Here is a 72089-nt window from a genome sequence, read left to right as displayed (position 1 = left end):
GTGTTAAATAGTGATTTCAGACAACTCTAGAGCAGTCCTTAGCACGTTCGAGGACAAACGTATGTTTAAGTAGGAGAGAATGTAACGACCCAACTGGTCGTTTTGAAATCTAGCACGTCGTTTTGCGGTTTGAGGCCATGAGCAGCTACACTTCAGGTATTACGACTTGTTCGCATGGTCGGAATTGAAATTCGGGAAGTTTGGAGTTGATTTGGAAAGAGAATTCTCATTTCGGAAGCTTTAAGTTGGAAGATTTTGGCAAAGGTTGGATTTTGAGTAAACGACCTCGGAATCGGGATTTGAAGGTTCCAACAGGTTCGTATGATGATTTTGGACTTGGGTGTATGTACGGATCGAGTTTGGATGACCCAGAAGCGTTTCGACACCTATTGTGGAAGTTAGCATTTTGGAAGAATTTATAAATTTGGGTTGAAGTGCTTTACAATCTTATCGATGTCCGTTTGAGATTTTGAGTATGGGAAGAGCTTCGTATGGTGATTCTGGTGTTGGGAGCGTGTCCGGAAGTGGATTCGAGGGTCCGTAGATCATTTTGGGGTCATTTGGCAAAAGTTAGAAATTTGAAGGTTTTTGAAAAGTTTGACCGGAAGTGGACTTTTTGATATCAGGATCGGATTCCGATTCCGAAAGTTGGAGTAGGTCTGTACTATCAGATGTGACTTGTGTACAAAATTTGAGGTCAATCAGACGTGATTTGATAGGTCTCGACATCGAATATGGAAGTTGAAAGTTCTAAAGTTCATCAATCTTGAATTGGGGTGCGATTCATGATTTTGATATTGTTTGATGTGATTTGAGGCCTCGAGTAGGTTCGTGTTATGTTATAGGACTGGTTTGTGTGATTGGAGGGGGTCCCGGGGGCCTCGGGTGTGTTTCGGAGGTGTTTAAGTTGTATCGTGTTCTTATTTGATGTTTCAGCATCGTTTCTTTGGGCATAAAGGGCACTATATTGAGCAAATGACAAATAGACACGTATCATAATTATGGAGCCATAGCAACAAGAATCATTGAATTTCTATGTCGTATGAGAGAGTTATGCCCATTTCCGTGTCGGACAAAATTGCTGGTTTCTGGTGCGAAGATTTGTTCTTCGCGAATGCGAGAGAGGTTCCGCGAACGTTAAGAAGGATTTCTGGGTTGACCGGTCAATGGGAAAAATTGCTCTTAAGGAACAAGAAAGTCTCCCGCGAAGGTGATGGAGAAAAATTGCCTGGACAGTAGAGAATTTTAGTATTTTGGGCATATCTTGAGTTCTAGAGCTTTGTTTGAGGTGATTTTTGCGGCGTTGTTCTTATCTCAATAAGGGGGTAAATATATGACCTTTATTTTGATGTTTCTTCATGATTATTTCTGTTGGTTTCTATTTTAATCCGTGTTTGGATTGTAGAAATTGGGATTTTGAGCCCCAAAGTTGAAAAATGGTAAATCCTTGATTTGGGGGTTGATTCATGGACAAATTATATGAATTTCTGGATATAGACCTTATGAGTTATGGGTAATATTTATTTTCAATAATTTTTGTAATATGGGCACGTGGGCCCCATGGTTTACTTTATTGACTTTTCGAGCGGAGTTGTGAGTTGTTACAAATTGATTTATTATGAGTATTAGAGTATATTTTTATTGTTTGCGCATTGCTTGACTAGTTTGGAGCGACGGACACCGGTTTGAGGTGTTAGAGCGATGTTGGAGCCGTTTATGGAACTTCGGAGCGAGGTAAGTCTCTTTTCTAACCTTGTAAGAGAGAATTTACTCCATAGATGAAATGATTCAATTTGTAATTCTATTTGTGAGGATTACGTACACACGAGGTGACGAGAGTCTGTGTGTAGCTACTATTCCTGTTTATGTCTGGGTAGTTTTAGGCTTACACCATACTTTGTGGATACTGTTACATGATTATATATGTTAATTGTATCAAATGGAACTAAGTTGAGAATTTTTAAGGATTTAAAAGTTCAAGTTGGATTGTCTTTATTTTGAAAAGAATCAAGAAAGGGTTATGATTCAATGATAAATTTGTATTGGACTGCATCACAAGTATGATCCGCGTACGGGGAAACTTCTTAGATTTATATTTGACCGTGTCACATGTATGATCCGCGAGAGGGGTAATTCCTTAAATTTATATTTGACCATGTCACATGTATGATTCACGAGCGGGGTAAATAGATGCATCTATGGTGCGCGTCATTCGACCCTCGGCAGTGCACAATTTAAATATTATGTTGAATCGGACCATACGACCTCGGCGTGATTTGCGCATGACTTAATTGACTGTTTTGGAATTTTTGATAGTTGATGTGGTCTCATTGGCCGGAGATATAAATTGTTAAAAGATGAAAATAAATTTAAAAATCACCTATTAACAAACGAATTGTTTACTTGGTTCATGTTATTGAGTTTACAGTTGCCTTAAAGAAATTCATAATTTATCATATTATCAGTATATTATTATTGGCCATAGTAAGTGTCAGAGTCGACCCCTCGTCACTACTTCTTCGAGATTAGACTGGATACTTACTGGGTGCACGTTATTTTCGTACTTATACTATACTTGCTGTACATTTTGTTGTACAGGCACATGTACATCTAGTGGCCTTGTGGGCGCAGCAACATGGTTGATAAGGGAACTTATGTGAGCTACATCTTATGAGACGATCCGCAACCAGCAGAGTCTCCTTCAGAGTGCTAGTATTTTTTTTCTATCAAATTTATATTTTGGATAGTTATTGTATTTTGTTTTAATTCCTAGTAAATGCTCATTCACTTGTAACACCGATTTCTGGGATGATTATGGGATATTCGATATTAAAATTGGAAAACATTATTATTATTCTGTAAAGTTCATCTTTTACTAGTTAAGTTGAAGGAAATTTATTATCTCAAAAATATAAAAATGAGAATTTAATTAACTATTTAGTGTTGACTTGCCTGACAGTGGTGTCCGGTGCCATCACGACCTTTAACGGATTTTGGGTCATGACAAAGAACAAGTACCCATTGCCGAAGATTGATGACCTATTTGATCATCTTCAGTGTGACAAGGTGTTTTTAAAGATTGATTTGAGTTCTGGCTACCATCAGTTGAAGATTAGGGCATCCGATGTCCCTAAGACAGCTTTTCGAACTCGGTATGGGTATTATGAATTTTTAGTGATATCATTTGGGCTGACAAATACCCCAGCAACATTTATGGACTCGGTGTACTGGGTGTTCAAACCCTACTTGGATTCCTTTGTGATTGTGTTTATTAATGATATCTTGATCTAATCCCGCAGTCGAGAGGAGCACGAGCCGCATCTTCGTATCATACTTCATACTCTGAGAGACAACCGGTTATATGCCAATTTTTCAAAGTGCGAGTTTTGGTGGGACTCAATCGCTTTTTGGGGCACGCTGTGTCAACAGAGGGTATTCTGGTGGATCCTAAAAAGATTGAGGCAATTCAGAACTGGCCTAGACCCACTTTAACTATGGATATCCTGTGTTTCTTAGGTTTGGCGGGTTATTACCGTCGTTTTATGGAAGGATTTTCATCTATTGTAGCCCCATTGACCAGGTTGACCCAGAAAAGTGCCCCGTTCAGATGGTCAGACGAGTGTGAGGCAAGCTTTCAGAAGCTCAAGACTGCTTTAACTATGTCGCCAATGTTGGTGTTGCCCACAGGATCAAGATCTTACATGGTGTATTATGATGCATCTCGTATTGGGTTCGGTGCGGTATTGATGTAGGATGGCAGGGTGATTGCATATGTGGAGTTTGCCTCCAACAACAGCTACCAGTCGAGCATTCAGATAGCTTCCTATGAGGCATTATACGGGAGGCAGTGTTGTTCGACAGTTGGATGGTTCGAGCCGGGGGAGGCTTGATTGTTGGGTACAAATTTGGTGTAGGATGCCTTGGATAAAGTCAAGATTATTCAGGATCGACTTTGTACAGCTCATTATAGGTAGAAAAGTTATGCCGACCTCCAAGTTCGTGATGTTGCATTCATGGTCGGAGAGAGGGTATTGCTCTGGGTTTTACCTATGTGTGATGAGGTTCGGGAAGAAGGGCAAGTTGAGTCCTAGGATATTGGACCCATTAAGATTTTTGAGAGAGTGGGTGAGATGGCTTATAGGCTCACATTGCCACCTCGTTTATCAGCAGTCCATCCGGCATTCCATGTGTCTATGCTCCGGAAGTATCACGACGATCCGTCCCATGCATTAGATTTTATCTCAGTCCAGTTGGACAAGGATTTGACTTATAAGGAGGAGCCGGTGGCTATTCTAGCCTCGCAGGTTTGGCAATTGAGGTCAAAGAGTTATCCTTCAGTTCAAGTGCAGTGGAGAGGTCAGCCGACCGAGGTAGCTACTTGGGTGTCCGAGTCGGACATGCAGAGTAGATATCCACACCCTTTCACCAGTCCAGGTCCTTTTCTATGTCCGTTCGAGGATGAACGTTTGTTCTGGAGGTTGGTATATGTTCATTACTAGAATTAGGAATTTTGTAAAATTAGAATTTAAACTTCAAATTGAGGTCGAATTTCGAAAAAAAAAATACATAACCGGGCTGGGGGTGAATGGGTAATCAGATTTGGCCCAAATTGCAGGTTTGGACCAAGCGGACCCGGGAGTTGACTTTTTTAATAATGACCTAAATTGAACCTTTTTCATTCGTGGGTAGTTCTTAACGCTTATTTTGAATCGTTTGGTTGTTAAATTGCTAGATTTGATTGGTTCGGAGGCTTGTTCGAAAGGCAAAGCCGTGGTTGAGCTTTGAGTCGATTTTGGAGCGAGGTAAGTGTTGAGTTTGATCTTGATTTGAGGTAATTAGGTGTGGTGACCTTTTTGGGTCATCACTCGTTTTGAAAGTAAATTCAGTGTTTCAAGGCCTTAAAAATCTCTTTTTGTCTCACCTCAATTTGCGTGCGCAGTCCAGGCTCGTTTCCGGAAAGCTTTTATGTGAAAACTAAGTGAAATAAGGAAATTGGCTTTTAAAATTGAATAAAGTTGACTTGGGTCAACATTCTTGGTAAACAGACCCGGACCCGTGATCTGACGGTCTCATAGGGTCCGTAGTAAAATTTGAGACTTGGGCATATGCCCGGAATCGAATTCCGGTGTCCCAAGCCCGAGAAATGAATTTTTAAAGAAAATTATTTTCTGGAAAATATAAAGGTTTTTAGAAGTGAATTGATGCATTTTCTTGATAGTATCGAACCCGTATCTTGGTTTCGAAGCCCAGTACAAGTTTGAAATAATAATTAAGATAAATCTGTAAAATTTGCTAAAGATCGGAGTTGGTTTGGTATAAAACAGACCTATGGTTGAGAAAAAAAATACTTTTGATGTTCTTGAGTGATTCCATGAATTTGAGGTTTAATTCATTGTTGTTGATGTTATTTTGATGATTTTATCGCACGAGCAAGTCCGTATGATATTTTTGGACTTGCGTGCATGTTTGGTTTGGAGTCCCGAGGGATCGGGTGAGTTTTGGATAGGCCACAGAGTGAAATTAGACTTAGGAAAGGTTGCTGGTATCTGGTATTTTTACCCAGGCCTCTGATCTCGCAATTGCAAGATCAGGCTTCGCAATTACGAAGTTCTCAGGCATGGGAATTGCGACCCAGGTATCGCAAATGCGATCCTAGCCTGGGCAGCCCTTGGTCGCAAATGCGACCATTTCTCGCAATTGCGATGTCGCAAATGCGACTAGTTCTTCGCAAATGCGAAGCTGACCGGATTTTCCCTTGGTCACAAATGCGACAGATTCTTCGCATTTGCAAAGACAGCATGTCCTGAAGGGGTTCGCAATTGAGAACCTTAGTCGCAATTGCGATATCTACGACCAATGAATTAGGACTTAGACGCATCATGAGCACCTAAGTTTTGGCCATGTTTGATTTTTTCACTCAATTTTTAGTATTTAAATAGATTTCAAGTTTAATTTTAATATTTTAGTTTATTTTATCTTTTTATAGGTTTATTTTAGATAAATTAAAAATTACGAAAAAGAGTCACATTTTAGTGTAAGTTTTATCTTTATTTTACAAAGAAAGAAAAGTTTCCAAAAAGGATATAATTTTATATAGTTTAGTGCAATTGTTAAGTTAGAGGTTTTTTCAACAAATAAATACCGAGTATGTAGTAATTTTTACCTTGCTATTTAATTTAATAAATGTAGTGTTTTTATATTTATTGTTTTTCTAAAACAAATATAGAAAATCAAAAAGAAAAGGACATGAACTCATCAAATGGTGACATTTTATCTTCTACCCAAGATTTCTTCCACTTAATTCTCCTGCCTATCCCTCACGTAGTCCATACTCATCCTTATTTTAAAAAAAAATATTTTAATCAAATAAATATTTTGTTCCCTCTATCCTCGTGCCCCTCTTTCAATTGGGAGAATCTTTCCCATAACAGAATTGCCGGGAACTTTTTCTAATTTTAGTGGGCCACACTATACACCTGGACACAAAATTACATTTTTGCCATCTCGTTTTCTTGATCCCCAAGCACAAACACACTATATATGTAGATGCCAAAAGCTAATAAAAAGATAGATAAAAACAAAAAGAATAGGGGGATCTGGGGAACGAAGAACCTAGGGAAAACAAAGGAAAACAGAAAAAGAGAACGAAGAGGAACGAGAGATTAGAGAAAGAAAAAAGAGAACGTCTTCTTTTTCAAGAAAAATCATAGTAGCCATACACCATTAAAACACCATTTTTCTTCATGACTTTACCATGTAAATCCCAAAAGAAACTCAGCTCTTCACCACCATCGAATCCTTCCACTCTAGAGCCAGCTCTCTTCACCTCTCTTCCTCCTTTCTTTCACTGTTGTTACGTTGCCAGAAACCAGCCGCAAACAATTCCCTAAAGCAACCCCAACAACCCCGATTCCAGCTGAAAAATCACTCCAAAACCCCACCCGAACAGCCCCTGTTTTGCACCAGCAAAATTAGATCTAAAACCTGCAAACTTCAGCCCGAAATATCTTCCAGAAATAGTTCAAAAACAAGCTAAAAAACAACTCATTTTTCCAGCGAAAATCAGCCACAAACCAACTGAAAATCAGCTTCAAACAATCAGCCAAACACCTGAAATTTTAGCGCCCAACCACTACCCAAAACCGATCGAAATAGTTAAGTTTTCAGTTGAGGTCGCGGCGCTCCGTTCGTGGCCTGGGGTGACAGGTTTGTTTGTTTCAACCGGTGATGTGAGTTTTCTGCTTGATGTTTTGTTATTCTTCATTTTTACCTACTGAGTTAAATTGAACTTTCTTTAATTGCTTTCTCTTGCTTAAGAGTCTTATTTGCTTCTTTGCTCAATCTCCTGTAGCCGCCTCTCATGGTTTTATTTCTTTTGGTTTTTATTATAACTAAACTGCTAAATAATTTAGTGCATTACCTTTATTGTATATTGTGAAGTGATCAGTTATATTAAAAGAGTAAACTAGAAAATAAAGAAAAGTAGGGTTTGAGAACTTAACTGGATTTTTACAATTGGGTTGTTGCGTTAGTAATTTAAGAATAAATTTCGGATTTATTTTTGGACCACTAGAATAAATTTGAAGGCTTTATTTAATTCCAACATAGTAACACAAGGCCCCAGAATACTTTTTAAGTCAGAAATGGGCCAAATAAAATAATTTGGGCTGTGACTAGGTGTCTGGTGTGTAGAAACAAAAGAAATTCAGACCTTAAAGATTTTGGGCTAAAATAAATCATCTGACAAGCCCATTTTTACGATAATATGATGTTGGCCCGCTTCTTCTTTAATAGCAAAAGCTAACCCACTTTTCATGATTAATATTCATAAACTCTTGCTCTACAATAATCCCAAAATTAGCTTAGGAGAACAATTGATGAATATTCGTAGAAAATGCTTTAAGCGCGCTCCTAATTAATCAAACCATCGTGATTATGTATACGTTCGCGTGACATAATTACGATTTCCAAATTAAATCGAGGTATGCGTTCGCGCAACTTCGGCATTAATAAAGCGTGATTAATTATGGACACGTACGCGTGATATGATTCTTGACGCACCAAACGAAATGAATACACGTACGTATGATTCGTTTCAAATTAAAAGCGGTAAAAGGCAAAAATGTGCATAGGTTCTAAAATGAGTAATTAAACAATTTAATTAAGCCAGGTATGATTAAAGCGACCGTGCTAAAACCACGAAACCCGGGAATGCCTAACACCTTCTCCTGGATTAAGAAAATTCCTTATCTAGAGTTTCTGGTTCGCAGACTTTTAAATAAAGTCAAACATTTCCTCGATTTGGGATTTAAAAATAAACCGGTGACTTGGGACACCAAAAATTAATTATTCCAAGTGGCGAATCTGAAAAATAAATAAAATAATCTCATTTCGAATAATATCACTTTAATTGGAAAAACTCCCTTATATCCCCACAGACGGGTAATATGGAGGTGTGACAGCTTTGGCGACTCTACTGGGGATAAGAACCCAGAATCTATGGTTCAGGGTTCAAGAATTCGATCTTGTTAATATGATCTATTATTGGCTTTATTATTTGTTGATATTACTGTATTTGTGGACCTAATGTACTAATTGCCGCTTATTTACCGCTTTGATATTATTTGAGTTGTATTAAACTGTCTTCTTACGCTTCCCTTCTGAGTCTTTTAAAAATACGGTGCACACGTACGCGTGACCCACTTTTTTATTAGAAGTCATACCAAATAGAACAAAGCTGGGTAAACAACAAGGCCGGGTAGACTTTCATGCTCCCGGTACGTTACCCCTGCCTCGGCTCGAGCTATCCACTTGGGTAAGCCAGGTTAGAACACAACCCCAGGTTTAAACCTAGAAAAACATAGCCTCATACCGGATCCCTAGTAGGAATGCTTGTTTGCATCACGTGCATTTGACTTTGGGGACTCAACACAGGGGTTGAGTCCGTCTAGGTCAGGTGTACCAAAATTAAAAGACCATCCTGATGCATCTTACGTGCTATTTGCCTATTTGTCTGTTTCGGCTTGCATGTTGATTGACTTTTAGAATAGGGAAAGAAAATAAAAAAAAAGGAAAAAAAAAGAAAAAAAAAACAAGAGCGAGAGGTAGGTAGTTGATAAATTCCGAAACTCTACCGAAATTCTGAAAAAAAAGAAAAAAGGAAAGTCATTACAAAATGAGCCAAAATTTTCAAGTGCCATGTTTTCCTTGTTCTGTCAAAACTGAACGAACTACGCAGGTCTGATTCTCACCGGATGTGAAGTACGTAGACAAACCTCATCGGTTCCGACCCCAATTTTCAAAAATCCAAAAATATTTTCCTTTTATAAATGTCCATAAAAAATTGAGAAATAAAAGTTCAAAAATGTTTTCGCTTTTCTTTGAAAGTACTTTCGTAAATTAAAAAGAGAGAAAAAAAAGAGAAAGAAGAGAAACTCAGAAATCCGAAATGTTTTCTTAAAAGTCCTTTTTTTTGAAAATCCACAAGTCAAATCAAAATTAAAATAAAACAAAAATATTTTTCTACCTTTTTAAGAAGTCTTTTCCAAAAAATTCAAGAACAAAAATAGAAAAAAACAAATAAAAAAAATTCTTTTCCTTGTTTAAAAGTCTTTCTTTCAAAAAATATTTTTTTTAAAAGATTAAAGTCCAAAAATATTTTCGTTTTTCTTTAGAAGTACTTTTGTGAATTTTAAAACAAAAAAACTCAGAAATTCAAAATATTTTCTTAAAAGTTCCTCTTTAGAAAATTAAGAGGCAACATCCAAAATAAAAAAAAATACTTTCTTTCTTCTTTAGAAAAAAAAATTCGAATATAAATATTTTCTTTTTACTTTTAAAAATTCCCAAAGTTCAAATCAAAAGCAAATGAATTTTTAAAAGTCTTTCTTTTAATAATATATATATATATATATATATATATATAAAATCAATCAAAATAAAAATTCAAAAAAAATATTTCTTTTCTTCTTTTAAAGCATTTCTTTTGAAAAAAATAAAAAAATATTTTAAAAAAAATATGTTTTTCTTTTTCTTTTAAGCTTTCATGTTCTGAGTTTTATAAAAGTAAACAAAAAAAAAAAGAAAAAAAAGAAGAAGAGTTACCTTATTTACTCCACTCTCGATCTTCCCGAACTACGCAAAATCTGATTCATGCGGTGTCATGATACTTAGGCAATCCCCATCGGATTCGATCATAGCTATAAATAAACTGAGTGAAAAGATAAACTGAAAAAAGAGAGAAAGAAAAATTGAGTGAAAAAAGAAAAAAAGAGAGTGGCAAAAAATAAAAGGGTGACAAAAAAAACAAAAAAGAGAGTGCAAAAAATAAAAAGAGTGACTGAAACGAAATAAAAACAAATCAAGAGCGATTAAAGAGAGGTAGAAATAAAAGAAAAGAGGTACATACTGAAAGAGTTAGTTAAGGCCGGGATGAAACATCCAACCATTCAAACACATGGTAGAAGTGTTTAACTGTTAGGTGCATTGCATCCCAACGTGCGATTTCCTATATGTTAAATGTCTCAAAACTAACAAGGTTGTTGGGTGTGCAAACTAGCCAGATTTTGGTGGTTGATTTTGTTGGTAGTCTAGCCTCCCCTCCTTCACAAGATCCAAAGGCACATATGGCATTTGCAAGCAATCTACCAATCATCGGTCCTGAGGATAGCCCGGCATCGGCTATTCTGCAGTTAGAATTAGCAGCTGCTGAAGAGAATAAGATGTTGCGTCTTTGCATATTGAAAATGTGGGATGCCTGGTCTAATGGTAGGGAACCACCAAGTGCAATCCCTGGTTCCTTGAGTTGGTCCCCAGGTCAAGTGAGGTTACCAACACCCCTGTGCCCAACCCGCTCATCCCATGAAGGCACCCTCCAATGCCATTCAATGATCCTGACATGCCTTCTGTGGTTCGCCCCCAGGTGCCAGTTTCATAGGCACCTCCAATATTGTTCTCGACAGCACCAGTCTACACCAGAACACAACCAACTTTACCACGGCCGTATGTTGAGCCTCCAATGTTCACCTTTCAGGGTCCACAGATTCAATCAGAAATAACATATGTGACCCCGTACTCTTTCACTCAACCTCTGCAATATGATCTCTCAGTGAAGCAAGAAAAGGTTGTTGAAAATCCTGAGCAAGAGGAAATGGCTTAGAAGATGAAGAGCCTGGAACAAAGCCTGAAAATCATACAAGCTCTAAGTGGCCAAAAGAGTGTCTCATACTCTGACCTCTGTATGTTTCCCCATGTCCACTTGCCAGATGGCTTCAAGATGTCAAAATTTGAAAAGTACGACGGGCATGGAGACCTGGTCGCTCATCTGAAACGATACTGTAACTAGTTGAAGGGTACTGGTAGAAAAAATGAGCTGTTAATGGCCTATTTTGGGGAAAGCCTTACCGGAATCGCTTCTGAGTGGTATATGGATCAAGAAATTACTCATTGGCACGTGTGGGACGATATGGCTCGAGATTTTGTCTGCCAGTTCCAGTATAATGTGGACATCGCTCCCGACAGAAACTCTTTGTCCAATTTGAAAAAGAAAACCGCGGAAAGCTTCCGCGAATTTGCTGTCAAATGGCGTGAGCAAGCTGCCAGGGTAAAGCCTCCAATGGACGAAATTGAAATGGTCACGGTTTTTCTACAGGCCCAAAAGGCGGACTACTTCCAGAACATGATGTCCGCTATGGGAAAGTCATTTGCTAAGGCTATCAAAATTGGGGAGATGGTAGAAAGTGGGCTGAAAACGGGTCAAATATTGAGTCATGCTGCTTTTAAAGCCACATCATTAGATGTTCAAAATGGTTCAGAGGATTTGATAAATGGAAATGGGAGAGATGAAGGAGCAATGATGGCTTCCAGCTCGAGGGGGGCTCGCAGGTCATTCAGCCAATCATGTATGCTTCCTGAGGTCCCTCAACATTATTATCCCCTTTAAGATGCTGCTTATGTCGTGGCACCACCTCCTTATGCGGTGATGAAAGCGTGACCTTACACGCGACTACAACATCATACACAAAACCGAGCTCCACCTCCCATAAATGCCTATCCTTACCAAGCTTCATATAATCCTTAACTAAATGATCCCCAATACAATCCTCGCCCAAGAGAGCCTTTCAGAAAGAATCAGTTCACCCCTATTGGTGAATCGTATTCAAGCTTGTTCCAAAAGCTAATCAGGCTAGATCTATTGCAGCCAGTGGGCCTGAACTGGCCGAACCCAGAATCCCCCTCGCATTGAGATGATGCTATATGTGATTACCACTCTGGAGCAGTGGGACACAGTACGAAGGATTGTTGGACCCTCAAAAGGGCAGTTGAAGATTTGATTGAAGCTGTAAGAATTGTTTTTCGGGATGAAGAAACTCCTGATGTGATGAACAATCTATTGTCTGCCCACAACATAGGGCCAATAGTCGGAATGATTTGTGAAGATGAGGAATTTGATCCAGCACTGAAGGTCACTACAGCCATTGCCGAGACAGAAGAAAAGCAAAAAATGGTCGCCAAGCCTGAAAGTTCCCAATTAGACAGGAGTCTCGGTAGCCAGTCTCGCTATCCTTTCTGCATCCGGATTATCTCAGAATGTGATCCAGATATTTTACTTTATTGTCTTACTTCCTGATGTAAACCCTTCTATCTTCAAAAATTGAAAAATAATAATAAAAATCAATCCAAAATCAAAAAGTCAAATGAAATTAATATTTCATTGTCCAGGAATGTCTCTTTTCTTAATCTTGTCATTTTTCTTATTCTCTTTTTAGTTCTGTTAAATGCAGATTTCAATAACATGACATGCTTGAAGACTTCATGCCCAGATCCTGAAATGCTTTCAGACCTCAAAATAATGAATCAAGAATTAGATCGCAATGAAGATAAGTTAAGAAAATAAAACAAAGAGTTGGAACAACTGAAGGAAAATTGGTTCCAGATTGGGAAGGTCTATACATTGCAACAAGAGTACTGCCAAAAGAGTGCGTTGTACTTGGGACACATCGAAGGGAACGTCCCTGAAACAACTATCAATGCAAATGCAGTCAAAAGGTACTATGTTGGATCCTCTATATAACATTAATGTTCTCCGGTTGGGATGAAGAAGGCTTTCATTTTCGCTACCCAAACACTATCCACCCTTTGCAAACCCTTTGAGTCGGTTACTCTTCTTTGATGACCCTCTTAGGAACTTGAAAGTGTTGTTGAAAATAAAAAAAGAAAATTGAAAAAAAAACAATTGAAATGAAAAATGAAAAAAAAAGAAGAAAAAGAAAGATACAAAAAAGAAGGGGGGAATAAATAACAAGGAAGAAGCAGAAATCGTATGCATCACTAGCAGATGTCGTGCGCAACTTAAGTGTGCTGGTACGTCAACAACAAGCGAACGGATGCTAAAGGTACCTAGAGGAGAATCTACAATGGAGGATGGAGGGAACCCGATATGGAAACAAAGTTAAGAATGCGTTAAACAAGGATCAAAACATTGTGAATTTCACATGCACATTCTTGGATGTAGAATTGTATTTCAAAGTTTAATTGCACTAAGGTGACATCAATATTGAGTGTAACACTCAATTTTGATAATAGGATTCTTTATCATGACATTGTATTTCGTATTCTATATGGTTATTAATAAAACTAGCCCTAGGCGTTTGCCTAGTGGAACAAAAAAAAAAAAAGCCCACGAGCCCGGCCTATTTAGCCCATGACCATATGGGCTTAGGCCCGTCACGGGCTGGTTCCACCCGTTGAGCCCACGAAGCCCGGGACCGTGAGGCCCGGGACCGCCAGAGCACAGGCCCGCTAAGTCTAGGCCCGTTAAGCCCGGCCCGTTTGGCTCATTTAGGCCCGGGTCCCGCCCAGAATACAACAGTAATTAAGACTTTGTTCAAATGAACGAAAAAAGAAAAGAAAGAGAAAACAAAACAAAACAGAAGAAAAACAAAAGAAAATCCAAAAGGAAAACAAAGTCCCTAAACTACGTTTGACTTGATTCCGAAAGGAAATGTAGGCAGCCTCTCTTTGGGGTTCAATCACACCAAAATAAAAATCCAAATTTCCCCAAAAGTGAAACTGGGGCAGATGTTATGATGATTCGGCGATGATCCCGCTTGAATGGTTCCAAAGTTGTAATTCAGTCCAAATCATTTTTACCCAAATCCTTTAAAGTCCTTCCGATCAATCGGTGAGAATGCTCAAGGATCGAAGAATAAAACTACTTGGATCCGATGCAATCAAAATGAGAGAAATAAAATGAGAGAGTCTTATTGGTGAAAACCCATACGGGCACCGTAAGGCGATGGTAAGAAGAGAAATGGAAAATGAGAGAGTCTTGTTAGTGAAAACTCACAAAGAGCACTACAAGGCGATGGTGGGAAGAGAAATGAGAGAGGTCAGCCGGTGAAAACCCGCAAAGGGCGTCCCTGATCGAAAAGAGGATCCTCACAGCCACTGCCATTGACGCAGTCCTGGGCAAGGTTTCTCAGTTTTGAGGGAAATGTTGTGATGAATATTTGAGAGTCGGACGGTTTGCACGGATCATCCAGTCCAAAAGGCATGTCATGTTCATTGAAGTCCGCATGTACTCCAGATAAGTCCACCTTTCCTTTCCCTGAAAGGGATACCTCTTGTCTAAATTTATTTATCCATTCTATTGTTTGTTTTTCCTTTGAATCCCTTTCGGTCTAACTCTATTCCGAAACTGAGACAAAGAAGGGATGGGAAGACTGATTTACAGGGTTCTTATTTGACACAAGCTAATGTGCAATAAGGCACCCAGCCTCGTTAGGGGCATCAAGCCGACTTCGACCGGCCATGGTGGCTGATGTTTTGAAATTGAAAACTCTTGGAAGGAGGAAATCAAATTGAAGTGCCTATAAAGGAAAATGAAGTTGAAAAGGTTGAGTCCCACGTGGCTAACCGTCTCGGCAAATGTTTGAAAAGCCAAGGTACCCCAAATGCTCTGAAATTGAAATTGGAAGAAAGAAGCCAGAAATGAAAGGCCTATAAAGGCAAAATAAAGTTGGAAAGTTTAAGTCTCACGCGACTAGCCGTTGCGACAAAGTTTGTGGACCAAAAACTTCCCCAATGCTCCGAAGTTAAAAAAAAAGGAAAAAAAGGAGAGAAAAGAAGAAGAAGAAAAAAAAAAGTCAAAAGGGAAAGGCCTACGAAGGAAAAATAAAGTCGATAAGGTTGAGTTCCACCGGCCAATCATCATGTCAAAGTCTGGAAAAGCCAGAGTTTCTCCAGAGTCAAAAATGCAATCGGTATTTAGGAAGCAACCAGTTGTAGTTGAAAGGGCCGAGAACAAGTGATTGAAATAATCAAGGCCACAAAACTAACCACCACTTCAAACTGACAAATTGTTCTTTGTTTGAAAAACAGGAAACACGTGCAATCCAAAGCAACCTTGCAAGAAGCAGGTGCAACCAAAAGAAACTGCGCAAGGGCTAGAAACAGCTTTGCAGCAATAATCAATCCAAAAGGGAAGTCTCTTCCAAATTCTTTCCTGCATTTTTACTCATTTTCATATAAAAAAATTTAATGAAGTGAAAAGAAAGAAGAAAAAAATTCAAAATCATGGTAGCATAGGGTCTCCAATCTCTAGCTACGTGTTTTCCAACATAGGGTCCCATTCCCTAGTCGCTGCCAGCATAACCTGGTAGTCTTTTCCAATAAAGGGTCCCAACCCTTTAGTTGATCCCCGGCACAACCCAAGGACTTTTCCGGCATAACCCGATGACCTTCCCTGGCATTACCCAAGGACCTTTCTGGCATAACCCGATGACCTTCTCCGGCATAACCCGATGACCTTTCCGGCATAATCCGATGACTTTTCCGGCATAACCCGTGGACCTTCCCTAGCATAACCTGAGGACCTTTCTGGCATAACCCGATGACCTTCTCCGGCATAACCCGAGGACCTTTCCGGCATAATCCGATGACTTTTCCGGCATAACCCGTGGACCTCCCCGGCATAACCCGAGGACATTTTCTGGAATAATCCGATGGCTTTCCTGGTATAACCCGTGGACCTCCCCGACATAACCCGAGGACCTTTTCCGGCATAACCCGATGACCTTATATGACATAACCCGAGTACCTTTCCGGCATAACCCGATGACCTTTCCCGGCATAACCCGAGGACCTTTCGGGCATAACCCGATGACTTTCCCGGCATAACCCGTGGACCTCCCCGGCATAACCTGAGGACCTTTTCTGGCATAACCCGATGACTTTTCCATCATAACCCGTGGACCTCCCCGGCATAACCCAAGGACCTTTTCCGGCATAACCCGATGACTTTCCCGACATAACCCGAGGACCTTTTCTAGCATAACCCGATGACTTTCCCGGCATAACCCGTGGACCTCTCTGGCATAACCCGAGGACCTTTTCCGACATAACTCGATGACTTTCCCGGCATAACCTATGGACCTCCCCAGCATAACTTGAGGAACTTTTCCGGCATAACCCGATGACTTTTCCAGCATAACCCGAAAACCTTTTCCGGCATAACCTGTGGACCTCCCCGGCATAACCCGAGGACCCTTTTCGGAATAACCCGATGTCTTTTCCGGTATAACCCGTGGACCTTCCCGACATAACCCGAGGTTCTTTTCCGGCATAACCCGATGACTTTCCCGGCATAACCCGTGGACCTCCCCGGCATAACCCGAGGACCTTTTCCGACATAACCCGATAACTTTCCCAGCATAACATGTGGACCTCTCCGGCATAACCCGAGGACCTTTTTTCGGCATAACCCAATGACTTTTCCGGCATAACCCGTGGACCTTCCCGGCATAACCCTAGGACCCTTTCCGGCATAACCCGATGACCTTATATGACATAACCCGAGTACCTTTCCGGCATAACCCGATGACCTTTCCCGGCATAACCCGAGGACCTTTCGGGCATAACCCGATGACTTTCCCGGCATAACCCGTGGACCTCCCCGGCATAACCTGAGGACCTTTTCTGGCATAACCCGATGACTTTTCCATCATAACCCGTGGACCTCCCCGGCATAACCCAAGGACCTTTTCCGGCATAACCCGATGACTTTCCCGGCATAACCCGAGGACCTTTTCTAGCATAACCCGATGACTTTCCCGGCATAACCCGTGGACCTCTCTGGCATAACCCGAGGACCTTTTCCGGCATAACCCGATGACTTTCCCGGCATAACCTATGGACCTCCCCAGCATAACTCGAGGAACTTTTCCGGCATAACCCGATGACTTTTCCAGCATAACCCGGAGACCTTTTCCGGCATAACCTGTGGACCTCCCCGGCATAACCCGAGGACCCTTTTCGGAATAACCCGATGTCTTTTCTGGTATAACCCGTGGACCTTCCCGGCATAACCCGAGGTTCTTTTCTGGCATAACCCGATGACTTTCCCGGCATAACCCGTGGACCTCCCCGGCATAACCCGAGGACCTTTTCCGACATAACCCGATAACTTTCCCAGCATAACATGTGGACCTCTCCGGCATAACCCGAGGACCTTTTTTCGGCATAACCCAATGACTTTTCCGGCATAACCCGTGGACCTCCCCGGCATAACCCGAGGACCCTTTTCGGCATAACCCAATGACTTTTCCAGCATAACTCAAGGAACTTTTTCGGCATAACCTGATGACTTTCCCAGCATAACTCATGGACCTTTTCGGCATAACCCGATGACCTTCCCCAGCATAACCCGAGGACCTTTCCGGCATAACCCGGTCATTTTTCCAGCATAACCTGGTAATCTTCCCAACTCAGGGCCTCCGATCCCCGGTTGATTTCATTATAGATATAGTTCTCCACTCCCTAATTTCTTTTTTCAGGGATACATAATCTCGATTTTAATTGCTTTCAATAAAGAAATAGTTTAGATTTTGTTGCAATAACTCACGAAATTTTTCTAGTGAAAACTGGGGCAGAAAATTTCATTCGTTTGTTTGTTCGTTTGTTTTTTGTGGTGCTCGAACAGGTTTTTACCATAAGGCACGATGTTTGATATGACCAAAAAAAAAGTCTCAATCCAAATAAAAGAAAAAGAAAAACAAGAAAAGAAGTTGAACTCTATGTATAGAAGCAGAGAAAAGATGCGGACTGCTCAAAATATGATTGAAGTCACAAGCTTTGCATGTCCCGCCTTGATTCGAAAAGTTGAAGAAGAATGAACCAGTGGTTGCAGCTAACGAGCATCAAGATTCAGATCAGAGTCTGCAGGAAGAACCAGCCAAGACGCATGATCAAGCTTTAGAAGATTTATAGATAGGAATCAGGCAACTCGTAGATGATAGGCTTAGTTAGTCTTTTCAATTTTGATTTTTGATGTAATAACAAGACCACAGACCGGAGCCTCGACGGAACCTCACTCGACTATCGAACTCATCATTCTACCAAAGCTCCTTGAACTACACGCGACTGTCGCGCCCCCTTTTTCTCGCGAAATCGGGTTTATGACATTTTTGGTTGGGACAACTCTTTCCTTTTGGGAAAGGGGGTTTCATTTTTGAAGAGTCTCCACCTAACGATTTAAGGTAAGTTAGGGCACCTATAGGGTTTATTTCTAACTATGTTTGATAACCGTAGACAGGGTAAGGGCTTGAAATTATCCTAAGGGAAAGATGTTAGGCACCCCTCAGGATCCACTAGTGTGGTTCCCGGCCAAACAGCTTTTGTGAATTTCTACAAGTAGCAAATAAACAAGTATGGCTCAAACAGTAGGGGATTTAAGTTTAGGTACACAGATGTTTGGAAAGCAGTTAATGAAAAGCAATTTTGAAAAGAATTACAATCTAAGCATATTCGGGAATGTAAAAGGGGGAGGGGGGGAGGGTGTCCTAGGTTTGTTTGTAATATGGATCACATCAATGCAATACCTGATATGACATTCCTTAAAGAGGGGCTACACGTGGTATTAGCGCACCGGTCATCACATCCATATCTACCCTTCCCGCCCCGTAAAGGTAATTAAAGCGAGGGTTGGTCTTAACCCCTATTGCATGCTGTTACCCGGCCATTCCTATAAGTCCCAGAGGAATTTAAGACTCCTATCCTATAAAAGGGAGGTTCTAGGCAGACCCTCAAGTTTAAAGGTAAAATACTATAGCGACATATAATAAACAAGTAGGACTTAAATTAAGGGGGATCATGGAAGACAAATAAAAAGCTCAGATATACCTCCACACACAGTACACATAAATAGCATGACTCATACACAATTAAGGTCTGAATTCAGATCCTAAGCATGGTATCTAAGTGATAACAACAGAGTCATATTTATAACATAACTCAAATGGTAATTCCTAATCAGGCTTGCCTACTGATTTTAACATGCTGACAGTTAAACAAAGATGGTTCTAGTTTTATTTAAGTTTATTACCTAAGGCTTGCCTAGGCGTAAAATAATATGCAACAGTCACCAGAATTATTGAAATAGTTTGGAAGTTATTTTACCTAAAGCATGTTGTTCTAAATGTTGCAAAGACATGCAGGTATTGTGACCAATTTTACTTAAACGGGATAATCAAACATGAGACTATTTTATGTCCTTTTTTCATGCATCAGTAGTTTAACTAGGTGTGATTGAGCGAGTGTGAACAAGATCCTAAAATAGGGTATCTAACATGCACATATGAAAATGCAGACTGATTTCAGGATATGCAAAATTCCTGAAGCATGGTTTTTAAATGCCCAAAGAGTTATAGCATGATTTTAAGATGTGCAGAAGCAACATTTTATGTTAATGCTATTTTTTTTAGATTAAATCAGAATTTCTATGTGGTAAAGCGATGTCAAATGAGATGCTGAAACAATAAACCTAAGGATATGGTATCTAATGCATGACATGCTTTGAATATATTGGTCTTACACATGGATTCTAATGCACATATAGGAAATGTAAACCTAAGACATGGTTTCAACCTATTGATGTTGATAGCATATATAACTACCCTCCCTTTTTCACTAGCCAGCCCCAATACTTGTTTACAACAGATTATTACAGACCAATACTAAAATGAATTACATAAGAAAAATAAAAGTGACACTATAAAAAGCTTGAAAACAGGCCCAGATTTCCAACACCTGATTAGGACTTCCTCTCTAAGTTATATAATAAATCACCTCAAGTGTCAAGATTGTTTCATAACTTTTCCTCATATCTGGGTGTGTCAGAGTTCTATAAGGACCTCAAGGGATCCCGGGAAGTGCTCACACCCAGATTTCATAGCAAAGACAGAGTAAATGTAGTGTGGAAATGCCAGCTTTCATGTGTCCAAGTTTAGAGGGAGCTCAAGTGTCCCAAGGCAAGACTCACACAAAAGGGGCAGAACTTAGTGGTCTAAGAATAGAGTGAGAGTGCTTGACATAGTTTTGAAAAGGTTGAATTGGAAAACAGTTTTGAAATAGCATGTTTGAAATAAGTTTGCAAAACAACAGAAGAGTGGCTTAGGGAAAAACAGTTTTGAAAGGGGAAGGAAATAGGAGAAACAACAACTTGGAACAAGGCAACACACATAGAACAAGTTCAAAGAGTAGTATCATTTCAATATTCACAAGCAGGGAAGTAAGGGGTCTGGGACAATTAGAAAACACATAAGAGTAAGCATACAATAGGCAGTTTTGCATATACATTAAGATGAGAGAAGTCCGGGGGGGGGGGGGGTGAAGAAGTGCTTGACATAGTTTTGAAAAGGTTGAGTTGAAAAAATATTTTGAAACAGCATGTTTGAAATAAGTTTGCAAAATGATAGAAGAGTTTCTTAGGGAAAAACAGTTTTGAAGGGGAAAGGAAATAGGAGCAACAACAACTTGGAACACGACAGCACACGCAGAACAAGTTCAAAGAATAGTATCATTTCAACATTCTCAAGCAGGGAAGTAAGGGGTTGGGGACAATTAGAAAACACATAAGAGTAAGCATACAATAGGCAGCTTTGCATATACGTTAGGATTAGAGAAGTCCTAAAAGGGGGTGAGGATGTATTATAGAACCCATTAGTCACAGAAACAATCTTACCACAAAGAGGTTTATGCTAGGAATTAAAGCAACACCAGTGAAACAGAATCACGTTGAAGGCTATTAAGGGGTAACATGTTGAGTTTAAGGGGGAGAGATACCATAATCATACTAGTAGAACAATAAGTAGACACGATAGTTGCAGGGTAGAAAACAATAAGTAGAAGCATAGTATAGAAATAGGAAGAACTGAAATACCAAAGAAACATATTGTTTTTCAAGCTTTAAACTAGACTGAGGACATACCAGTTAAAAGAGAGTAAACACAGAGTGTATAATACTCAGTCTTGGCTTGCAGCCGACTGAGAATGGCAAATAATCAAAAAGAAGAGCAAGAGAGAATATGTGTGCGTATGAGAGAGAGAGGGTTTAGGACAATGTGTTCGTCCCCTTGAAGTAAGAATAAATGAGAGTCTATATATTAGTCGATAGCTAGGTAGAATAAGGTAAGGAATCAATTATTCAGTAATTAGGAAAAATTACATAATCAATCATGCATAAAATCAGCAAGGTTTCCTCTAATAAAGGGATAACCAGTTAACGATAAAGAGCAGGGCATATAATTAAGGAAAGAATTAACTGCTTAAGTACGGGGTGGGTAATTAAGGGTAAATGAACAAAATTTCAATTAAGGGAACAATCAATAAGAATCATCAAGTACCACAATTAATCGCAAATAAGGCAAGAAATAAGTAAAGGTTGTAGAAATAGGAAAAATAATCGAAAATCAGTATATAGGTATTACCGTAGTAGATCAGTGAATAAGGATTCAAAATAATACTAATTTAGGGAAAATGATATAGGTTTTCCATGAATAACAGATAGGTTAAGCATAAACATAGAAAAATCAATCCAGATTTGAATCTGAAACCCTAATAAAAGCACACTAGGGCAAAAAATCATAAGACGTTCAAATTAAACGAAGGAGAAATCATATGAATCCAAGTACAGAACAAAGCTATGTATCAAATAACACGAATCGACTCAGAATCCAAACACAATGTAAAAAATTAGAGGTTTTAACATAGACTAGTTAGGGTTGAAGAAAAACTCAACATAATTGATTAAATCACCTAAGAATTAGAGAATAAGCATTTAAAATCGGAAAATGTTTTGAAGTATAGATTTTTAGGAAACCCTAGCTAAGAAGAACTGAAAAGAAACTTGGAAATTAGAAGGTTTTTCATAAAAGTAAGCAAAGATAGTTCTATTTATCTTAGATCTGTACATTCAAGAGATGAAAGTAGTTTTTTTTTGTAAAAACTAACACAGAGGTGAAGATCGGCTTAGAAACCCATAGGTTTAAGCAAAAATAGCAAGATCTTACTCAAAATCTAGTCATGGCGGCCTGAAACAGGCAAGAACAGGCCAAGGCGTGAGTGGACTCACCCTTGTCCCTTGAGGGCCTTAGAGACAACATGAATCCCGGCGTGAGAGAGCCATGAAAGGCCTGAGGGTGGTGAAGAACAACCATGGTTGATGGTGGAGAGTGATGATGAAGTAAAATTTAGGGTTAGGGTCTGAGAGAGCTCTAGAGAATTCGAGAGAGGAGGGAGATGAGTGTCGGCGGGGTCAAGAGAGAAATGAGGGGTTTGGGAAGGGGGTAGTTTAGGTTAATTAAGGAAAGGGAGGTTCTGGACCGTTGATCACAATGATCAATGGCTAGGATTTGTCCGGGTATTGGGTCGGGTAGTATTAGGACTTGGGCCTAGGTCTGTGGGTTATTAAATTGGGTTAGGAGTCCGGTTGGATTTTGGCTAGAATTTAAATAGGGAGTGACTAATTGTTAAATACCTATCAAAATTAGATAAATAATTAATAAAACAGCTAATAATTAGATAAAATGAAATTAAAGTTAACTAGGTAAAATTAAGGTAATTAACTAATATTTAAAATATAAAATGACCGATTATTGAATTAAAATAGCATAAAGTGTACAATTGGGCTATAATTGCAAAATTATTGTAATTATAGCCAAGCAATGCCATGTTGGCTAATTTGTGAAATATTTAAATCCTAATAGGATTAAAAATGATATATTGAGAAATACTTTGAAATTACTTGTAATGTAATTTATGAATAATTATTGGATATAAAATACTGAATAAATTAGAAAATAAATTGATAATAATATGGAAAATTATGGAAAATACCAATTATTATAAAAAGTGATTTTGAAGGTATATATGCAAATTTAAAAAAAATAGTTTGAGTAAAAATTGGGTATCAACAGCTGCCCCTCTTTACACAGGAAGGATGAAAGAGTTTTCGGGTAAAGAAATGATGGCCAATTTTGACCAAGTGAAATAGTTCGAGAGATTTGGCCGCACCCTAGCTTATGAGCTGCCTACATATCCCTGGTTTCACAGGAATTAGGCTATATGTAGTTCAAGATCCATCGGCGGAGTATACCGATGAAGCCATTTCTAGAACGGACGCAACACCTAGGGCTGAGTGAGTGAACGGTTTACGGGAATGGTTAGGTTTGATGTGGATTGAGGGAACTGGAGCGGGATCGCTCCTGCTGGGATAGCCGTTTCTCACCGTTTTACTTGCAAATAGAAGCAATACAAGCGTATACTGTGCATAAATTTAAACATGATGCAAATTCCCATCGGACCATGAATGTTGTCTTTGGACGGTTAAGAATAGCATCCTCAAACCATGATGTCCTGGGCCATGAGTTGTTGGATGCAGGATTCACAGACCATGAAATGATGTTCTGGGGCTATGAGGATGGTGTCTCCGAACCATGACGCCTTTGAATAATGATATGCAAGAGATCGAAAGAGATCCTCAGGCCATGACATGGTGTTCTCGGGCTATGAAGATGATTCCTTCGAATGATGACGCCTTTGGATAAATTGGCGATATTTCAGCCCATGAAGGATGCATTAGTATGATGCGGACAAGACATAGCTCAGTCATGCAAATTGAAGGGCAGAGCTTAGCCCGTAAGAGAAGCGAAATAAATAGTGTTTAGGATAGCGCTTAGTTTCGAAGAAAATTGGAGGCAGAGCTTAGCCTCAGAAGGTAGAATGGTAGCCTTATGTAGATTGGGAGGCAGAATAGTAGCCTTATGCAATGCAGATGCAGATGGAGGTAGAGCTTAACCTCGGAGGGAAGAATGGTAGCCTTATGCAAATTAGAAGGCAGAATAGTAGCCATATGCAATGCAGATGCAGATGGAGGTAGAGCTTAACATCACAAGGCAAAATGGTAGCCTTATGCAAATTTGAAGGAAGAATAGCAGCCTTATGCAATGCAGATGTAGATGGAGACAACGTTTAGTCTCGGAAGGCAGAATGGTATCCTTATGCAATGCAAATGCAGATGGAGACAACGTTTAGTCTCAGAAGGCAGAATGGTAGCCTTATGCAAATTGGAAGGCAATGTAGTAGCTTTATGCAATGTAGATACAGATGGAGACAGTGTTTAGTCTCGGAAGGCATAATGGTAGCCTTATGCAAGAAATAAGATAACAAATGACAGTAGAGTTTTCTTAGCTGATAGCAGATTGCGGAGTTGTGATTATTAGGAACGTCGTGATATACAGAACATCACTGGTGTGTGCTGATAGCAAATGTTGGTAAGTGCAACGACTCTGAGAATTGTATTTTGAACAATGTTTGCCCTGTGGATGTACAATATGTCTAATGATTTCACAATCCTAGTGCCTGCATCCAAATAAAAATCGTGAGTTTTGTAAGGGGGAGGTTGGTTCGTATCCCTGATGGCTTTTGCTTGACTCGTTTGGCTTTGATCTGGTGATACCATTTGTATTATTGGGGTAGCATTGTTAAACAAAGCGGTTTCGATAATGGCATGCATGATTTTGTAAATGTATGCCATAAATTAAAAATAACTTTTAGATGAACTGATGACTGTGACGTAGTTCAGGACATTGCAACCTCTTATGCTATGGATTTTTGAGGGTCCTCCACAAAATTTTTCCCCAGTTTGATGGGTCGACGTTTCTGACTGCTGCTCGTGCGGCGATTGGCTGAAATTACTTCGGAATTTTGAGGGTCCTCCTCAAAATTCTTTCCCAGTTTCCAATTGCGGGGGGAAATGAAATTTTTATTGAATTGTGACCAAACCTATAGGGCTGCCTATGTATCCCTTCTTAAATTGGAATCAGGTCAGGCGTAGTTCAATTTACATCATATAAGGAAAGCATAAAGATTACACATAGTAACGCTTGACTGCATCTGAATTGATCGGCTGGCCAGACTTCTCCATCCATTTCTACAAGTATGAGGGCTCCTCCTATCAAAACCCGGTGAACCATGTATGGACCCTGCCAGTTGAAAGAGAACTTCCCTTTGGCTTCACCTTGATGCAGAAAAATTTTCTTTAACACCAGCTGTCCCGGTCCGAACTGTCTTGGCTTGACTCTTTTGTTGAAGGCTCTGGACATTCTGTTATGATAGAGTTGACCATGGAAGACTGCATTCATTATCTTTCCATCTATAAGGGCTAGTTGCTCATAACGAATTTTTACCCACTCTGCGTCGTCGAGCTCAACTTCTTGTATGATCCTTAGGGAATGAATCTCTACCTCAGCGGGAATGACAACCTCTGTACCGTAAACCATCTTATAGGGGGTTGCCCTGGTTGATGTGCGAACTGTAGTCCGATACCCTAGTAGAGCAAATGATAACTTCTTTTGCCACTATCTATGATTTTTTATCATTTTCCTCAGTATCTTCTTGATATTCTTATTGGCGGCTTCTACAGATCCATTCATCTGAGGTCTGCAGGCTGTGGAATTCTTGTGTTTGATCTTGAAAGTTTCACACATAGCTTTCATCATGTCGCGTTGAGGTTGGAGCCATTATCAGTAATGATTGACTCTAGAATTTTGAATCGACAAACAATGCGGTCGCGGACAAAGTCTGCTACGACTTTCTTAGTCACTACTTTGTAAAATGTTGCTTCGACCTATTTGGTGAAATAGTCGATGGCTACTAGGATAAACCTGTGTCCGTTGGAAGTAGCAGGCTCGATTGGTCCAATAATGTCCATTCCCTAGGCGGCGAATGACCACGGTGGGCTTGTTGTGTTAAGCTCACATGGAGGTACCTTTATCATGTCTGCATGTATTTGACAGCGGTGGCATATTTGGACATACTGGATGCAGTTCGACTCCATAGTCATCCAAAAGTAACCAGCCCGGAGTATCTTCTTTGCTAAGACAAAACTGTTCATATGTGTATCGTAGGCCTCAGCATGAATTTCCTCTAGTAGCCTGGATGCTTCCTTTGCGTCGACACATTTTAATAATCCTAAATCGAGAGTCCTCTTATATAGGATTCCTCCGCTGTGAAAGAAGTTGTTGGACAATCTCCGAAGTGTGCATTTCTGAGTAGGATTCGCAAGCTTCGGGTACTCTCCTTTTGCTAAATATTCCTTGATATCATGAAACCAAGGCTTTCCGTCTTCTTCCTCTTCAACATGGGCATAGTAAGATGGATGATTATGGATTTTCACTGGAATGGGATCAATGAAATTCTTGTCGGGATGCTGTATCATAGATGATAGGGTAGACAATGCATCGACGAACTCATTCTGGATTCTGGGAACATGCTGGAATTCCGTCTTCGTGGACCTCTTTCTCAATTCCCATACGTGATGCAAATACGGGAGTATTTTGGAGTTCTTGGTCTTCCATTCTCCTCGTACCTGATGTATACGTAAGTCTGAATCTCCAATCACTTGCAGCTCTTGAACGTTCATGTCAATGGCCATTTTGAGTCCTAAAATGTAGGCTTCATACTCGGCCATATTGTTGGTGTAGGGGAACCTGAGTTTGGCTAACACCGGATAATGTTGACCAGTTTCTGATATTAGGACTGCTTCTATGAACTCCTTTGAAGTTTGCCGCTCCATCGAAGAACATTCTCTAACCGTCATAGGATTCCGCATTGGCTTCTCCTATGAATGATACCTCTTTATCAGGAAAATGCTTTTTCATGGGTTCGTATCCTCCATCCACGATGTTTTTAGCAAGGTGGTCTGCCAGTGCCTGTCCCTTGACCACTTTTTGAGTTACGTAAACAATGTCGAACTCACTCAACAGGATTTGCCATTTGTCTAGCTTGTCGGTGGGCATGAGCTTCTGAAAGATGTACTTCAAGGGGTCCATTCTCGATATGAGATATGTAGTATAGGCGTAGAAGTAATGTCTCAGCTTCTGAGCTACCCAAGTCAAAGCACAACATGTGCGTTCCAATAGAGAACATCGGGCCTCGTACGGGGTGAACTTTTTACTGAGATAATAAATGGCTTGTTCCTTCCTCCCTATTTTGTCGTGCTTCCCCAGAACGCAGCCAAAAGCTCCATCTAACACTGCAAGGTAGAGTAATAAGGGTCTACCTAGATCGGGCGGGACTAAGACTGGTGGTATTGACATGTACTCCTTGATTTTGTCAAAGGCCTTTTGACAGTCATAGGTCCATTTGGTGGCGGCATCCTTCTTTAACATCTTAAAGATCGGCTCATAGATAGCTGTAGACTGTGCTATGAATCAACTGATGTAGTTAAGCCTTCCCAAGAAACTCATCACATCTTTCTTGTTCTTTGGTAGTGGTAGTTCCTGAATAACTTTGACTTTCGATGGATCCAGTTCTATTCCTCGGCGGCTCAGCATAAACCCAAGCAATTTCCCAACAGGAACCCCAAATGCGCACTTTGCGGGGTTTAGTTTTAGGTTGTATCTCCGCAGTCTATTGAAGAACTTCCTCAGATCTTCTATATGGTCAGTGGCCTTCTTGGATTTGATAATAACATCATCCACATATACCTCTATCTCCTTGTGTATCATATCATGGAAAATGGTAGTCATGGCCCTCATGTAAGTGGCCCCTGCATTCTTCAGGCCGAATAGCATCATCTTGTAACATTACACTCCCCACAGCGTAATTAAAGCTGTTTTCTCAGCATCTTCCTTATCCATCTAGATCTGATGATAACCAGCGAAACAATCTATGAATGACTGTAGCTCATGCTTGGCGCAATTGTCAATCAGGATATGTATATTTGTCAAAGGGAAGTCTTCTTTCAGACTAGCCCGGATGAGATCCCGGTAGTCGACATAGACTCTGACCTTCCCATCCTTCTTTGGCACTGGCACAATGTTGGCTAACCATGTCGGGTATTCTGCTACCCTAAGAACCTTAGTGTTGATCTACTTGGTGACTTCTTCCTTGATTTTTGAACTCATATCAGGCTTGAACTTTCTGAGGTTTTGCTTTACCGGTGGACATATTGGATCGGTTGGCAGTTTGTGAGCCACAATAGACGTACTCAGACCAGTCATGTCATTATACGACCAGGCGAATATGTCCTCACACTCCTTCAGAAATTCTATGTATTCTTTCTTCTCCAATGGCTATAGGTGAGTGCTGATTCGCATTTCCTTGATGTTTTCTGCATCTCCCAGGTTGACAATTTCGGTCTCGTCCAGGTTGGACTTAGGTCTGTTCTCAAAGATCTCAACTTCTTTGACAATCTCGTTAGGTATGTCATCTTCTTCTAAATCCATGTCCGTTTGTTGCGTTGTCTCATTGCATGTCATAATCATTGGTTCATCAAGACAAGTAATAGTAATGCTGTATTGGTAAAGTAAGGAGAGAAAATGATAGCAATAAATATTAATTCATAAGAAAAGATCAAAAATGCTTTTGATAAATTGAATAACTGTTTTGAACATCGAAGATCTTATTGCGGGAATTGAAAAATGCGAAAAGAAAATCATTTAGTAAATAAAATAGTGAATAATGCTTGTTTTAGCCTTGCTACCCCGAGGCTCATCGGGCTTTGGTTGTCCTGATGGTTCAATTCTTGAGATGTGCCCCTCTGTTCACAGCCTGTATGGAAGGGCCTTCCTCCCCCTCCTCCTCGAGAATAACACAACAATCTATATCATTGTCCTCTAGAAACAAGTTCTTTATTACTACAAGTGCTTCTTCTTCATCTAACCCATAAATAATGTCGGCCTGTTGGAAGGTCTGCTCCAGATGTGGTATTGGCTGCTCTAGTGGGTAGTAAGGACCACGCCATGGTGGCGACCAACTATTGAATTCTTCCCAGGTGTATTCATACCCCAAACCGAAGGTAGTGCCATGTTTCTTGAGTTTTATGGGTTTAGAGATTCCTTGGAGGTTCTTGCCTTTAATGGGACTAAGAGGAGGAGTGGGTGGAGGACCCCTGGATCTTGTGAAATAAGATGATGATGCTAGAGTGCACGAACTAACCTTTGGGGAGAGTAATAATAAAAACAAAATAAAACAAAATGTAATCAAGTCAGTGAGGATTATAAAAAGTATTGCAATATTTAAACACATAGTGCGGGAATGTAAAGCGTGTCCTAATTTGGGAACCTCTTTGTGCCCGAGTTAGGCCTAGCGACAAATAGATTTGAAGAAGTTTTAATGCTAAATGCCTCATTTTATTGATAAAGATAGGCAAATCACAAAATGACACTAAATAAGCAAGAAATAAAAGTCACTAATGGCCATTGGCCTTATTACATTTGGAAAGCGAGTAAACCTAATCTATTTGGCCTCAGAAGGACCTTCCTCAGGTTGAATGCTCTCATTGATTAAATCCTCCAGCTCGCGTAGGTTCACTAGTGAAAATGCCTTTGCCAGGTGTTCTCCTTCGTTTCCCTCAGCGTTCTGGCAGTCGGTGACTCTCTTCCTCACTTTTCCTTCCAATTCCAGCAGACTATATTCTAGATATTCCAAGTTTTCGCTAGCTTTGGCGGGCCTCTCTTTCCACTCATTGATTTGGTCATTTGATGGAAGACTCCTCCACTTGTATAGCAAGAGTGGGGTGTGCTAACAATACCGAAACTGGGGACCTCGTGCCTCATTTTCTGCAAAACAAAAGGTTTAGACCCTACCCCCTCCGGACTCGACTATTTATACATCAACAATTAGCATGAAGCATTTAGTTCTCCAAATAAATGCACTGAACGTGATGATGTCTGTTTGGGTTCAGGGAAACCTAGTGGACTTTTGGACAAGGCTATCTTAAAGGATCATTATGTGGACAACATAACTGACCCGGCTAGGTTTGACCATGATGCATGCACAATTTAAACAGAGTAAGGTTTCTATGGGGTTTTAGACTGGTACCCTTGAGCGGACAACTCAAGGGAGAAGGCACGAAACTGTCGACTGTACCACTAATCAAATAAGCCTTTCCGAATTTAGGGGGTAATGATATAGGAAGGGCGCAACCATTCATCAAGCATTGCTATAATATTGGTTTGGCACGAGTGGAGTATGATGTTGAGCATGATTATGCAATAATTAAAAGCATGTTGACATGTATTTGCACGTTAATAAAGCGATAAATACAACAATTTTATAATTTAAAGCGGTTATGAAGGAAGGAAACAAGAAAGATATGTCAGTTTTGCTTTTGAAGAAACTAAACACTTAAAGGAATTAAACAAATAATTGCACATAGGGAGGGTACAAATTCACAAAAGGGTATGAAATGGTAAAATCCTAAATCTCCCCAACAGAGTCGCCATGCTGTCGCGCCCCCTTTTTCTCGCGAAATCAGGTTTATGACATTTTTGGTTGGGACAACTCTTTCCTTTTGGGAAAGAGGGTTTGCATTTTTGAAAAGTCGCCACCTAACGATTTAAGGTGCGTTAGGTCACCTATAGGATTTATTTCTAACTACGTTTGATAACCAAAGACAGGGTAAGGGCTGAAAATTATCCTAAGGGGAAGGTGTTAGGCACCCCTCAGGATCCACTAGTGTGGTTCCCGACCAAATAGTTTTTGTGAATTTGTACAAGTAGCATATAACCAAGTATAACTCAAATAGTAGGGGATTTAAGTTTAAGTACATAGATGTTTGGAAAGCAGTTAATGAAAAGCAAGATTTTGAAAAGAATTATAATCTAAGAATATTCGGGAATGTGAAAGGGGGTGACCTAGGTTTGTTTGTAATATGGATTACATCAATGCAATACCCGGTATGACACTCCTTAAATAGGGGCTACACGTGGTATTAGCGCACAAGTCATCACATCCATATCTACCCTTCCGGCCCTGTGAAGGTAATTAAAATGAGGGTTGGTTTCGACCCCTATTGCATGCTGTTACCCATCCATTCATATCGGTCCCGAAGGAATTTAGGACTCCTATCCTATAAAAAGGGGGTTCTAGGTAGACCCTCAAGTTTAAAGGTAAAATACTAAAGTGACATATAATAAACAAGTAAGACTTCAATTAAAGGGAGTATGGAAGACAAATGAAAGGCTCAAATATACCTCCACACACAGTACACATAAACAACATGACTCATACATAATTAAGGTCTAAATTTAGATCCTAAGCATGGTATCTAAGTGATAACAACAGAGTCATATTTATAACATTACTCAAATAGGAAGTCCTATCAGGCTTGCATACTGATTTTAACATGCTGACAGTTAAACAAAAACGATTCTGGTTTTATTTAAGTTTATTACCTAAGGCTTGCCTAGACATAAAATAATATGCAGCAGTCACCAGAATTATTGAAACAGTTTGGAAGTTATTTTACCTAAAGCATGTTGTTCTAAATGTTGCAAAGACATGCATGGATTGTGACCAGTTTCACTTAAATAGGATAATCAAACATGAGACTGTTTTATGTCCTTTTTCGTGCATCAGTAGTTTAACTAAGTGTGACTGAGTGAGTGTGAACAAGATCCTAAACAGGGTATCTAACATGCACATATGAAAATGCAGGCTGATTTCAGGATATGCAGAATTCCTGAAGCATGGTTTCTAAATGCCCAAAGAGTTACAGTATGATTTCAAGATGTGCAGAAGCAACATTTTATGTTAATGCTGTTACTTAGCCTAAAGCAGAATTTCTAAGTGGTAAAGTGATGTCAAATGAGATGTTGAAACAGTAAAACTAAGAATATGGTATCTAATGCATGACATGCTTTGAATATATTGGTCTTACACATCGATTCTAATGCACATATAGGAAATGTAAACCTAAGACATGGTTTCTACCCATTGATGTTGATAGCATATATAACTACTCTCCCTTTTCACTAGCCAGCCCCAATACTTGTTTAAAATAGATTATTACAGACCAATACTGAAATGAATTACATAAGAAAAATAAAAGTGACACTATAGGGATCCTGAAAACAGGCCCAGAGTTTCAACACCTGATTAGGACTTCCTCTCTGAGTTATATAATAAATCACCTCAAGTATCAAGATTCTTTCATAGCTTTTCCTCATATCTGGGTGTGTCAGAGTTCCCTAAGTACCTCAAGGGATCCCGAGAAGTGCTCACACCCAAATTTCATAGCCAAGACAGAGTAAGTGCAGTGTGGAAAGACCAACTTTCATGTGTCCAAGTTTAGAGGGAGCTTAAGGGTCCAAGGCAAGGCTCACACAAAAGGGGCAAGACTTAGTGGTCTAAGAGTAGAGTGAGAGTGCTTGACATAGTTTTGAAAAGGTTGAATTGGAAAATAGTTTTGAAACAACATGTTTGAAATAAGTTTGCAAAACAACAGAAGAGTGGCTTAGTGAAAAAATAGTTTTGAAATTGGAAGGAAATAGGAGCAACAACAACTTGGAACAAGCCAGCACACACACAGCAAGTTCAAAGTGTAGTATCATTTCAACATTCACAAGCAGGGATGTAAGGGGTTGGAGATAATTAGAAAACACATAAGAGTAAACATACAATAGGTAGCTTTGCATATACGTTAGGATTAGAGAAGTCCTGGGGGGGGGGGGGTGAAGATGTATTATAGAACTTATTAGTCACAGAAACAATCTTACCACAAAGAGGTTTATGCTAGGAATTAAAGCAACACCAGTGAAACAGAATCACGTTGAAGGCTATTAAGGGGTAACATGTTGAGTTTAAGGGGGAGAGATACCATAATCATACTAGTAGAACAATAAGTAGACACGATAGTTGCAGGGTAGAAAACAATAAGTAGAAGCATAGTATAGAAATAGGAAGAACTGAAATACCAAAGAAACATATTGTTTTTCAAGCTTTAAACTAGACTGAGGACATACCAGTTAAAAGAGAGTAAACACAGAGTGTATAATACTCAGTCTTGGCTTGCAGCCGACTGAGAATGGCAAATAATCAAAAAGAAGAGCAAGAGAGAATATGTGTGCGTATGAGAGAGAGAGGGTTTAGGACAATGTGTTCGTCCCCTTGAAGTGAGAATAAACGAGAGTCTATATATTAGTCGATAGCTAGGTAGAATAAGGTAAGGAATCAATTATTCAGTAATTAGGAAAAATTACATAATCAATCATGCATAAAATCAGCAAAGTTTCCTCTAATAAAGGGGTAACCAGTTAACGATAAAGAGCAGTGCATATAATTAAGGAAAGAAAATTAACTACTTAAGTACGGGGTGGGTAACTATGGGTAAATGAATAAAAGTTCAATTAAGGGAACAACCAATAAGAATCATCAAGTATCACAATTAATCATAAATAAGGCAAGAAAGAATCAAATGTTTTAGAAATAGGAAAAATAATCAGAAATCAGTATATAGGTATTACCGTAGCTAATCAGTGAATAAAGATTTAAAATAATACTAATTTAGGGAAAATGATATAGGTTTTCCATGAATAACAGATAGGATAAGCATAAACACATAAAAATCAATCCAGATTTGAATATGAAACCCTAATAAAAGCACACTAGGGTAAAAAATCATACGACGTTCAAATTAAATGAAGGAGAAATCATATGAATCCAAGTACAGAACAGAGCTATGTATCAAATAACATGGATCGACTCAGAATCCTAACATATTGTCAAAAATTAGGGGTCTTAACACAGACTAGTTAGGGTTGAAGAAAAACTCAACATAATTGATTAAATCACCTAAGAATTAGAGAATAAGCACTTAAAATCGGAAAATGTCTTGAAGCAAAGATTTTCAGGAAATCCTAGCTAAGAAGAAATGAAGACACTTGGAAATCAGAAGGTTTTTCATAAAAGTAAGCAAATATAGTTCAATTTATCTCAGATCTGTACTGATCTGAGAAGTTTAAGAGATGAAAGTAGTTTTTTTTGTAAAAAATAACGCAGAGGTGAAGATCGGCTTAGAAACCCATAGGTTTTAGCAAAAATAGCAAGATCTTACTCAAAATCGATCCATGGCAGCCTGAAACAGGCAAGAACATGGCAAGGTATGAGTGGACTCACCCTTGTCCCTTGAGGGCATTAGAGACAACATAAATCCCGGCGTGAGAGAGCCATGAGAGGCCTGAGGGTGGTGAAGAACAACCATGGTTGATGGTGGAGAGTGATGGTGAAGTGAAATTTAGGGTTTGGGTCTGAGAGAGCTCTAGAGAATTCGAGAGAGGAGGGAGATGAGTGTCGGCGGGGTCAAGAGAGAAATGAGGGGTTTGGAAAGGGGGTAGTTTAGGTTAATTAAGGAAAGGGAGAATATGGACCGTTGATCACAATGATCAACGACCAGGATTTGTCAGGGTGTTGGGTCGGGTAGTATTAGGACTTGGACCTGGGTCTGTGGGTTATTAAATTGGGTTGGGTGTCCGATTGGATTTAGGCTAGAATTTAAATAGGGAGTGGCTAATTGTTAAATACCCATCAACATTAGATAAAATAAAATTAAAGCTAAATAGGTGAAATTAAGGTAATTAACTAACATTTAAAATATAAAATGACCGATTTTGAATTAAAATAGCATGAAGTGTACAATTAGACTATAATTGCAAAATTATTGTAATTATAGTCAAATAATGCCAAGTTGGCTAATTTGTGGAATAATTAAATCCTAATAGGGATTAAAAAGATATATTTGAGCTAAGAAATACTTTGAAATTACTTGTAATGTAATTTATGAATAATTATTGGATATAAAATACTGAATAAATTAGAAAATAAATTGATAATAATATGAAAAATTGTGAAAAATACAAATTATTATAAAAAGTGATTTTGAAGGAATATATGCAAATTTTAAAAAAATAGTTTGAGGAAAAATTGGGTATCAACAGCGACCTGATTCCCTTATAACCCGGGATATGTAGGTTGTCCAAAATCAGGACTCGATTGCGCCTTTTTCTTTTATTTTCTTCCTCTTTTGAATAACGATTTGGTCAAAAATTAGTCACACGGCTCACTTTATTTTTGCCTAAAAACTCTTCATATTTCCAAGCAAAGAGGGGCAGCTGTGAGCACCTAATTTTTAACCATATTTGATTTTCCACTCACTTTTTAATATTTAAATAGATTTCAAGTTTAATTTTAATATTTTAGTTTATTTTAGATAAATTAAAAATTACGAAAAAGAGTCACATTTTAGTGTAAGTTTTATCTTTATTTTACAGAGAAAGAAAAGTTTCCAAAAAAGGATATAATTTTATATAGTTTAGTGCAATTTTTAAGTTAGAGATTTTTTCAACAAATAAATACCGAGTATGTAGTAATTTTTACCTTGCTATTTAATTTAATAAATGTAGTGTTTTTATATTTATTGTTTTTCTAAAACAAATATAGAAAATCAAAAAGAAAAGGACATGAACTCATCAAATGGTGACATTTTGTCTTCTACCCAAGATTTCTTCCCCTTAATTCTCCAGCTCATCCCTCACGTAGTCCATACTCATCCTTATTTAAAAAAAATATTTTAATCAAATAAACATTTTGTTCCCTCTATCCTCGTGCCCCCTTTCAATTGGGAGAATCTTTCCCATAACAGAATTGCTGGGAACTTTCTCTAATTTTAGTGGACCACACTATACACCTGGAGACAAAAATTATATTCTTGCTATCTCCTTTTTTTGATCCCCAAGCACAAACACACTATATATGTAGATGCCAAAAGCTAATAAAAAGATAGATAAAAATGAAAGGAACAGGGGGATCTGGGGAACGAAGAACCTGGGGGAAAATAGAAAAAGAGAGATCAGAGAAACAAAAAAGAGAACGTCTTCTTCTTCAAGCAAAATCACAGTAGCCATACACCATTAAAACGCCATTTTTCTTCATAACTTCACTATGTAAATCCCAAAAGAAACTCAGCTCTTCACCACCCTCGAACCCTTCCACTCTAGAGCCATCCCTCTTCACCTCTCTTCCTCCTTTCTTTCGCTGCTGTTACGTCGCCAGAAACTAGCCGCAAACACTTCCCTAAACAGCCCCAAAAACCCCCGATTCTAGCTTAAAATTGACTCCAAAACCCTACCCGAACAGCCCCTGTTTTGCACCAGCAAAATCAAATCTAGAACCTGCAAACTCCAACTCGAAATCTCCTCCAGAAATAGTTCAAAAACGAGCTCAAAAACATCTAGTTTTTCCAGCGATAATCAGCCACAAACCAGCTGAAAATCAGCTCCAAACAATCAGCCAAACACCTGAAATTTCAGCGCCCAACCACCATCAAAAACCGATTGAAATAGTAAAGCTTTCAGTCGAGGTCGCGGCGAGTTCGCGATGCTCCGTTCGTGGCCTGGGATGACGGCTCTGTTTGTTTTAACCGGTGATGTAAGTTTTCTGCATGATGTTTTGCTATTCTTCATTTTTACCTACTGAGTTAAATTGAACTTGTTTTAATTGCTTTCTCTTGCTTAAGAGTCTTATTTGCTTCTTTGCTCAATCTCCTATAGCCGCCTCTCATGGTTTTATTTCTTTTTGTTTTTATTATAACTAGTCTGCTAAATAATTTAGTGTGTCATTTTTATTGTATATTGTGAAGTGATCAGTTATATTAATAGAGTAAACTAGGAAATAAAGAAAAGTAAGGATTGAGAACTTAACTGAATTTTTACAATTGGGTTATTGCATTAGTAATTTAAGAATGAATTTCGGATTTATTGTTGGGCCACTAGAATAAATTTGAAGGCTTTATTTAATTCCAACATAGTAACACAAGGCCCCAGAATACTTTTTAAGTCAGAAATGAGCGAAATAAAATAATTTGGGCTGTGACTAGGTGTCCGGTGGGTAGAAACAAAAGAAATTCGGACCTTAAAGATTTGGGGCTAAAATAAATCATCAGACAAGCCCATTTTTACGATAATATGATGCTGGCCCGCTTCTTCTTTAATTGCAAAAGCTAACCCACTTTTCACGATTAATATTCATAAACTCTTGCTCTACGATAATCCCAAAAATTAGCTTAGGAGAACAATTGATGAATGTTCGTAGAAAATGCTTTAAGCGCGCTCCTAATTAATCAAACCATCGTGATTATGTATACGTTCGCGTGACATAATTATGATTTTTTAAATTAAATCGAGGTATGTGTTCGCACAGCTTTGGCATTAATAAAGCGTGATTACTTGTGGACACGTACGCGTGACATGATTCTTGATGCGCCAAACGAAATGAATACACATACGCGTGATTCGTTTCAAATTAAAAGCGGTAAAAGGTAAAAATGTGCATAGGTTCTAAAATGAGTAATTAAACAATTTAATTAAGCCAGGTATGATTAAAGCGACCGTGCTAAAATTACGGAACCCGGGAATGCCTAATACCTTCTCCTTGGTTAACAGAATTCCTTATCTAGAATTTTTGGTTCGCAGACTTTTAAATAAAGTCAAAAATTTTCTCGATATATGATTTAAAAATAAACCGGTGACTTAGGACACCAAAAATAAATTATTCCAAGTGACGACTCTGAAAAATAAATAAAATAATTCCATTTCGAATAATATCCCTTTAATTGGAAAAACTCCCTTATATCCCCACGGATGGGTAAAATGGAGGTGTGACACGCATTGTTCTTCGTTTTTCAAACTCTCTCAAACCCTAAGCCCTCTTGGGCGATTTTCTAAAGAATACTTCTTCTCCAAATCAATTGTAAGTTGTTTCTAACTCATTTTCTTTAATCTATAACATCTTTTCACATGATTTAAATTCAAAATCAAGGGTTTTCATAGGGGAAATTTGGTGTTTTGGGTAGAACTTAGGATTTTCAATTTTTGGGGATTTGGACCTCGATTTGAGGTCCGATTTCAAAACAAATTATATATTTGAGTTCATGGGTGAATGGGTAATCAAGTTTTGGTTCAAACCTCGGGTTTTGACCATGTGGGACCGGGATCGATTTTTGACTTTTGGGGGAAATCATTGGAAAACCTATTTTCATGCATTAGAATTGAGTCATTTAGTATTTACTGATATTGTTAAGTAAATTGTGGCTAGATACAAGCAAATTGGTGGTAGAAACAAGAGGTAAAGCGATAGTTGAGGCTTGAATTGTGTTTGTGGCATTAAGGTAAGTGTTTGGTCTAACCTTAACTTGAGGGATTAAGAGTTGTGTCTTATTTGCTATGTATTAGTTGTTGAGTATGACGTATAGGCATGGTGACGAGTATCTATACATTGGTGTCAAGCATGCTCGTGGGTCTTATACTATGATTTATATGACTCTGTTTTCGTATTGTTCATGCTCTATATGATAATTTCTATTGTTGAACAAGGCTTGTGGAAGTTTTATCGGTAATTGAACATGGTAAAACGTTGGCTCAAGTTGAGAATTGAGTTGTGAAGTAAATGTGAAAAAGAGGAGAGATTTATGATATTGTCTCCCTTGCCGGGATGTTATTACTTTTGATATTATCTCCCTTGCCTGGATGTTATTGCTTTTGATATTATCTCCCTTGTCGGGATGTTATTGTTTTTGATATTATCTCCCTTGACGGGATGTTATTACTCATGATATTGTTTCCCTTGCTGGGATATTATTGTTATGCTATTGTTCCGTTGCTGGGATTTTATTGTGATATTATTGATTCCCTTGCTCAAATTGCTTTGTGATTGTTGCTTGGGTGAGGAAGAGTGTAAAGCACGAAGGGTGATGCCGTGTATGATTTTGGGAGTGTTAATCCACGAAGGGTGATGCCGTGCCAATATTGTTAGGTAAAAGCACGAAGGGTGAGGCCGTGCCACATGATGTACAATGTTGTGCCATGATATGAGTAATAATGCACGAAGGATAATTCCGTGCCATGATTATGTGAGGTAAAAGCATGAAGGGTGATGTCGTGCCGATTATATTGATTCATATGGTGAGGACGAGAGTAAAAGCACGAAGGGTGATGTCGTGCACTTGTCTTTGATTTCTGATTCTTGCTGATTATTGAATTATGGTGTTCTTTACATGTATCTGTTGGTTTCTGTTGTTACTTGTTGTTCCCCACAACATGTTTCCCCCTCCTATCTTTAACTGTAAATTTCTGCCTTTATTTTTCTGCTATATATGATTTAACTGCACAGGTTTATTTGGTAGTCTTGTCCTAGCCTCGTCACTATTTTGCCGAGGTTAGGCTAGGAACTTACCAGCACATGGGGTCGGTTGTGCTGATACTACACTTTACACTGTGTGCAGACCCCGGTGCTGCAGCTTTTGGACCATATTGAGGTTGCTGCCTTCAGTCCACCAGGCGACTCGAGGTAGTCCTGCAGGCGTCCGCAGGCCTTGATGTCTCCTTCTATCCTTCCATACTATTTCTTTTATGTAATTCAAGAATAACTTTGTATTTATATTTTGAACCCCTATTTGTAGTATTCCTAAACAGTCTATGAGATTGTGACACTAGTTCTGGGTAGGTTTTGGTTATGGATTTGTATCGGTATTATTATTAAGTTGTTACATTTCATTCTTCCGCTTTATTATTTCGGCTGTTTATATAATGTTAATTCATAATTGTTAAAGGATTAAAAATGGAAAAGGTAAAATATTTGGAATGATTGGCTTTCCTAGCTTTCACTAGTAGGCGCCATCACGACTCCCGAGGGTGGGAAATCTGGGTCGTGACAAGTTGGTATCAGAGCTCTAGGTTGCTTATGTCTCGCAATTCACAAACAAGCTTAGTAGAGTCTGAGGGATCGGTACAGAGACATCTGTGTTTATCCCCCAGAGGCTACGAAGTTTAGGAAAACTTCACATCTATTCTTTCTTATCGTGTGATTTGATTTCTCAATGCTAATTGAACTTCCACTCTATTCTTTCGCAGATGGTGAGAACACGTATCGCTTCATCAGCTGACCAGCAACCCAAGCCCCCAGTAGCAGCTCCTGCGAGGGGTAGAGGTCGAGGCCGTGCTAGAACCCGAAGTAGAGGTAGGGCTTAGCCTAGAGCTCGAGCAGCAGCACCAGCATCGGAGCCTCAGGTTGAGTTTGACAATGAGGTTCCAGCCTAGACAGTTTTAGCAGGACCAGCCCAGGTCCCAGAGGGGTTCATTGCTACCTTGGTACTTCAAGATGCTTTGGTCCGTCTAGTGGGCCTTATGGAGAGTGTCGCTCAGGTAGGTTTGCTTCCTGTAGCACCAGCCGTCTCTCAGGCTGGAGGAGGAGCCCGGACTCCTACTACTCGCACTCTAGAGCAGATGGATCCTTAGTTTTAGACTCCAGCAGCTCAGCCAGTTGGGGTAGTTCAGCCTGGTGTTATGGCACAGACCGGAGAGGGGCCAACTATGTCTGCTGATGCATTGTGGAGATTGGACAGGTTCACCAAGCTCTTCACTACTACTTTTGGTGGTACATCTTTGGAGGATCCCGAGGATTATTTGGATAGTTGTCATGAGGTTCTTTGGAACATGGGGATAGTAGAGACCAATGGGGTCGACTTTGATTCTTTTCGTTTGTCTGGATCCGCCAAGACTTGGTGGAGAGATTATTGTTTGGCTAGACCAGCTGGGTTACCAGCTTTGACTTGGGATCAGTTCTCCCAGCTATTTTTGGAGAAGTTTCTTCCTATCACTTAGAGGAAGAACTATCAGAGGCAGTTTGAGTGTCTCTAGTAGGGTTCTATGACTGTCACTCAGTACGAGACCAGATTCATTGACTTGGCCCGTCATGCTCTTCTTATATTTCCCATTGAGAGAGAGAGAGAGAGGAGGTTCATTGAGGGACTCATTTATCCCTATTCGATTGCAGATGGCTAAGGATATGGGGAGCGAGATTTCTTTTCAAGATGCAGCCAATGTGGCTAGGAGAGTTGAGATGGTTCTATCACAGGGGGGTGGTCAAGGGTTTGGCAAGAGGCCTCGTCATTCGGGCAGGTTCAGTGGTGCCTCATTTGGAGGCAGGGATTCTTTTGGTAGGGGCCATTCTTCTAGGCCATTTCATTCAGCACTTCAGGCTTCTCATGGTGCTCCAGGTGGCCGTGGTTCTTATATGTAGTATTTTGATCAGTTGCCCTACAGTGCACCGCCAGCTCCTATCAGTGTACCTCCACTCAGAGTTTTTAGAGTGGTTATTCAGGCCGTCAAGGTCAGCAGTCTCAGCAGCTGAGGGTTTGTTACACTTGTGGCTATACAAGGCATATTGCTAGATTTTGCCCTCGAGCAGCTCTCAGCATCAGGGTTCCCTTGCCATGGTTCAGGCACCGAGTGTTCCACCGCCTGCTCAACTAGCTAGACGTTGAGGTAGAGGTGCTAGAGGTGGAGGTAGAGGTATTAGAGGTGGAGTTCAGGCCGCCAGAGGTGGAGGCCAGCCAGTAGGAGGCCGGCCTAGGGATGTAGTTCAGAGTGGTGGGGCCCAACCCCAATGCTATGCTCTTCCAGCCAGGCCTGAGGCTGAGGCTTCCGATGTAGTTATCACAAGTGTTGTTCTGGTTTGTAGTAGAGATGCTTTAGTTCTATTTGATGCAGGATCTATATACTCCTATGTGTCATCTTATTTGCACTGTATCTAGTCATGCCTAGTAATTCTTTGGGTACTCCGGTATATGTGTCTACATCGGTGGGTGATTCTATTGTGGTAGATCGTGTCCATCATTCTTCTATAGTTGTGATTGGGGATCCTGAGACTCGAGTATATTTGTTACTTCTGGACATGGTTGATTTTGATGTCATATTGAGGATGGACTGGTTATCACCTTAACACGCTATCTTGCACTGTCATTCCAAGACTGTGACCTTAGCCTTGCCGGGTTTACCTTATTTAGAGTGGAGGGGGACTTTTGGTCATCCTACCCGCAGGGTTATCTTATATATGAAGGCTCGGTGTATGGTCGAGAAGGTGTGTTTGGCCTATTTGGCATATGTTCGTGATTCTAGTGCCGAGGTTCCTTCTATGGATTCTGTGCCTGTTGTTTGTGAGTTTCCTAAGGTATTTCCTTCAGACCTACCGGGTATGCCACCCGACAGGGATATTGACTTCTGCATTGATTTGGCTCCGGGCACTCAGCCCATTTCTATTCCACCGTATCGTATGGCCCCACCTGAGTTGAAATAATTGAGGGAGCAGTTGTAGGACTTGCTTGATAAGGGCTTTATTAAACCTAATTTCTCGCCTTGGGGTGCACTGGTGTTGTTTGTTAAGAAGAATGACGGATCAATGAGGATGTGTATAGATTACCGACAGTTGAACAAGGTTACGATCAAGAATAAGTATCCATTGCCGAGGATTTATGATTTGTTTGATCAGCTTCAGGGTGCCAAGGTATTTTCGAGGATTGACTTGAGATCTGACTACCATCAGTTGAGGATTAGGGCATCCGATGTCCCTAATATAGCCTTCCACACTCGGTACAGGCATTATGAGTTCTTGGTGATGTCATTTGGGTTGACAAATGTCCCAGCAGCTTTTATGGATTTGATAAACCGAGTGTTCAAGCCCTACTTGGATTCATTCTTGGTAGTCTTCATTGATGATATTTTGATCTATTCTCGCAGCCGGGAGGAGCATGAGCAACACCTGAGAGTTGTTCTTTGGACTTTGAGAGATAGTCAGTTGTATGCTAAGTTTTTGAAGTGTGAGTTCTGGCTGAGTTTGGTTGCATTCTTGGGTCACATGGTTTCAGTAGAGGGTATTCTGGTGGATCCAAAGAAGATAGAGGTAGTTAAGAACCGGCCTAGACCCACATCATCTATAGAGATCCGGAGTTTCTTGGGTTTGACAGGCTATTCCCGTCGGTTTGTGGAGGGGTTTTCATCTATTGTAGCCCCGATGACCAGGTTAACACAAAAGGGGGCCTAATTCAGGTGGTCGGACGAGTGTGAGGCTAGTTTTCAGAAGCTCAAGACAGCTTTGACTACGGCGCCAGTGTTGGTTTTGCCCACAGGTTTAGAGCCATATACAGTTTATTGTGATGCATCTTGTATTGGACTTGGTGCGGTGTTGATGCAGGATGGCAAGGTCTTTTCTTATGCTTCGCAACAGTTGAATATTCATGAGAAGAATTATCCAGTTCATGATTTGGAGTTAGCAACCATTGTTCACGCATTGAAGATTTGGATGCATTATCTGTATGGCGTGTCATGTGAGGTGTTCACGGATCACAAGAGTCTACAATATTTGTTCAAGTAGAAGGAGCTAAATTTGAGGCAGAAAGGGTGGTTGGAGATATTGAAAGACTATGATATCACCATCTTATATCATCTGGGAAAGGCAAATGTGGTGGCCGATGCTTTGAGTAGAAAGTCAGCCAATATGGGCAGTCTTGCATATATTCCAGTCGGTGAGAGGCCGCTAGCTTTCGATGTTCAGGCTTTGGCTAATCAGTTCGTGAGGTTGGATGTTTCTGAGCCCAGCCGTGTGTTAGCTTGCACAGTCACTCTTTCCTCATTATTTGAGCATATCTGAGATCAGCAGTATGATGATCCTCATTTGTGTGTCCTTAGGGGCATGGTGCAACACGGAGGTGCCAAGCAGGTTGCAGTTGGAGATGATGGAGTTTTGAGGATGCAGTGGCGAGTTTGCGTGCCTAATGTGGATGGACTTCGAGAGTTGATTTTAGAGGAGGCCCATAGCTCCCGGTACTCTATTCATCCGGGCGCCGCTAAGATGTATTAAGATTTGCGGCAACATTATTGGTGGAGGAGGATGAAGAAGGATATTGTTGCATATGTGGCTCAGTGTTTGAATTGTCAGCAGGTAAAATACAAGCATTAGAGACCGGGTGGTTTGTTCGAGAAGATTGAGATTCCTGAGTGGAAGTGGGAGCGTATCACTATGGACTTTGTTGTTGGACTCCCACGGACTCAAAGGAAGTTCGATGCAGCGTGGGTTATTGTTGATTGGCTGACCAAGTCAGCACATTTCATTCCGGTGGCAGTTTCCTATTCATCCGAGAGATTAGCTAAGATCTATATCCGGGAGATTGTTCGTCTTCATGGGGTGCCCATGTCTATTATTTTGGACCGAGGTACGCAGCTTACCTCACATTTTGGAGGGCAGTTCAGCGTGAGTTGGGCACACGGGTAGAGTTGAGCACATCATTTCATCCTCAGATGGACGGGCAATCTGAGCATACTATTCAGATTTTGGAGGATATGCTCCGAGCTTGTGTTATTGACTTTAGAGGCTCGTGGGATCCGTTCTTGCCTTTAGCGGAGTTTGCCTACAACAACAGCTACCAGTCAAGCATCCAGATGGCTCCTTATGAGGCTTTATATGGTAGGCAGTGTCGGTCGCCGGTTTGATGGTTTGAGCCGGGAGAGGCTCGGTTGTTGGGTACGGATCTAGTACAGGATGGCTGGACAAGGTCAGGATCATTCAGGATAGGTTTCATACAGCTCAGTCCAAGCAAAAGAGTTATGCCGACCGTAAGGCTCGTGATGTGGCATTCATTGTCGGTGAGTGGGTGTTGCTTCTGGTGTCACCTATGAAGGGCGTGATGAGATTTGGGAAGAGGGGCAAGCTTATCCCTAGATTCATTGGCCCTTTTGAGATTCTTGATCGAGTGGGAGAGGTGGCTTACAGACTTGCGTTGCCGCCGAGTTTATCAGCCATGCATCCAGTGTTTCATGTGTCCGTGCTTTAGAAGTATCACGGCGATCCATCCCACGTATTAGACTTCAGCACTGTCCATTTGGACAAGGACTTGTCCTATAAGGAGGAGCCGATAGCTATTGTAGACCAATAGGTTTGTCAGTTGAGATCGAAGAGTTTCTCTTCTGTTCTTGTTCAGTGGAGAGGTTAGCCTCTTGAGGCAGCGACCTGGGAGTCCAAGTCCGATATGCGGAGCCGATATCCACATTTTTTCTCCAACTCAGGTACTTTTCTTACGTCCGTTCGAGGACGAACAATTGTTTTAAAGGTGGAGAATGTGATGACCTAAAAGGTCATCACTCATTTTGAAAGTAAATTAAGTATTCTGAGGCCTTAGAACCCTCTTTTTGTCTCACCTCGATTTGTGTGCGTAGTCCGAGAAGGTTTTCGGAAAGCTTTTATGTGAAAACTAAGTGAAATAAGGAAATTGGCTTTTAAAATTGAATAAAGTTGACTTAGGTCAACATTCTTGGTAAACAGACCCAAACCCGTGATCCGACGGTCTCGTAGGGTCCTAAGTAAAATTTGGGACTTGGGCATATGCCCGGAATCGAATTCTGAGGTCCCAAGATCGAGAAATAAATTTTTAAAGAAAATTATTTTCTGGAAAATATAAAGGTTTTTAGAAGTGAATTGATGCATTTTCTTGATAGTATCGGGCCTGTATCTTGGTTCTAGAGCCTGGTACAAGTTTGAAATGATAATTAAGATGAATCTGTAAATTTTGGTAAAGGTCGGAGTCGGTTTGGTATAAAACAGACCTATAGTTGAGAAAATAGTAATTTTGATATTCTTGAGTGATTCCATGAATTTGAGGTTTAATTCATAGTTGTTGATGTTATTTTGATGATTTGATCGCACAAGCAAGTCCGTATGATGTTTTTGGACTTGCATGCATGTTGGGTTTGGAGCCCCGAGGGCTCGGGTGAGTTTTGGATAGGCTACGGAGTGAAATTGGACTTAGGAAAGGTTGCTGGTATCTGGTATTTTTACCCAGGCCTATGATCTCACAATTGCGAGATCAGGCTTCGCAATTGCGAAGTTCTCAGGCATGGGAATTGCGACCCAGGTATCACAAATGCGATCCTAGCCTGGGCAGGCCTTGGTCGCAAATGCGACCATTTCTCGCAATTGCGATGTCTCAAATATGACTAGTCCCTCGCAAATGCGAAGGTGACCAAATTTTCCCTTGGTCGCAAATGCGACAGATTCTTCGTATTTGCAAAGATAGCAGGTACTGAAGGGGTTCGCAATTGAGAGCCCTGGTCGCAATTGCGACATCTGCGACCAGTGAATTAGGACTTAGACGCATTTTTTTTCATTTTTCAAACTCTCTCAAACCCTAAGCTCTCTTGGGCGATTTTCTAAAGAATAGTTCTTCTCCAAATCAATTATAAGTTGTTTCTAACTCATTTCTTTAGTCTATAACATCTTTTCACATGATTTCAATTCAAAATCAAGGGTTTTCATGGTGAAAATTGGGTGTTTTAGGTAGAACTTAGGATTTTCAATTTTTGGGGATTTGAACCTCGATTTGAGGTCCGATTTCAAAATAAATTATATATTTGAATTTGTCGGTGAATGGGTAATCGAGGTTTGGTTCGAACCTCGGGTTTTGACCATGTCGGCCCGGGGTCGATTTTTGACTTTCCGGGAAAATTATTGGAAAACCTATTTTCATGCATTAGAATTGATTCAGTTAGCATTTATTGATATTGTTGATACCCAATTTTTCCCTATATATATTTTTATATATATATATATACATTCAAAATAGTATATATAGGCATATATAAGCATGCACAAGGACTTTATAATTTTTTAATAATTTTAAAATGTTTTAAATTAATTTATATCTTCCTTTTTCACTTATAAAATTTCCAATAATTATCCTTCAAATTATTTTTGTGATAATTTAATCATCTAAATCCTATATTTATGCCAAAATATTGCTTAAATATTATTTTTGCATTTTTTTATAATTGCATTTATATTTTTAAAACTAATTTGCATATAATTGCAATATTAGCCCTATTAATGTATAATTATATTTATATGCATAAAATTGATCTTCTATATTTTTAAAATGTTAAATATCGATTTTAAATCATTTTAGTACATAAAATTATTTTTTAAAAATTATCTATTATTTATTATAAATTATATATGATTTAATTGGCTATTTAAAACCTAGCCAAATTGCATTTCAATTTTAGCCTCAATTCAACCCAATATCCCAGCCCAATTTCAGATTAAATAACCTGACCCAGGCCCTAAATGCAACTACCCGACCTAAAACCCATCAGATCCTGGCCGTTGATCTAAAAGATCAATGGCCCTCGTTCAGTCTTTCCCTTTTTAATTCTAAACGACCCCTAACCCTAACCATTTCTCTACACACCGCCGCCCTAAGATCCTCTCTGTTCTCAAAACACTCTCAACCTAACCCTAATCTTCAACCGCCAACCTTCCATCTCCGGCCATCTCTGGTGACCTCTCATCGTCTCTTAAGCCTCAAATGGCTCCTCTCATGCCATGCTTGCCTTCTCTAAGGTCTTCAAGGGCCCAGGGCCATGCCGATTTGCATCTAGGGTTCATCACTCGCCTGTTATTGGCTACTCTTGTGTGATTTGAAGCAAAATCATGCTATATTTGCTACGATCCTTGGGTTTCTAGACAGGTTTCTTCATCTCTATACGGGTTTCTTTCGTAACCCTAATTTATTTTCTATATCTCCTAGATCTATACAGATCTAAGACAATTTGAGTTTGTTTCTTTAATGTTTTACACTGTTGTTGCGCCCTTTTTTTTTTCCTAAGCGGAAATCGGGTTTATGACATTTGGAGAGACAACTCATTCCTTTTGGGAACTGGGTTTGAATTTAGAGAGTCTCCACCTAATGATTAGGGTGCATTAGGACACCAAAAGAGTTCAATTTGAATAACCAAAGATAGTGTAAGGGCTTAAAATTATTCTAAGGGGAAGGTGTTAGGCACCCCTCAGAATCTACTAGAGTGGTTCCCAGCCAGACAATTATTGTGAATTGAGGTGCAATTAGCGTATAAGCAAATAAGGCTCAAATAATAGGGGATTTCAACACATAATGGTTTGAAAGTAAACAAGTTTTGAAAGAACAATTAGAGAAGCTGATTTTTTAGAATAAGGAGTTAAATTGATAAAAGAATAAAGAATAAAGGAAAGGGGGTCCTAGGTTTATTAAAAAATATGGATCACCCTACACAATGTCCAGTAATCACTCCTTAATGAGGGGTTACACGTGGCATTATCGCGTGGTCAGCATATCCATATCTACCATTCCCACCCCGTTAAGGTATTAAAGCGCGGGTTGGTCTCGATTACTTATTGCATGCTATTACCCGTCCCATTCCTATCAATCCTGGAGGCACTTAGGACTACTAATCCTAAAAGGGAGGGATGCTGGGCTTATTTGGAGTTTCAAAGGTAAAAATTCTAAGGCGGCATACAAAAAACACATATTGCATATAAAAGGGGAAACACATAAGCATATAGGCTCAAGTATACCTCCTCGAACAAATACATAAAGTAGCATGTCTTACACATACTGCTTAGGTCTGATTGAAAAGCATTAAAGACGAGGGAGATGAGATTGTTGAGGCATTTTTAGTTTATTGCATAACTCAGATAAGAAGTCTGAATCAGGCCTGCCTGCTGGTTATAGTGATTAACAGATTCAGTTTTACAGTTATTATTCTAAGGTTTGCCTAAGTGTTTAGACGGGGTCCTATAGGCATGATATCTACTGAATTTAAAAGGTGATGAAATAGTAGAACCTTGAAATAAATTATTCAAAATCCTATACATGCTTGTTAAACCTTGTTAAGCGAGTTAGGTTATTAAGAAAAGCAGAATTAACAAAAAAAAAACTGAACTGGTTACAGGTTTTGCAGGTGGTAGTATCTACTGTTACCGACTTTAATTCCTAGGAGCATGTTATCTAATATTGACTTTGAATGAAAGCGAATCAGATTGATTTAAGAAACCCCTATAGGCATGATATCTATGCATTACTTATTTTAAACCTTATAGGCATGACATCTAAATGAAGTTTGAACATGCAGAATTAAAATTAGACTATAGGCAGGTTTTGTACATGAAGTTGAATATGCAGAATTAAAAGTACCCTATAGGCAAGTTTTCTACGTGAAGTTGAAAACGTATCCTATAGGCATGGTTTCTAGGTGAAGTTCGAATATGCAGGAGTTAAAACACCATATATGCATGTTTTCTATCCTTGCATGCATAGTTACCCACCCTTTTCACTAGCTAGCCCCAAGTGTTTATTACAACTTATTACAAACTAGAATAACAAACTACATCAGAACAGAAAAATACAAAGAAAGTACAACCAGATGAGGCCTGATTCTTGACTTCCTCTCTGAGTTACGAGATAAACCAACTCAAAGACCATTGATCGAAAGCCTTTCTCCAATTTGAGTGTGTCAGAGTTCCCTAAGAGACTCAATGGGAGTCCAGGCAGTGCTCATACCCAAATTGTATTACCAGAGTAGGGACAAGTGCAGTGTTGAAGTGCCAGCCCTAGAGTGTCCAAGTTCAGAAGGAGCTTATGGGTCCCAAGGCAAGTCTCACAAGAGGGGGGCAGAACTTACGTCTAAGAGAGAGTGGAAGTGCAGAAACATAATTTTAAGAACTAAGGAAGTAAAGGAGAGGAAATAGGTGCTGGGAAATAGTTACAAAATTGATAACTTCACATAAAAGGGGTTCAGGGATTGGGAGCTTGCATAGAGCCTATGTATTTAGGCACTAGTTAATTCTGGGCATGCATAGCAATAGGGAGTGTTGTTATGCTTACAAAATCAACCAGAATACACAACATATAGTGGTAACATAGAGGTTTGAGTCATAGACAGCAATACTCAATATTGTCATGCCTCAAACAAGCCATTAGTACCAAAGACATTAGGGTAGGGGTTTAGGATACATCATAAATTCAGAACAAGCAGAATTGCTAAAATAAGTACTGAATTAAACACAAACAGTAGGCAAACAAACAGGTTAAAGTATTAAGTAAACATATTGTTGTGACTCTGAAATCTTAATCAGAACATACCAGTTCAGAGAAGGAAAATATTGTAAAGGCAGGTAGCAGAACTTTGAAAACAAGCCACAGTGCAAGTAGTAAAGCAGAAGAGAGTGTTTTTTGAATGTAAATGATTTTAGAACTTAGAGTGCGTGCGTGTCTGTGTTAATGAAAGAGCAGGGTATTTATAGTTTGAAAACAAACAGAAAAATAAGGCAAGAATCATAGCTTCGCAGTAATTATGGAACTATGTACCAATTAAAATCAAATCAGTATACGGACTTCCTTTAATTAAGGAGTTGAAATCAAACGGTAATGGGCGGAAAACATTTAAGGAATAAAATCAAGTAAGCATCATGTGCAGGGTAGACAATTAGGGGTAAGTGCATAGAGGTTTAATTAAGGGAAGAACCTTTGAAATACTCGGTTAGCCAAATAAGGTAAGAAAACAAAGTAAAGTTGCAGCATATGGAGACAATCGAAAATTAGTACATAGCAAATCAGGGAGTCAAGGATTTCAAAATCACTGATTTAAGGAGAGTGACATGGGTTCCCATGAATAAACAAATAAACCCAGTCAGAAATGGGAGAATTGAAAGTCTAAGGAAAGTTTTCAAATCAACCCAAGAAACAGGGGAATCAGTAATGCGAAACAAGGAAAGAGACAATCACTTAACACATGAATGCAATCAAAATTACACAAGGAGGTTTGAAATCAGTCCAAAATTGAAGGCCATTTCAGAGGGAAATTCAGCATATAAAAGAGTGCATAAATATTAGGCATGAAGGGCTAAATTTAGGACAAAGAGAAGTGTCATGCAATCACGAAGTCAGTAAGTAGTGGAATATCAAACATGGTAGTTACATTGGTCAATCTTAGTAACTCAATAATAGAGAAAAGAGAGAGTATCAAATAGCATGCAAAGGGGTCAAGTAAAAAGACTTTTCTGAAAACTGTAGTCTAGTTTCAAGGAAGTCAAAATCACATAAAGAAACAGAGGATGAAACAAAAAGATTTCGAATCTAGTCGAGCAACAGATGAGGCAGCTTCAGAAGCTCGAATAGGTCCAAAGAAGTTAGGGTTTTGAAATCAATCGAATTCAGAGCATGACAAAAAAGTAAATCACATAGCAAATAGCCTCAGAACTCGACTGAACCCCAAATTTTAGGGTTTTCACCATCAATCAAGTTCTAGAGATAAAAACGAGTAAATCAGACAAATACTAACAAAAGTAGATTCAGAAACCTCAAAAGAAACTAAGACTTTTAACATGCAAACTCCAGTAGAAGAACAATATAAGAAATATTGTAGACCATGTTAAAAATCAGAGAAATCTTCAAAACAACTTTAACAAAACCTAAATCGGAAAAGACAAGGGGTTTTGGAGGCAGAGTTTTGAAACAAACCGTGAGAAAAATGTTTAGAAGTTTAGAGTAAACACAGATCTAGAACAGATCTAAAGAAATCGGAAGAACCTCAAAGTCTAGGGTTTCGGAAGAAACCCAGATGGTGACAAAGGCTTAGAAAATAATTGATCTTAAGTAGAGAAGTCGAGAGTCAGGCTTCAATGGCCATGGCTGGCCGGAGTAAGGTCGAAAGTGACCGGAGATAGCCATAGAACTGAATCACCAAGGTCCGGACCAAACTTTTCGAGGTCTAGCCTTGAAATCATAGCAATCAGGCATGTAGTAGCCAAGGGAGGTAGATACATGCCTTCAATGGCTTCGGAAGCCATAGATTTGGGAGATTTTCAGGTGGTAATTGAGGGCGGCGACTAGGATTTGAGAGGGAGTTTGAGAGAGAATTAGGAGAAGGGGGAATTCAAAGGCGGCTACAAGTGAGAAATGATTAGGGTTAAGGGTTAGTTCAGGTTAAAAAAGGAAGGGGCAGATGTGAGCCGTTGATCTAGGCGATCAACGGCTGGGATTAAAAGGGAATCCGGGCGGGTTATTTAATTGGGTCATGGGTCGGTTCAGACAAGGATTGGGTCATGGAAAATGGGTTTAAAATTGGGTCCAATTGGGGTGCCAAATCAGGCTAAAACTGAAATGAAAAATGGACTAACATTTAAATAGACATTTTCCCTATTTGATTTACAAAAATAGTAACATAATTTTTGAAAATAAATTAAAGGTACTAAAATATTTAATAGCATATAATTATCAAATTAAAAATATTGGACCTAGTTTTTATAGACATAAACGTAATTAAATCTAAAAAGAGGCTAATATTGCAATTATATACAATTTAGCTTTAAAAATACTAAATAAATTTGTAAAAATATGCAAAAATCACATTAGCTATATTTTGGCATAATTAGGAGAGTCCTATAAATGAATCACCAAAATGATAATTTGGGTAATACTTATTGGGTTTTATGGATAAAATATGGTAATAAATTAATTTAAAAAATCTTTGAAAATTTAAAAAAAAAAATAAAACATTTGGACATACTAATATATGCATACATATGCTATTTTTAAAGTATTTTGCATATTAAAAATATATATGGAAAATTGGGTATCAACAGCTGCCCCTCTTTAACCGGGAAGGATGAAAGAGTTGTCGGGTAAAGACATGATGGCCAATTTTGACCGAACGAAATGGTTCGAGGAGACTTAGGCCGTGCTCTGGCTTTTGAGCTGCCTACATATTCCTGGTTTTATAGGAATCAAGCCATATGTAGTTCAGGATCTGTCGGCGGAGTATGCCGATGGAGACTTTTCAAGAACGGACGCAATATTAATGACGAGGTGAATGGTTGAAGTCTGATAGGGCTGTGGGAACTGGAGCGATATCGCTCCTGCCGAGATGGCTGTTGCTCGTCGGATTTCCTTCAAATAAGCAATACAAGCATATATGGTGCATAATTTAAACATGATGCAAATTCCCGTCGGACCATGAAGGTTGTCTTTGGGTAGTTAGGATGACGTCCTTATACCAAGATGTCCTGGGCTATGAGGCGTATAATAAAGGATTCACAGGCCATGAAATGATGCTCTTGGGTTATGAGAATGATGCCTCTGAACCATGATGCCTTTAAATAATGATAAGCAAAAGATAAAAAGGGGTCCTCAAGCCATGACATGGTGTTCTCGGGCTATGAAAATAGTGCCTCCGAACAATGATGCCTTCGGATAATTTGGCAATTTTTTTAGCCCATGAGATGCAGTATTTGGCGATCTTTTAGCCTATGCAATGCAGGAGGAGGCGATCTTTCAGCCGTGCAAAATGTAGAGGTGGCGATCTTTCAGCTATGCAAATGTAAAGGCGACGATCTTTCAGCCATGCAAATGTAGAGGTGGCGATCTTTCAGCCATGCAAATGCAGATAAAGTGGCGGTCTTTTAGCCATGCAAATGTAAATAAGGCAGCGATCTTTCAGCGATGCAAATGTAAATAAAGTGGCGATCTTTCAGCCATGCAAATACAGATGGAGGTAGAGCTTAACCTCGGAAGGCAGAATGGTAGCCTTATGCAATGCAAGAATGCAGATGGGGACAGAGCTTAGTCTCAGAAGGCAGAATGACAGCCTTATGTAATGCAAGAATGCATATGGACATAGAGCTTAACCTCGGAAGGCAGAATGGTAGCCTTATGCAAAAATAAGATAGCAAATGGTAATAGAACTTTCTTAGCTGATAGCAGATTGGAATATTGTAACTACTGGGGATATTGTGCCTGCTGGGGACACTGTTGTGTGCGGATAGCAACTGTGAGTAAGTGAAATGGTTCTGAGAGTTGTATTCTTGAACAGTGTTTGTCTCGTGAGTGTATAGTATATTCGATGATTTTGCAATTCAAGTGCCTGCGTCCAAAAAATCGTGAGTTTTGTAAAAAAAGGGGGCGGTTAGTTCGTATCCCACGCTGGCTCTGCTTTACCTGCTCGGCTTTGAACTGGTGATATTGTATGTATCATTGGGGTAGCATTGCTAAACAAGGCAATTTCAGTAATAGACATGCATGATTTAGTAAAAATATGACATAATAATAATAATTTTTTAGATGAACTGATAACTATGACGTGGTTTAGGACATTGCAACCTCTCTTGCTACGGAATTTTGAGGGTCCTCCTCAAAATTCTACCCCAATTTAATGGGTTGATGTTTTTTTACTGTTGCTTGCGATGATTGGCTGAAATCAACTTCGGAATTTTGAGGGTGCTCCTTAAAATTCTGCCCCAGTTTCCAATTGCATGGAAAAATGGAAATTTTATTGAATTGTGACCGAACCCATAGGCTGCCTACGTATCCCCTCTTAAACGGGAATCAGGTCAGGCGTAGTTCAATTTACCTCATATAGGAAAGCATAAGATTACATATAGTAACGCTTGACTACATCTGAGTTGATCGGCTTCGGCCAGACTTCTCCGTCCATTTCTGCAAGTATGAGGGCTCCTCCTATCTGGACCCGGTGAACCATGTACGGACCCTGCCAGTTGGGAGAGAAATTCCCTTTTGCTTCATCTTGATGCGGGAAAATCTTCTTTAACACCAGTTGCCCTGGTGTGAACTGTCTCGGCTTGACTCTTTTGTTGAAGGCTCTAGACATTCTGTTCTGATAAAATTGACCTTGACAAACTGCATTTATTTGTTTCCCGTCTATAAGGGCTAGTTGCTCATAACGACTTTTCACCCACTCTACGTCGTCGAGCTCAGCTTCCTGTATGATCCTTAGGCAAGGAATTTCTACTTCGGCGGGAATGACGGCTCTTGTACAATAAACCAGCATATAGGGGGGTTGCCCCAGTTGATGTGCGGACTGTGGTGCGATACCCCAATAGTGCAAATGACAACTTCTCATGCCACTGTTTATGCTTATCTATCATTTTCCTCAATATCTTCTTGATATTCTTGTTGGCAGCCTCTACTGCTCCGTTCATCTAAGGTCTGTAGGCTGTAGAATTCTTATGTCTGATCTTGAAAGTTTCACACATAGCTTTCATCAAGTCACTGTTGAGGTTTGAGCCTTTATCGGTAATGATTAATTGTAGAATCCCGAATAGACAAACGATGCGGTCGCGTACATAGTCTGCCACAACTTTCTTAGTCAATGCTCTATAAGATGCTGCTTCGACCCATTTGGTGAAATAGTCGATTGCTACTAGGATAAACATGTGCCCGTTGGAGGCGGCAGGCTCGATTGGTCCAATAACATCCATTCCCCAAGTGGCGAATGGCCATGGTGAGCTTGTTGCATTAAGCTTGTTTGGAGGTACCTTTATCATGTCTGCATATATCAGGCAGCGGTGGCATTTCTGGACATACTGGATGCAGTCCATTTCCATAGTCATCCAAAAGTAACCAGCTCAGAGTATCTTCTTTGCTAAGACAAAGCCATTCATATGTGGACCACAGGTCCCAGTGTGAATTTCCTCTAGTAGCCTGGATGCTTCCCTTGCGTCCACACACCTTAACATCCCAAATCAGGAGTCCTTCTATACAGGATTCCTCTGCTGTGGAAGAAATTGTTGGACAACCTCCGAAGGGTGCATTTCTGAGTAGGATTCGCAAGTTCTAGGTATTCGCCCCTTTCCAAATATTTCTTGATGTCATGAAACCAAGGCTTTCCGTTTTCGTCTTCTTCAACATGGGCACAATAAGCTGGCTGATCATGGATCTTTACTGGAATAGGATCAATGTAGTTTTTGTCTAGATTTTGTATCATGGATGATAGGGTAGCCAATGTATCGACGAACTCATTCTGGACTCTAGGAACATGTTACAACTCCGTCTTCGCGAACCTTTTTCTCAACCTCCATGCATGATGTAGATACGAGAGTATCTTGGAGTTCTTGGTTGCCCATTCTTCTCGTACCTGATGTATTAGCAAGTGTGAATCTCTGATCACTAGCAACTCTTGAATGTTCATGTCGATGGCCATTTTGAGCCCTAGGATAATGCTGACCGGTTTTCAATACGAGGACTGCTCCTATGCCAACTCTTTTGAAGTTTGTTGCTCCGTCAAAAAAAATTCTCCAATTGTCATAGGATTCTGCAATATCTTCTCCTATGAATGATACCTCTTCATCAGGAAAATATGTTTTCAGGGGTACGTATTCTCCATCCACGGGGTTCTCAGCAAGGTGATCTGCTAGTGCCTGTCCCTTGATTGCCTTCTGAGTCACGTAGACAATGTCAAATTCACTCAATAGGATTTGCCACTTGGCTAGCTTGCCAGTGGGCATGGGCTTCTGAAAGATGTACTTCAAAGGATCCATCCTTGATATGATATATGTAGTGTAAGCACAGAAGTAGTGCCTCAGCTTCTGAGCTACCCAAGTCAAAGCATAGCAGGTGCATTCTAATAGAGAATACCGGGCCTCGTATGGGGTGAACTTCTTACTGAGATAATAGATGGCTTGCTCCTTCCTCTTCGTCTCATCATGCTGCCCCAGAACACAATCGAAAGCTCTATCCAATACTACAAGGTAGAGTAATAGAGGTTTACCTGGCTCGGGCAGGACCAAAACTGGTGGTGTCGATAGGTATTCCTTGATTCTATCGAAATCTTTTTGGCAGTCATCAGTCCCTTTGGTAGCGACGTCTTTCTTATACATCTTAAAGATTGGCTCACATATAACTGTAGACTGTGCTATGAACCGACTGATATAATTGAGTCTCCCCAATAAACTCATCACGTCCTTGTTTTTTGGCGGTGGTAATTCTTGAATAGCTTTGACCTTTGATGGATCTAGTTCTATTCCTCGGCGACTCACAATAAACCCAAGTAGCTTTCCAGCAGGAACCCCAAATGCACATTTTGCGGGATTCAGTTTCAGGTTGTACCTTCGCAATCTATTGAAAAACTTCCTCAAATCTTCCATGCGATCAGTGGCTTTCTTAAACATCATCTACGTACACCTCTATCTCCTTGTGTATCATATCAGGGAAAATGGTAGTCATGGCCCTCATATAGGTGCCCCCTGCATTCTTTAACCCAAACGACATCCTCTTGTAACAGTACATTCCCCACGGCATAATGAAAGCCGTTTTCTCAACATTTTCTTCATCCATCTAGATTTGATGATACCGAGCAAAACAATCTACAAATGATTACAACTCATGCTTGGTGTAATTGTCAATCAGCATGTGTATGTTTGGCAAGGGGAACTCATTTTTGGACTGGCCCGGTTGAGATCCCAGTAGTCGACACAGACTCTGAACTTCCCGTCCTTCTTTGGTACTGGCATGATGTTGGATAACCATGTCGGGTATTCTACTACCCTGAGAACCTTAGCTTTGACCTGCTTAGTGACCTCTTCCTTGATTTTCAGACTCATATCAGGCTTGAATTTCCTGAGCTTTTGCTTTACCGGCTGACATGTTAGATCAGTTGGCAGTTTGTAAGCCACAATAGACGTACTTAAACCAGTCATGTCATCATACGACCATGCGAATATGTCCTCATATTCCCTTAGAAATTCCGTGTATTCCTTCTTTTCTGACGGTGATAAGTGGACGCTGATTCGTGTTTCTTTGACATTTTCTGCATCTCCCAAGTTAACAACTTTTGTTTCGTCCAGGTTGGACTTAGGTATGTTCTCAAAATTCTCAACTTCCTTAACAATCTATTCAGGTATGTCATCTTCCTCTGAATCTATGTCTATTTGTTGCGTTGTTTCGTTGCATGTCACAGTCATTGGTTCATCAAGATAAGTAATAGTAATGTTGTATAAGTAGAGTAATGAAAGAAAACGATAGTAATAATTGTTGATTCATAATAAAAGTCAAAATCCTTTGATAAATTTCATAATAAATGTTTTGAACATTGGAGATCTTATTGCAGGAATTGAAAACATGCGAAAAATAAAATCTTTTAGTAAATCAAAATAGCGCTTGTTTTAGCCTTGCTACCCCGAGGCTCGTCGGGCCCTGGTTATTCTGATTGTCTAGTTATTGAGGCGTGCTCCTCTGCTTACAGCCTATACGAAAGGGCCTTCATACCCTACTCCTCGAGAACAACACAACAACCCATGTCATTGTCCTCTAAGAACAAGTTTTTCATAGCTGCCAGTGCTTCCTCTTCTTCTGACCCATAGATAACATCGGCTGGTTGGAAAGTCTGCTCCAAATGTGGTATTGGTTCCTCTAGCAGATAGTAAGGACCACGCCTTGGTGGCGACCAGTTGTTGAATTCCTCCCAGGTGTACTCATATCCTAGACCGAAAGTAGTGCCATGCTTCTTGAGCTTTATGGGCTTAGCGATTCCTTGGAGGTTCTTGCCGAGCCCTTTGCCAGGCTCGTACCGACTCCAATTCAGTATACTCTCGATCTTGTTATCCCACCATTTGTCTTTGTCAACAATATTTACCTATTCGATGTGATGGTAAGTCTCTCCTCCCAGCTTCTTTCTCCCCTCGATTGATAGAATGGTCTAGCGACTATATATAGGATTGCTACCATCGCCGTGAATGATCACTTCCTGGTGATTCCATTCAAACTTTACTGCCTGATGCAGTGTTGATGCTATGGCTCTGGCAGCATGAATCCATGGCCGTCCCAATAGTAGATTGTAAGATGCCGGCACGTCTATCACCTGGAAATCAACATCGAACCAAGTTGGCCTTATTTGCAAACACAGACTAATCTCCCCAATAGTGGACCTTTGGGAACCTTCGAAAGCTTTCACGTTGATGGCTTCATCCTTTATCTCGTGCAGTCCCTTACCCAACTTCTTGAGTGTTACCAATAGACAAATGTTAAGACTGGAACCCCTATCGATTAGGATCCTGGTGATGAAGTAGTCCTCGCATTGCACAGTGATGTGCAGTGCTTTGTTGTGTCCCATCCCTTCAGGCGGTAGCTCATTTTCATGAAAAGTAATTTTGTGACTTTCCAATACCTGTCCGACCATGTTGGCCATTTTCCCGCCAGTGATGTTGCTTGGCATGTATGCTTCACTCAGCACCTTCAACAGAGCATTCTTGTGTGCCTCAGAATTTTGTAGCAAAGCAAGTATGGAGATCTGCGCCGTTGTTTTGTTCAACTGGTCGATGACCGAGTATTCCTTGGCCTATATCTTTCTCCAAATATCGTCTGGACCCATCTCAATAATGGGAGATTGATTGGAGGCCTGCTTGCTTGACTCAGCTAGGTATTCTGGGGTATAGATCCTACCAGTTCTCATCATACCCTCTGCGACAACAGTTTCCTCGAACCTAACCTTGCCTTTCCTCCTTGCCTCAGTTGTATAGTCCCATGGTATACCCTTTGTGTGGAATGGGGTCATGGTCTAGATCGCTACTAGGATCAGCGTGGCTATCTTTACTCTGAATGGAGCATGGGCCTTGGGTGGAAAAACGACAACTTCGAATGGCGTAGGTGCATTTGCTGGAGACACGAATTCGACCTCAATTGGCGCTGGTGTCTTTGCAGATGGCGTTATTTCAAACTCAAGTGGCATAGACATATTTACCTTGATGTTCCTCGAGGGTTGAATCTGGACCACGATCGAATTAAGAGTAACTATTGACTTCTTTGGGTTATCACCTTTTGCGATCAACCCGATAGACCCCTCGGGATCCCAATAATCCTCTATTTCAATCATGTGAACGCCTCCACCCTTATAGTCTGGCAAAGGGTCATTGCGGACATTCGGAGCGGGTTTCTTTGCCACAATAATTTTGTTGTCAATCAGAGCCTGGATGTTGTCTTTCAGAGAATGACATTCGTCGATGATGTGTCCTTTCATGCCGGAATGGTATACACAGGATTTTTTTGGATTAACCCACTGAGAAGTGTTCTCAAGAGTTATAGCGGGATATGGGTGGCATAACCAGCAACTTTGAGTCTCTCGTATAACTGGTCAATGGGTTCGGCAATGACTGTATACTGTTTAGAAGGTCTGCGGTCAAAATTTGGTCGAGGTCTAGGGAAGTTTTGGCATGTAGGAGGTGATTGATAGTGGGATGGTTGAACATTTTTGGCTTGGTAAACATGTGCGGGTTGGGAATATATGGGTGAAGTAGGCTGATGTATGGGTGGTGGAGATGATTGATAAGTGGGTGGTGGAGTTTGGTAAGAGGGTGAGGGCGTTTGGTAGTTTGCAGTAGGCTGATATGTGAGTGGAGGCATTGTATATGTTTGGTATTTGATGGGAGATTTGGTTCTCTGTTCCGCCATTACGGCTCCTACGTCCCTTTTCTTGGACACACCACCAGATTGTAAGGCCTTATTTGTAGCTTGCAAGGCCTCAAAGTTCGTAACCATACCACTTTTGAAGCCCTCTTCGATCCTTTCGCCCAGCTTGATAATGTCGGAAAATTTGTGGCTCTCAATCATCATCAGCCTTTCATAATACTGCGGGTCCTGAGCCCAGACAAAGAATTTGTTCATCTGTTCCTCTTCTAAGGCAGGTCTGACCTTAGCAGCTTCGGACCTCCAACGAGTAGCATACTCGCGAAATGTTTTTGTAGGTTTATTCTTTATATTCTGAATGTAGAACACATCCGGCACATTCTCCGTGCTGAACCTGAACCTATCCATAAAATCGGATGCCATGCCTACCCAACTTGACCACTTCTTCGGATCTTGGCTAATGTACCAAGATAGAGCATCTCCTTTCAGACTCCTCATGAAAAGCTTCATGTGAATTCTCCAGCTTATCACAGTATGTTCTCAAATGTACTCTTGGATCCCATGTACTATCAAACATCTTGAACTTAGGAGGTTTGTAACCCTCGGGCAGTTCGACATCGGGCTGTATGCAAAGATCCTCATAGTTCAGCCCCTCAATTCCCTTACTTCCTTCAACGCCTTGAATCCAGCTAGTTAATTTCTTAAGTTCCTCAGCCAGGTTCCTGATGAGCAAGTTTTTATCGTCATACTCGGTTGTGCTTGAGATGGGTTGGGTGGAGTGTTGTATGGTCTCCACATAGATGGGAGTGCTATGGTGGGTGTGAAAGTGGTCATTTGTGGAGTTTTGGGATGAGTAGCAGAGTGTTATTTGGGGTATGGCAAGTATTGCATTGGGTCTTTGGTGGAACAGCATGGGGAGTAGTATGATTCTATTGCTTTGGGATATTTTGAGGTGGTGTAGGTTTTGAGTATTGGGAAAGGTGATATCCGGGGTGCTGAGGGAAAATGACAAGCTTGCCAGATTCCGAACTTGATCGAGCTCTTCTTGGAATTTCAACAATTTCTGTTCAAGTTGGGATACATTTTCCTTGGGAACCTAAGTACCATGACCATTGGTGGCCTCTACCCATTCAGTTGCATTCTCCTTTCTGACGTTCAAATCTTCCATTTTGCCTTTGTTCTTGTTTTTGACAGGACTAAGAGGAGGAGTGGGTGGAGGGCCCCTGGATCTCGTGGAATAGGATGATGTTGCCAGAGTGCACGAACTAACCTTTGGGGAGGGGAATAATAAAAATAAAAACAAAAAATAAAAGCAAAAGGTAACCAAGTTAGTGAGGATTATAAAAAAATGTTATGATATTTAAACACGTAGCGCAAGAATGTAAATCGTGTCCTAATTTTGGGGACCTCTTTGTGCCCGAGGTGGGTCTAGCAACAAATTGATTTGGAGAACTTAAAATGCTAAATGCCTCATTTTATTGATAAAAGTAGACGGATCCCAAATTGACACTAAATAACAAGAAATAAAATGTCATTAATGGCCATTGGCCTTATTACATTTCATAAAGCAAAAGAAAACTCCTATCTATTTGGTCCCAGAAGGACCTTCCCCAGATTCGGCATCCTTGGCTCCATCGAACAGCTTTCCCAGCTCACGAAGTCCCAGCAATAGATAGGCTCTGGCTAGGTGTCCGCCCTCGTTTCCTTCAGCATTTTGGCAATCCTCGATTCTTTTGAGGAATTTCCTTTCTAGCTCCACTATGCCCCACTCCAAGTATCCCAGTCACTTGTTGGCGCTAACAGCCATGTCTTTCCACTCATCAATCAGCTTTTGGTTGGCTTCTTGTATCTCATGGTGCTCTCTTTCACACTCCCAGATCCTCTTGCGTAGTTGATTGTATTTGACCTGTGCCTCGGCCCTTTCATCTATGATCACGTGGCCCTTAGCAAACCCTGGCTGGCCCAGACCATCGTGATTATCTTCCAACCAGCCTAAATAGTAGGGAGCACAACCAGCATGGTATCTGTTTGGCTCGATGGTATCTCTCCCCATGACGATCTTGCAGTGCCACATATGCTGAGCTTGGCACTTATAAGGGTTATCATCAGCCTGGAAGTCAGCCCAAAAATGACTCATCTTGTCGACCCTGGGTATAACCTGCTTCCTACCAGCTTGCCTCATAACCTGGAGAGGGATGTAAGGGTATGCTCCTCTCAGACCGATCAATATCAGAAATGGTGCATCCCTGGGCCGGGCGATGAATTCCTCGGTTGGAAACCACTCGAACATCCATTGTACCTGACCCTCGGTTAGATTATCAAATAGATCTACCCATCCTCTGGTATCTTCTGGCTGGGCAAACATGTTGGCCATGTAATTCATTCGCTTCGGACGATGGAAAGCAATATGATCATCCCAGTCTCTTCGCTGAATCTCCTGTCGGTACTCATCCTTTTAGAGATGCTCCATGATCCAAAGCTGGAGTAGCAAATTGCAGCCCTCGAAGTGTTTGGCTCATCGTTGACACTTCTCCAAGGCCCGCTATATTTCCGCAATGATCATGGGCACAATACTGAATGATTGCCCACCATTGCCCTCCATCAGAGTTTTAGTTACCATAGCCAGCATGGTATAGATCCTTGCTTTCTTCATTAGAAACACTATCAACCCCAGGAAACAAAACATGAATACAAAGACCATTCGGTGAATATGTCCTAGTGATGTAATGGCAAATTCGTCAGGATATGTATGGTAGGACCTACTGTGACCGTACCTCTCGATCAAAAGGGATATAGGGATATAGGACTCTTTCAGACTTGTCAGTTCTGGATTCTTCTTCAAACCCATCATTTTGAGGAAACCCCTACCCTTGCAGTTCTCGGGCATTAACAAACCCAGAGTTTCCCATGTTATACCGGCCAATCCTCCTATTTCTTCTAGCAAGGGTGTCATTTCAATGTCCCCGAAGCGGAACACAGATCTCGCACAATCCCAGTACAAAGTGGCAGCTTCTATGATCTTGTTGGATTTCCAGGAGAGAAGGTAGGTTGCCAGACATTTGCGGACAAGAGTTTGATCACTAGAGTGAAGATCCTCCCACCAGCTTAGCAATTTTGGGTGGATATTGGTGACCATGCCGAATCTGGGGACTTCGTGCCTCATATTTCTGCAGGACAAAAAAGGATTAGGCCCTTACCCCCACCGGACTCGACTATTTAATATCAACAATTAGCATAAAAATATTTAGTTCTCCAAATTAATGCATAGAACATGGTAGTGTCCGTTTGGGTTTTGGGGAAACCTAGTGGACTTTGGACAAGACTATCTTAAAGAGTCATTATGCGGACAACATAACTGACTCGACTAGGTTTGACCATGATGCATGCACAGTTTAAACAGAGTAAGGTTTCTATGGGGTTTTAGACTGGTACCCTTGAGCGGACAACTCAAGGGGTAAAGGCACAGAACCGTCGACTACACCGTTGATCGACAGGTTTTACCGCAAATATGCCTTTTCCAGATTTAGGGGTTGATTATATCGGAAGAGCGCAACCACTCATTATAAGCGTTGCTATGGTATTTGTTTGGCACGAGAGGAATATGATGTTGAGCATGATTATGCAATAATTAAAAGCATGTTGGCACGTATTTCATGTTAAGAAAGCGGTAAATACAGTAGTTTCATAATTTAAAGCAGTAGTAAGGAAAGAAACAAAGAAGACAAGTCAGTTTTGCAGTTGAAATAGGAAATTGAATGCTTAAAAGAAATAAACAAGTAATTGCACATAAAGAGGTATAAATCCACAATAATAGTCTGAAATGGTAAAAGCCTAAAGATCACCAACAGAGTCGCCATGTTGTCGCGCCCCCTTTTTTCCTAAGCGGAAATTGGGTTTATGACATTTGGAGAGACAATTCATTCCTTTTGGGAATTAGGTTTGAATTTGGAGAGTCGCCACCTAATGATTAGGGTGCATTAGGACACCAAAAGAGTTCGATTTGAATAACCAGAGATAGGGTAAGGGCTTGAAATTATTCTAAGGGGAAGGTGTTAGGCACCCCTCAGAATCCACTAGAGTGGTTCCCGGCCAGACAATTATTGTGAATTGAGGTGCAATTAACGTATAAGCAAATAAGGCTCAAATAATAGGGGATTTCAACACATAATGGTTTGAAAGTAAACAAGTTTTGAAAAAACAATTAGAAAAACTGATTTTTTAGAATAAGGAGTTAAATTGCTAAAAGAATAAAGAATAAAGGAAAGGGGCTCCTAGGTTTATTAAAAAATATGGATCACCCCACACAATGTCCGGTAATTAATCCTCAATGAGGGGCTACACGTGACATTATCGCGTGGTCATCATATCCATATCTACCATTCCCACCCCGTTAAGGTATTAAAGCGCAGATTGGTCTCGATTACTTATTGCATGCTATTACCCGTCCCATTCCTATCAATCCTGGAGGCACTTAGGACTACTAATACTAAAAGGGAGGGATGTTGGGCTTATTTGGAGTTTCAAAGGTAAAAATTCTAAGGCGGCATACAAAAACATATATTGCATATAAAAGGGGAAACACATAAGCATATAGGCTCAAGTATACCTCCTCGAACAAATACATAAAGTAGCATGTCTTACACATACTGCTTAGGTCTGATTGAAAAGCATTAAAGACGAGGGAGATGAGATTGTTGAGGTATTTTTAGTTTATTGCATAACTCAGATAAGAAGTCTGAATCAGGCCTGCCTGCTGGTTATAGTGATTAACAGATTCAGTTTTACAGTTATTACTCTAAGGTTTGCCTAAGTGTTTAGACGGGGTCCTATCGGCATGATATCTACTGAATTTAAAAGGTGATGAAATAGTAGAAGCTTGAAATATATTATTCGAAATCCTATAAGCATGCTTGTTAAACCTTGTTAAGTGAGGGAATTAGGTTTTCAAGAGAAGCAAAATGAATAAAAAAAACTTAATTGGTTACAAGTTCTGCAGGTGGTAGTATCTTCAGTTAACGACTTTAATTCCTAGGAGCATGTTATCTAACATTGACTGCGAATGAAAGCGAATCAGATTGATTTAAGAAACCCCTATAGGCATGGTTTCTATGCATTACTCGTTTTAAACCTTATAGGCATGGTATCTAAATAAAGTTTGAATATGCAGAATTAAAAGTACCCTATAGGCAGGTTTTCTACAAGAAGTTGAATATGCACAATTAAAAGTACCCTATAGGCAAGTTTTCTACGTGATGTTGAAAATGTATCCTATAGGCATGGTCTCTAGATGAAGTTCAAATATACAGGAGTTAAAACACCCTATAGGCATGTTTTCTACTCTTGCATGCATAGTTACCTACCCTTTTTTCTAGTCAACCCCAAGTGTTTATTACATCTTATTGCAAACCAGAATAACAAACTACATCAGAATAGAAAAATACAAAGAAAGTACAACCAGAGGAGGCCTGATTCTTGACTTCCTCTCTGAGTTACAAGATAAACCAACTCAAAGACCATTGATCCAAAGCTTTTCTCCAATTTGAGTGTGTTAGAGTTCCCTAAGAGACTCAATAGGACCTCGGGCAGTGCTCACACCCAAATTGTATTACAAGAATATGGACAAGTGCAGTGTGGAAGTGCCAGCCCTCAAGTGTCTAAGTTCAGAGAGAGCTCATGGGTCCCAAGGCAAGGCTCACAAGAGGGGGGCAGAACTTAAGTCTAAGAGAGAGTGGAAGTGCAGAAACAAAATTTTAATAACTAAGGAAGTAAAGGAGAGGAAAGAGGTGCTGGGAAACAGTTACAAAATTGATAACTTCACATAAAAGGGGTTCAGGGATTGGGAGCTTGCAAAGAGCCTATGTACTTAGGCACTAGTTAATTCTGGGCATGCACAACAATAGGGAGTGTTGATATGCTTACAAAATCAACCAGAATACACAACATATAGTGGTAACAAAGAGGTTTGAGTCATAGACAGCAATACTCAATACTGTCATGCCTCAAACAAGCCATTAGTACCAAACACATTGGGGTAGGGGTTTAGGATACATCATAAATTCAGAACAGGCAGAATTGCTAAAATAAGTACTGAATTAAACACAAGCAGTTGGCAGACAAACAGGTAAAAGGATTAAGTAAACATATTGTTGTGACGCTGAAATCTTAATCAGAACATACCAATTCGAAGAAGTAAAATATAGTAAAGGCAGGTAGCAGAACTTTGAAAACAGGCCACAGTACAAGTAGTAAAGCAGAAGAGAGTGTTTTTTTAGTGTAAGTGATTTTAGAACTCAGAGTGCGTGTGTGTCTGTGTTAATGAAAGAGCAGGGTATTTATAGTTTGGAAAGAAGCAGAAAATAAGGCAAAAATCATAGCTTCACAGTAATTATGGAACTATGTACCAATTAAAATCAAATCAGTATAAGGACTTCCTTTAATTAAGAAGTTGAAATCAAACGGTAATGGGCAGAAAACATTTAAGGAAGGAAATCAAGTAAGCATCATGTGCAGGGTAAACAATTAGGGGTAAGTCCATAGAGGTTTAATTAAGGGAAGAACCTTTGACATACTCAAAGTTGCAGCATATGGAGACAATCAAAAATCAGTACATAGCAAATCAGAGAGTCAAGGATTTCAAAATCACTAATTTAAGGAGAGTGACATGGGTTCCCATGAATAAACAAATAAACCAAGTCAAAAAATGGGAGAATTGAAAGTCTAAGGAAAGTTTTCAAATCAACCCAAGAAACAGGGGAATTAGTAAGGCAAAACAAGGAAAGATCCAATCACTTAACATATGAATGCAATCAAAATTACACAAGGAGGTTTGAAATCAGTCCAAAATTGAAGGTCATTTCAGAGGAAAATTCAGCGTATAAAAGAGTGGATAAGTATTAGGCATGCAAGGCTGAATTTAGGACGAAGAGAAGCGTCATGCAATCATGAAGTCAGTAAGTAGTAGACTATCGAAACATGGTAGTTACGTAGGTCAATCTTAGTAACTCAATAATAGAGAAAAGAGAGAGTATCAAATAACATGAAAATGGGTCAAGTAAAAAGACTTTTCTGAAAACTGTAGTCTAGTTTCAAGGAAGTCAAAATCAGATAAAGAAATAGAGGATGAAACAAAAAGATTTCGAATCTAGTCGAGCAACAGATGAGGCAACTTCAAAAGCTCGAATAGGTCCAAAGAAGTTAGGGTTTTGAAGTCGAGAGTCAGACTTCAATGGCCATGGCTGGCCGGAGTAAGGTCAAAAGTGACCGGAGACAGCCATAGAACTGAAATCACCAAGGTATGGACCATAATTCTTCGAGGTCTGGCCTTGAAACCATAGCAATCAGACATGTAGGAGCCAAGGGAGGTAGATACAGGCCTTCGATGGCTTTAGAGGCCATAAATTTGGGAAGTTTTTAGGTGGTAATTAAGGGCGGCGGCTAGGGTTTGAGAGGGAGTTTAAGAGAGAATTGGGAGAGGAGGGGGGGGGAAATACAAAGGTGGCTACAGGTGAGAAATGATTAGGGTTAGGGGTTAGTTCAGGTTAAAAAGGAAGGGGAAAATGTGAGCCATTGATCTAAGCGATTAACGACTGGGATTAAAAGGGAATCTGGGTGGGTAATTTAATTAGGTCGTGGATCGGTTCAGACAGAGATTGGGTCATGGTAATTGGGTCCAATTGGGGTGCCAAATCCGGCTAAAACTAAAATAAAAAATGGGCTAACATTTAAATAGCCATTTTTTCCTATTTGATTTACAAAAATAGTAAAATAATTTCTGAAAATAAATTAAAGGTACTAAAATGATTAATAGCATATAATTATCAAATTAAAAATATTTGACCTAGTTGTTATAGACATAAACGTAATTAAATCTAAAAAGAGGCTAATATTGCAATTATATGCAATTTAGCTTTAAAAATAGTAAATAAATTTGTAAAAATATGCAAAAATCACATTAGCTATATTTTGACATAAATAGGAGATTACTATAAATTAATAACCAAAATTATAATTTGGGGAATAATTATTGGGGTTTTATGGATAAAATAGGGCAATAAATAAATTTAAAAAATCTTTAAAAATTAAAAAAAATAATAAAACATTTGGACATACTTATATATGCATACATATGCTATTTTGAAAGTATTTTGCATATTAAAAATATATAGAGAAAAATTGAGTATCAACAACTGTCCTTGAGACTCTTTACAAGAATCGTTGATTTCAAGTGTTTTTCACCTTCTTCTAAAAACTAGGGTTTCAGAACTTCTTTTAAAACCTTGTTTAACTGATTCTTTGTGTTTAAACTTCTATTTTTTGCACATTTTGACTGATTCTATGATTTTACTACATCTTTAACTCGTCTATGTTGAAAGCCCTAATTTTCTAGGTTTCTTCGTTTGGTTATGTGTATCAACATGACTGACCGGTTCTCATTTTAAAGTTTTTGTGACCATCTTGCCTTTAATATGTTTCTACTGAGTTTGTAAGCCTAACTTACATCGATTCTATGTGCTTGTGTTCATCTTGACTGTTCAAGACTTGCCTATCTCTCATCGAATCAGTATTGTTTAACTTTTGTGCTTGCTAAAGTTATTTGTCAACCTCGAGTTATCCTTGTCGCACTTTGTTTATATGCTAAACACTGACTCATGACTCTCTCTTTGATTGATTCTGAGTTCCCTGTTTCTTGGCTTGATTTGAAAAACTTTCCTTTAGACCGTCGATTCTTCCTGTATAATCTTGGCTTATTTGCTTATTCATGTGAACCTATGTTATTCTCCTTAAATCAGTATTATTTCGAGTCCTTGATTCACTGATTTGCTATATGCTGATTCTCGATTATTTCCATATTCTGCAACCTTATTTAGTTTTCTTACTTTATTTGGTTAACCGTGTTATTTGCTGATTCTTACTAACTGTTTCCTTAATTGAACCCTTCTGTATTTACCCCTAATTGTTTATTTTGTACCTAATATCTTACTTGATTTTCTTTCCTTAAAACATTTCATGCTGTTTACCGTTGGTTGATCACCCCTTAATTAAGGGAGTATTTGCATTGATTTGATTCTAATTAGTACATGGTTCCATAATTATTGCTGAACTTTGATTCTTGCCTTATTTTCTACCTGTTTTCAAACTATAATTACACTACTTTTTATTAACACAACACACGAACACATTTGTTCAAACTCTCTATCTCTTTCACTTAAAGCTTTCTGCTCTCTTTTGTGTTACTTACTACTGTTCTAAGTTAGCCGGCTGCAAGCCAAGGCTAACTATTGGGTTCTCTTTAACTTTGTGTTTACTATCTCTTTACTGGTATGTTCTAATTTCAATTCAAGTCACAAAACAATATGTTTCTCCTACTACTTCAATTTGTCATGTTTCTAATATGCTTCTATCTATGGTTTTGTTGTTCAACCTGCAATTAACATGTCTACTTCACTGTCTTCTTTACTGCATGCTTTTGAATATACCCCCTTAGGATTAGCCTGCTCATGAATCCCTTTCTAGTATACCCCAACGTGACTATGTTTCTCTGATTTCTAGCATGCACTTCCTGTTTAAAGTAGTTGGCTATGCTAAGTTTGTTTGATTCTGTATTAACTCTAAAGTTCATATTGTACCTTAAAATCCCTTGAACCCCTTTCAAGGCTTCTCTGATTCTGTACCTATTGTGCATCTGTGCTTACTATGTGCCCTATACGTAGCCCAAATCCCCCATTACCCCTGAGTGAATGTGTATACCTGTTTGATTCCATGTATTGAAGTGTTGAGGAACCTCTTCTGGTTCTGTATTTAGTTTATTGATTGTTGGTCACCTTACCCTTTTCAAAATTGTCTTATTTAATACCTCCGTATGTTTTTTTTACAAAACTATTTCAAGCAAATCTCTTTTAACACTGTTTTTCTACTAAAACCCATTTCAAACTATGTCAAGCACTCTTACTCTACTTCTAAGTCCCTAGGTTTTTCCCCCTCCAGTATGTGTACTACCTTGGGATCCTTTTGAGATCCCTCTGAACTCTGGCACACTGAGGCTGGCCATTCCACACTGCACTTACTCAATTTGGTTACAAAGTCTAGGTGTGAGCACTGCCCAGAATCCTTGAGATCCTTAGGGAACTCTAACATACCTAAACAATGATATTGTCTATGAAATTGGCATTTAAGGCTATTAGAGGTTTGGGAAATCACTTGGGCCTGCTTCAGGCTCCCTATAGTGTAACTTCTTCTTTTTCTTTTATCGATTTATGTAATTCATTCATCTGGTTTGTAATAATTTGTAAGCGAATATTGCGGTGATTAGTGAAAGGGGTGGGTAGTTACATATTTGTGGGGTAATATAGGCAGAAACCATGCCTATAGGATTTTATATTTGCTATGTTTGCCTTACCATGTTAGAAATCATGCCTATAGGTTTCAAGTGGTTTCAATAATAGAAATCATGTCTATAGGTTTTTAAAATCAACTTTAACAAGTAGATACCACACCTATAGAATGTGATCTAGTTCGATATCTGTTATAACAGGTATTAAATATCATGCCTACAAGTTTCTAACATCAGCTCTTAACAACTAGATATCATGCTTATAGAGAACAACATCAGAAAGTCCGCCTATAAATCTAAAATCCATTTAGTTTAAATAAGTCAGTTCAATTTATGTTAGTTTACTTCGAAACTGGTCTAATCAGTGGTTTGTTTTCCTTAAATGAATTCTTTCGAGTACTGCCCTAATTTACTATTAGATAGCATGCCTATAGGAATTCAAGAGTCTGTTTTTAAAATCTGTCCACAGTTTTACTATATCAAACGTAGTTATCATGCTCTTAGGAAACCACTATTCAGCGTTTAGGCAAGCCTATAGGGTGAGTTTAAATTCTGCAACACTAAAGCTGTATTTCTACTACTTGAAGTTGTTCAGATTGAATAGGTTTAATCATTAAGCAAGTTAAATAGGATCCTTCACATATTGTCCTAGTCTAGTACTTTATAACCCCTGCTCACTTAGATATCATATTCTAGGATTTGTTTTCTTAAGTGTTTGAATGTTGTTTGAAGACGTGCACTTATGTGATATGTTTGAGGAGGTGACTGTGAGCCTCTAACTTGCTTTATATGCAGTCCTAAATTGTTCTTGCTTGTCGCCTAGAATTTTCTCCTTTTAAGCACCTTAGGGGTTGTCTAGAACCGCCTAGATTTAGAGGTCCTAAAATACCTCTAGGGCCACAAGGAAGGGACGTGTAGTGCACGTATAGGCATTGTTAAGGTTACTAGAATGCTTTAGGCTATGACCAAGGGGAGGGACTTGGGTAGAACGTGATATGATGACTGCGTGCTAATGTCACGTGTAGCCCCTCATTGAGGAGTGTTTACCGGACATTGCGTGGGGTGATCCTGTGAGCTAACCAACCTAGGACCCCTCCTTTCCAAAAATCCTTTTGCTTTACTTTTCCATATGTACACAACTTGTTCAAAATCTTTGTCTTATTATTTGAGTTATACAACGTCCAACGTGCTTTACTTGCAATTATTTGTTTCAACTACTTATTTGTTAATGGACTAATTCATAAATATAAGTTCAGTCGGGACCCACAGTTGTGGACCAAGAGGGATGTCTAACACCTTCCCCTCAAGGTCATTTCGAGCCCTTACCCTACTGGTAATGCAAATCAATCCAAGATTTAATCGCTCTAGGTTCCCTAACGCACCATAATCCGTTAGGTGACGACTCTTCGAATACCCAAATCCCAAAGGGGAATGAGTTATTACCCCCCATAAACGTCAAAACCCGGACCTTTTCCTCCCCGTAAAAGGGGAGGGAGAAAAAGGGGGCGCGATAGCATGGCGACTCTGCTGGGGATACCTTTAGGCTCTTATCATAACGTACTTATCTTTTTATGAATTAGTCCAAGCATGCTTTATCCCGTACACTTCTCCCTTATTTGAACTTAACTGTCCGCTTTCTTTTATGCATTTATAATTCTTTATCCCTGAAACTGACTTGTCTCTTTGTTTTCTTTCTCCTGTAATTGTCGTTTAATTATTTAAATACTGTATTTATTTTTTTCCCTACGTGCAAATACTTGACTACATGTTATTAATTGCTGCCTAAATCATGCTCTACATAATATTCCACTC

General features: G+C 39.7%; 1 long non-coding RNA gene across 1 annotated transcript; it reads left to right on the top strand.

Annotated features, from left to right (window-relative positions):
* Positions 1–35950: 35950 nt before the first annotated feature.
* LOC107815461 (uncharacterized) lies at positions 35951–39684 on the top strand. The gene is made up of 2 exons (XR_001654745.2): positions 35951–36546; positions 39398–39684. It is a non-coding gene; the product is annotated as an uncharacterized LOC107815461 (long non-coding RNA).
* Positions 39685–72089: the final 32405 nt, after the last annotated feature.

Source organism: Nicotiana tabacum, chromosome 6 (assembly GCF_000715075.1).
Source record: "Nicotiana tabacum cultivar K326 chromosome 6, ASM71507v2, whole genome shotgun sequence".
Taxonomy (NCBI): domain Eukaryota; kingdom Viridiplantae; phylum Streptophyta; class Magnoliopsida; order Solanales; family Solanaceae; genus Nicotiana; species Nicotiana tabacum.
Note: the sequence above shows the minus strand (reverse complement) of the source record. Positions and strands in the feature narration are given on the sequence as shown.